The 72,089-nt window shown below is 33.5% G+C and overlaps 5 protein-coding genes across 5 annotated transcripts; 3 read left to right on the top strand and 2 right to left on the bottom strand.

Moving 5' to 3' along the window:
- The first annotated feature begins 23,353 nt into the window (after positions 1-23,353).
- LOC136777856 (putative nuclease HARBI1) lies at positions 23,354-24,209 on the top strand. The gene is made up of 3 exons (XM_066734440.1): positions 23,354-23,548; positions 23,641-23,849; positions 23,921-24,209. The coding sequence occupies exons 1-3, from the start codon at positions 23,354-23,356 to the stop codon at positions 24,207-24,209; spliced, it is 693 nt and encodes a 230-aa protein (XP_066590537.1).
- Positions 24,210-24,532: 323 nt separating this feature from the next.
- LOC136777872 (myb/SANT-like DNA-binding domain-containing protein 3) lies at positions 24,533-25,739 on the bottom strand. The gene is made up of 4 exons (XM_066734452.1): positions 25,545-25,739; positions 25,275-25,488; positions 25,060-25,179; positions 24,533-24,900 (listed from the first exon to the last, which is right to left on the bottom strand). Exons 1-4 carry the CDS (start codon positions 25,737-25,739, stop codon positions 24,533-24,535), a joined length of 897 nt encoding a protein of 298 aa, XP_066590549.1.
- Positions 25,740-32,445: 6,706 nt separating this feature from the next.
- LOC136777873 (putative nuclease HARBI1) lies at positions 32,446-34,321 on the top strand. Its single transcript, XM_066734453.1, has 3 exons — positions 32,446-32,584; positions 32,907-33,063; positions 33,508-34,321. Exons 1-3 carry the CDS (start codon positions 32,446-32,448, stop codon positions 34,319-34,321), a joined length of 1,110 nt encoding a protein of 369 aa, XP_066590550.1.
- A 614-nt stretch (positions 34,322-34,935) lies between these two features.
- On the bottom strand, positions 34,936-35,588 carry LOC136777874 (uncharacterized). Its single transcript, XM_066734454.1, has 2 exons — positions 35,552-35,588; positions 34,936-35,468 (listed from the first exon to the last, which is right to left on the bottom strand). Exons 1-2 carry the CDS (start codon positions 35,586-35,588, stop codon positions 34,936-34,938), a joined length of 570 nt encoding a protein of 189 aa, XP_066590551.1.
- A 3,244-nt stretch (positions 35,589-38,832) lies between these two features.
- LOC136777875 (putative nuclease HARBI1) lies at positions 38,833-40,326 on the top strand. Its single transcript, XM_066734455.1, has 4 exons — positions 38,833-39,007; positions 39,071-39,254; positions 39,321-39,588; positions 39,799-40,326. The coding sequence occupies exons 1-4, from the start codon at positions 38,833-38,835 to the stop codon at positions 40,324-40,326; spliced, it is 1,155 nt and encodes a 384-aa protein (XP_066590552.1).
- The last annotated feature ends 31,763 nt before the right edge of the window (positions 40,327-72,089 follow it).

Raw genomic sequence — 72,089 nt, forward strand, 5'->3', positions numbered from 1 at the left:
TCAATTTTGCTTCTTTCCCGCTTAAACTAGTCAGACGGAGCTCCCAATTAGTGCCAATATTTCTTATTTATCCTTACCCCTATTTTCCTTTTAGAAGTGGGGATAGAATAGCAATTAGCTATCACAGCTCTTCCATATTCCCTATTCACTCTCTAACTTGCTCCCGGACACAGAATTACTAGACGGAGTGAATAGGGAATTCTAGGGAAAGCTCCGTCGGAGTGAAAAGAGTTTAATTCCGAACTCAACTACTACAAACTGTAGTTTCAACTGGAAGTATACCTAAGATGCGTTCGAGAATGAATGACTAAATATGATTGGTCAATTTGGAAGGACGTTGACCAATCATGAAAAGTCACTTGCAAATTAAAAGATTTCGATTACCGTACCTGCAAAACTGATGATTTGTGCCGAAAATCGTATGCCAATTAACTGAGTACACATAAAATCATATTATTAATTACTTAGGATGAAGAGTAATGTCTTTTATGGAAGTTTCAATCGAGAAAAATTTATCTTTGCAAAGACTTTGATAAGCTGAAATTCCATTTTAACAGGATCGGTCTTTGGCGTCTTGGCTAGCTTCGTTGGCTGTATTAGCTGCTATTTTCGTCATTAATATGATGATGCATATAACAGAAACTCAATAAAATAATAATATGATGTATAGTTTTTCAAAGTTTAGGAAGTAACATAAGCTCTCATTTAAAAATTATTCAACCGATCGTGATTAAATTTTCAACAGTGCTTCATAATATTAATAATTTTTGTATGAAATCTAGCTATTTGTTTTTATATATTTATAAATAAAATATTATTTTTATGCAATGAAAATGAGATGAAGAAAAACTTTGTAAGAATAAACATTATTTATTTAAAAGCATATAACTTTTTTACAAATTTAAAGAATTTTCAAATATCGAAGATTCAAATAAAAACTATAGATTAAGTTACAAATTTATATATTCTTTTTAAATTTAAGATAATAATTGAAATATCAGTTCATTACGCAATTTTGAGAAACGGGCGTTACATCAGCATAAAGCATTCTGAATCTTCATCGGAAACACCTTCATTTTCATTATCTGTATTTGATGTATTAAAATTGTACATGCTTTGATTGCAATGATCTATCATATCTGCGGATAGTTCAAATAATTTACAAGTACCACTATTCTTAACACATTCCCACGCAGTCAAATTATTTTTTAATGTAGTTGTCTTCATTTTGTTCCTGTTTTTCGTTTTCGTTAAATTAACTTTACTAAAAACTCGTTCGCACTCAGCGTTTGAATGAGGTAAGCAAAGCAAGTTTAAAACAAATTGAGATAAATTCGTGTACTTTTGTAGGCCCATAATATCATCATAATTTAATAATTTAACCCAAAAAACATCTACTAACTTTTCATTTGTAATGTCGAGTGGTAGCTGTGCGAAAGGTAGTAGACGCCATTCATCATCTACTGATTGCCTGGTGAAACAGGAAGAATCTAAATTACGAGGAAACATTTCAAAAATAGAAGTTAATGTTGGTACCGTTACATGAAATTGGGGATCAATAGATTTGTGAGGAATAAAACATTCCAAATCTCTCAAACGTAAATCATTAAAATAAAAACGTTTTTATAACTCTTTGTTTGCTTCTTTCAAAAAATTTAACGTATTCAGACGAAAATTCTGTATATGTTCCGCTTGTTGTATTATCTCGGGTTTCTGCAATTCGGTATTTACCTTTAAACCTAAATAAATTTCATTTATTGGTAGAAAAAGAAGCTCGTTATCAGGATCTATATCCTTCACATTCGTGCTGAGAACATAGCTATTGTCCATATAACAAATTAGAATATCTTTAAATAATGCTGCTGCTTGATTGTAAAGTAATGGAATAATAACTTTTTCAAACTGAAATAGTCAATTAAATTTTGTAAATTTTGGTAATACCCATTCTAAGAACAAATAATAACATTTCACGAATGGATGAGTTATGGATGAGTTAATTATCTCTGCTGCTGGTAAATGCTGTTCTTCCCACAACTGTGTGAAATACATTTGAAGAGGCACCCATTGCTCTAAAATTCGATCTACAACTGCTTTTAATGAAAGCCATCGCGTTTGAGCACTATATAACATTTTATGCACTTCAGCATCCAACAAAATGTGAAATTCCTTAAATTGGTGTTGCCGCTTACTACTAAGTTTAAAAAAATTATAAATATTGCGCCCTAAATCTTCACATTCACGTGGTAATGTTTTACAAGCATATAATTCGCACATAAATGTGCAGTATGACATATGCACTTCAAAATAGTAATATTAGGACAATCATTTCTAAATCTAGACGCTACTGAATTATGTGAACCCATCATACTATTGCATCCGTCTCAACCAAATCCGGTTATATTTTCTAAAGGAATGTTGCAAACAGTGAATGAATTAATAATATTGTTATATAAATTTTCTGCTGTTTCATTGCTATCTTCATCTCTATAAATTTCAATTAAATCCCATAAGGCGCAACGAATACGTTGTATTTTTGCATCGAAAAATCTAACAACAATGCAAATTACTTTAACATTGGAGACGTCTGTACTTTCGTCTGTCATTATACTGAATTTGCGTTTTTGTAAAGTAATACATAATTTATTATTATACGAAGATGCTATTACACCTGTCATCGCGGTTAATTTTGTTCTTCCCAAACGTAACATTTTGCAAATATCTACATCCTGAAAACAATGTTTTAATAGAGGTATTAGATGATCTACTATACGATACGCTATGTTATGTTCTGCAAAGAATCCTGCCAAAATTAATTCAATTCTTGTTACTTTTTTTTGAATTTCTAAAGCAGTTTCCACGGTGTCCAAACTATTTGTGCTACTTGTACGCCTCATCAAATCCAAATGTTTCTTACTTCGAGCGTGTTTTCGTAATGTATGATAGTGCGCCGAAATGGAAGATTCGCACATAGAGCGTAATGCTTTCTTGTTGGAAGCCTGAGGCTGAAGCCAATCTTTCAAAGCAGGATCCGTTTCCCAAATCTTTCAATACGTTTGACCCCTGCTTTCAGACAGGGCATTTACTGAAAATTCTTGCTCAGCTTCCATTATCAAAATCCTTTAAAAAAATATCAACGAAATTGTTACAAATTTAAAAATTAAAGAATGTTAGTAGAAGCGACGAAAAGAGATTTTATGTAACAAACTTACCCCTATTTTTCTGATATATGCTTCAAATGTATTTCACAGATGTTATTGATAATCCACTAATCGAACACTTATTTAATTCGAACAAAGGTCGGTTTTACGATACTTTGCTTTACCGCTACAGCTCGTTTTAATCTGGGGATTAAATCATAAACCGTATTTATTTGGATTACAAAGAGATTTTTATTATTGATGATTTGTATATTCGAGATACCGTCTGTGTCACTAAGCGTAATTGGAATGAAGATGGTAGTTGAATGATGTAGTTTAATTTAAAGCTTATATTTTGCTTTATTTATCACTTTTACTATTTTTAAAAATGTTTTCACACAATTACACTAAACTTCACCAAAGAAATCAGTAAATTAAGAAATTAATTTAAAATAATTATCGAATTTCGCTGATACGCTTAGAGCAAAAACTTAAAAAACAAGATCAAAGACGAAACAGGCAAAAAGACATTGCCTAAGGGCTAACGAGGGCTTTTAATGAATTATCCCTCCTTGAGAAGAAAATGAAGGGGTCCATCGTCCACCCTGTGGACCAATCAGATTTTCAGTTTAGCGAATGTTGTTCCTTTGCTGAGGAAATTTTTGGTACACCGAGTAGGGAAGGCTAAGGATATTTTTTCTGGACGGGAAGTACTTCTTTTACGTCACAGGAAGATTTTTTCCAAAAACAAAGTTGCCGATAGCAGGATGTTTACATCGCAGGATGGGTTTTCGTAGATAGTCATAAAAAAAGAGAAACTCCCGGGTGGCTTATTTGCACCGCAGATGGATTTCCCCGTATGTAAAAAAAGATGTCTGAAAAGGGTAAATTGTATAGACAGCTCTTGGTTTATTGCTCTATAAGCGATAATTCAGGTAGAGAAGGTATAGGGATGCTCTCTTTGCACCCAGGATAGGAATGTTTACTCCAATGTATATTCTATTTAAAATCTATGTTTTAACCCTTAGTGTGCACACCTGTTTAATGAATCAATTAATGCATATGGGGTCAATCTGACCCCATACGACATAAACTTAGAGTATCTTCGCAACTGTACGTTTTTGGTATGAAAAAGCTTAATGTTTTCTATTGGAAATTTATTAAATTTCACGATTTTAAATAAAAATCTAAAAAAGAAATGAAATATTAGTCAAAAATATATTAAGAGGAGAAATTGTTTAAATTATCGTTTTTAATTGTAAAAAAGGGTGCAAAATTTACATGCATTAATATCCGGAACAATCATTTATGGATTTAGTAGAGTAATCCACGTAGTTTAAGAAAAAAATATGAAATTTCTTAAGGATTTCAAAAAATATATTTATTTACGAATCAATAGTTAAACATTTTTAAGTTGTATGAAAAAGTGAAAATAATGGTACTGTAGTAAACGATATGAAATATTCTTGTACACAATAACTAAAAATAATAATATAATTATAAAATTATAGTTATTAGTATATTTAGTCAACACAAGCACAATCTGTGCATAAATAGACTCTGTGGTTGTCACACATCGGCCGTCCGCAGGATGGACATTTTGCGTTTGTTTTTTGATCTTCTTTGCGACTGCACAGTGAACATCTAACTCTTTTTTCAAACTTTGGACGTGATTCTTCAGTAGGCAGTAACTCTATACCTAAAATTGTTTGAATGCTTTTCTTTATTCCTATTTTCAAACAGGACGTTTCAGCAAGTCGGCGATGGAGTAATGGTTTTAGCAAGTACATTGCAATCTGCTTTTGGCTTTCCCTTCCAGACAATCTCTCTCCTACATTTTCCGGATCATTCATTTGACGAGAAGTATGGATTATTCTGCTATTTACCGCTGCCTGATCCAACATCCCAAAAAAAAATCGCACTGGCCATCGTTTTATACCACGCGTAACAGTGTAGGAGTGACATAATTTGTCAAAAACGTCAGTACCACCTTTTGTACTATTGTAATGACTTATAATGAGAGGTTTTTTCGACTCTGTTGCATTTTCTGTCGAATTAATGAATGAAGATGCTACTAGTACAACTTTCTTCTTTCGTGGTGTCCATGACAGTAAAGCAATATTATCATGGAAAGCATATTTTGCATTTCCCTCTTCTCCTGCTATTCTCATTTCTAATGGTATCTCGCGTTTATTACTTCTGATTGTGCCTGTAATTTTCATGTTATACGGATCTGCCAATGCTTTCTCAATTAAATGAATCGAAGTGAACCAATTATCACAAGTTACACTACGATTAGTTCCATGAATTGGTGTCGTAACTTTCAAAAAAACATCCTCAGGAATAGATAATCCTTTTTCAAAAACTACTTTACCTGTATAGGGAATTGCATTAATCATATAAAAGGTGGTCGCGTCGTTCAAAGTAACGAGCTTAAGACCATATCTATCAGGTTTACTTTTTATGTAGACTCGAAAACTACACCTTCCTCGAAACGATAACAGCTGCTCATCAACAGTGCAGAGTTTGTGTGGTTTGTAATTCCTTCCATATTTATCAATAAACACGTTCCATAGGTCTTCGATACAAGCGAACATATTTGGTGACCTCTTTGATTTATCATCGAACCGCAATGATTGCGAAAGAAAAATAAATCGTCTACCAGGCATAGCAAATCGAAACATAGTATAGCCTTCAGTATTAGCCCAGAGCTCTTTGACAGCAACATGATTGACCTTCCATATACCCATATAATAAAGCAATCCTATGAAACCGTTTATTTCAGTCAAATCGGTTAAATGATGATAAGTTTGAAGAACACCGCCTTTTGTCGTTATGTCACGTCTCGTTGATTCAATTTTTATGTTGGTATATTTTACGATCAATTCGCGCATTTCCGTCGTGAATAACAATTCCCAAAATTGAAAGATTTTGTCGCAATGTAGAGATTCATTCATTAGTGCTGGCATATCAACCTCCGTAGATGTAAATCGATCTAAAATAGAAATATAAAAAACGAACAATTTAATTTTCATTGAAAAAACAGAACAATACGCAAAGTAAATGTGATATTTTTGCTCGAACGTCTTTCATTCTGTTTCGTTGTCCACTTGTATCCATTTTTACCTCTCAATACTGTTCTCGGTCTACCTCTCACGCGCGACTGTAAAGCACGATGTTGTTCCAACGAATTTTCAGTATCGCTCTCTATTTCGAATTCGCTTTCCTCACATGAAGTTTCCGATATCATTTCAACATTATCGTTTTCATCTTCACTTGATTCATCTCCAAAATCGTTGATTTCATCTTCATTTTGTTGAAGGTAATCTCCAATACTTCGCGACCGTAAATTATAAGCCATTCTGTATGCAATACGTTTGATAAAAAAAATTAAAACGTTATATTACACATTTATCTTTACTTACTTCAAAATAAAAGTGAATAATTTTCCTTATCACGAAAACACTTAACACTGAAATCGAGCACAATGGTGTCAATCTAACCCCACCTAAAGCAGAAGGTATTTATATGTGGCTCGAACGTTAATACTAGCAAGAACTCGCAATTGGTTATGACCCAAACTGTTAGAGGTAGGATGACTAATTATTGTTTATATATGTTTGAGGTCATGCGCCATCTTCCTTTAAAGTTATAAAGGTTTGATTTCAAAATTGGGGTCAAAGTGACCCATATGCACACTAAGGGTTAATATAGTTATATCAATAAGTTAAGTTCAATGTCTACCAGATATTCAAATATCATTGCTTTATTTTTTATTTCGTCTAGCTCATATATGGTGATACTGGAGAGTGAGGCAGCATGTAACATTCCACACTTTTCGTTATTCCTGTATATATAGATACTTTATTTAAAGAAGTATGACTATTATTAAGGTGGAAGAGTAATTTACAAATTGTTTGTTAAAAAATTTTTTATTGTAAAAAGATTCTTTAACATGTGAAGAATATATTCCCAAAGATTCAAGTGAAAAAAAATAATTTAAGAATCTTTACAAATCTATCGAAGCTATACTTTCGAAACGCGTATATTAGATGAAATAAGAAAACGAGTTCGCAGTTTTGTCGTATGCCTTGTTTGGCCTAATAAGCTTTATACATAATTTGCTATTTGAATATTAGTCAATACATATATGTACATGTACGGCAAACAGATTAAACTTTGATAAGGATGAAATTCATAAAAGTGTTAGTAAACAGAACTTTTAAGTCCAAAAACTTTAAATGCGTTTTTCTCAAAACGTTTAATTTTTCGCGTCGTGAAAAGCAAATAAAAAATTATTTGTCTAATTTACTGGAAATTTTGCAAATACATTTTTTAACTCATTGGCCTCAGCAATGAGCAAAGTATACCTCAAACTTCATTAAAAAAACCATTATAAATAAATTTTTTCTACGTTTGTTTATAAAAAAAAACGACATTTCTGTTCAAAACAACCTCAAATTTTAATTTTTAGACTTTTTTTTGTTAAATTTCACTATATTGTTATGGGTTCACACTGCGATAAGCAAATTCAATCACATTTGTACAACTAAATTTATTCTGTCCTCGTAGAGTTATTTTACAATGTTGAATAGTATAAAATAAATTGATAGGAAACAGGTAGTGACCTCTCCCTTGACCTTTTTATCTAGGTCCTTCTCGAGGTCCTTGAGCTGGGCGCTGAGGGTATTATCTGTTCGTTGAGATTACTTAGTATAGTGTGGAGTCGAGGTATCTTGTTGGTGTCCGCTGCATTTATGCTGTTTTTGGGATCAATTGTATTAAGAGAAAATTTATGGCTTGGAATATAATTCCTTCACTTCCTTATTTTATAGGTTTTTACGGTTTCCAACATAAAATCAGTAGCTGTTAAACAACAATTATTATGTAAATAAATCGTTCCGGAGCCCACTAATTCTATGCTGAACTTAGGTTTGTTTTTACAAATTACTTCTAGAATTTCTTTATGCGGAGTTGTAAATATCCATAACGATGGATTATTCATTGGTATCAGCATTGGGTGAATCAGCAACTTTTAAGTTTAATATTAATTAACATGCTCTTTACGGCGAATCAATAAATATTTTACTCTTCTTGTAATAAAAATTCTTTAAAAAACAACGTTTTACAGGAGTATCACCCCTTAATAATAATTTACAGGAAAAAGAATTCAGTTGACATTTACATAAATTTATAATCTCCACAACGATCATTTTCACATAAATAAAGACATTTAATTTCAATAAAATTCATATAAACAAGAAAAACACAACTTTTTATTATTCAAGAGTAATAAATTTTCATACTTTTTAAAATTCTTAAAAATTATAAAAAGGATAAACTTTTAACAGCATTATTATAAGGGATCATTCATCCTCGGGATAAAATAAAAGAATAAAATTATTTATTTAATAATGACCAACACGATATTTAAAAATTTATTTAATTTTCAATTTACTAGGTAATTATATATACATATACATGCATTATCAGAACAATTTTCACTTCAATATTCTTAACAAAGTTCAATAATAACACACAACTCTAGATAAACTGTCAAAATACACGAGGAAGATAGAATTATTACGAAGTATTGTTCGTAAGACTATTACTACACTATAGAAAACTAATATACTAACAGAAATTATAGTGTCGTACTACACATCTTATAGCGTAGTATCCGAAATACTGCACATCCTATAGCGTAGTATCTCAAATGCTACATATCTTATAGCGTAGTATCCCAAAGGCTACACATCCTATAGCGTAGTGTCCTTTCGGACACTATGCTATAAGATGTGTAGCTTTTGGGATACTACGCTATAAGATATGTAGCATTTGAGATACTACGCTATAGGATGTGCAGTATTTCGGATACTACGCTATAAGATGTGTAGTACACAGTGGGAAATTGAATCGTGTGTGGTTCGGCTAGTTTCACTCTGTAATTTAACATGGAAAATGATATACTACACTATAGTTAAAAGCACACACGATTCAATTTCCCACTGTGTACAATGACCGGCAGAAATGGCGTCCCTTGATGCGTTTAGGAACCGCATTTTAGGATCCTTCACTGTATACTCTATTCTGCTAGGCGGAGATAGGGGAATGGAACGCGATAACTATAGTAGTTAGTTTATCTCGCTCTAAATGCGTGAGTGCGAGAGAGAGAGAGAGAGCTTTATACGGCATAGCAGGGCAAGCCAGGCGTCCCGAGGCTTATTTCTATCTGTGCCATTGCCTATGGCTATCTCTCTCGCTCGGTAAGAATCATTCGTCCGTCCTTGTTTAGGTCAGTTCTACGCCAATGGATACTCTCTAAAGAAGATTTTCTCAGGCGACACCATTGAAGACTGCGATTACAGCGGGGATTTTAAAATACTGTGCACCTGTCACTGTCAAACGTCAGTATGAAAGATTATTGTCGCTTACAGCGTTTAGTGCAATTAACATTATAAGTCTGGATTATTATGTGATATTCTGTAATGCACATATATATATACTGTTATATACATATAACTACTTATACTACTTTTCTCTATTAACTAGCCAATAACTAGAACTAAAACATTTAATTCATAAAAGTTAGTTTAATTCAAAAAAGGTTCCGGTTGCATTCTAATCAAGAGCCGTGTGGCGTCATTCGTATGCAACCTGAACCTCTTTCTTAGGCAACAGTACTTCTCTGTTGCCAGGGCCTCAGAGCGCGCGTGGCTAAAAATCTTAGTCAGCTATTAGAACAATCGTCTTATTGACGCACGGTTGACTTAGTAACCACTGACGCACGATCGATTCCCTAAAACCATACCATATATGGTCATGAGAATCGATGCATTTTGAGGCAACGACTTGACTGCTCGGTTCCTGACCGATCAGTCCAGGCCCAGCAGTAACTAGAACAAGTCATCTGATTTTAACCGAGCATTAGCTCCCAAGTTACTCTAATCTCAATCTAACTTCAATTAGATAATCTTTTTATTTAAAACCTCTAAAAACCTGTATAACTATAATTTATTTTTATAACTCAACATTGTAAAATAACTCTACAAGGACTGAATAAATTTAGTTGTACCAAAAGTACTTGAATTAGTTTGTCACGGTGTGAACCCATAACAAAAGTGGTGGCAGCGGTGGGATAGGCTGAAAGATCTATCGACTGGTGAAGCAGCAGGAAAAAGAAAGGAGATTTCCTTACGCTCATCAACTACTACGACGGCAACAACTGGAGGAATTCTCACTTCAAATCAACCCCTCAGTACTCCAGTCCTCAAGGGACTCATCGATCATTATCGCAGTCTCAACATTTCGACCTCGTTCATTCGGAAGATCACTGCCTATCCTAGAGGATTCAACATCACCGACCAGCTTACTCAAGGAATCTACAAGAGGACCTACGACATCAGGACTCAACTGAAGAAGAATGGATCTTTGGTGAGTACGGTTCCAACTTGTAAAAAATCAGTAGCAAAACTATTTACTTTGCGAATCATTGTAAACGCGAGCCCCGCGAGCGAAATTAAATTTTAGAGGAAAAATTTTCTCATGAGTCAAGACGACGGAAACCTTGACCGGACTCAATCGGTTCCAAATCTTACAGCAACTTCTAGGCGTTTATTTAATCAAGTCTCTATCAGTGACGAAGTAACTTCCTTCTTGCATGAAGTGCAGGAAAATACCGAACGTGCACTATTCGATTCGGAAAGCCCAGAAGTGACCGATACCGTTGCATTTCCTAGCACATCAAATACAAACACACACCGAAATCCATTAGTTGGGAGCGTAGACCGCAGTGCTCTTAGACGCAACGTTACTATTCGTAGGCGCGGAAGCTCCATTATGGCAAATCGCGATCGTGTTGTTTTTCATGACCCAAACTTGGTTCCTGAACAAAATACAGATAGAACTCTGGATACCAGACTACCTGTAACACCTGCCCCAAGGGTGTCTCAGTCGCCAGTAACGACTGAAATAAACAGACTAACTGAAACCTTACGACGAGAGACTAATCCTCTCGAAGAAGAGAATGCTAGGCTAAGAGAAGAACTTAGACAACTACGTTTCCGGCAGGATGCGATTTATTATGCAACAGAAAACGAACCGCGACCTTGCGGAAGTTCCACAATAAGGAAACCTTCACGGAGGACCTTCTCTAAACCATTAAACCATGGTTCAAATCATGAACGGGAAGAATTAACTCATAACGAAGACGAACCGAAACCCCGATTCTCGTTCGAAACAGCTATGAAAATGTTACCCACTTTCTCAGGGAATCCAGATGGATTAGATCCATTTATAAGTACAGCGTACCTTATTCACGATGGTATAGCCCCTAAAGATCGAAGCGACCTATTACAATTCATTAGATTCTCAAGTTTAAAAGGCAGAGCGTTCCATGAACTTAAACATAGGGCCATTGATACCATCGACGATTTAGTCGTAGAATTAGAAGCCATATTCAGGCCTAAACGATCAGTAGCAGTCGTACAAAACGACCTATATACTAGCCGACAAAGGAAGGACGAGCCAGTAAAAGCATACGCTAACCGAATAGAAGGATTGCTAACCGAGCTATTACAATTAAGCTTAGACCCAGGAAACTCAGCAGACAGTAATGCCGCAATAGAAGGATTGCTGAGAAAACAAGCATTGATTCAATTTAATCACGGTTTAAATTCGCGTATTGCAACGATAGTGAAGGCTTCTAAATGCCTCACTCTACAAGAAGCTATCTCTATAGCTATAGAAGAAGATAGCACCTACCCATCCTATCATGAACCTAATCATAACAAGAGAGGAGTTCAACAAGGCTCTCATACAGGTAATAATAAGAAAAATGATAACCTACATTGCGAAAGGTGCGATAGAAAGGGACACCTCGCAAAAAATTGCTACGCACGATTATCTAACGCTAAAAAACCTCAAGATAAGAGAGTATCAATAAATAAAATATCTGATGTATGCAATTATTGCAAAAAACCTGGACACACAGTCCAAGAGTGCCGAACCTTAAAAAGGAAAAAACAAAGGGAATCCACTCAGCAAACAAGTGCCGCAGAGTCGCAAGCGGAGGAACGAGTACGACTCGACACTACGAGACTAAACGTATTACAGAACTCGTCACATAGAAATTTAATTGAAGTTCAAGCTGATGAATTCAAAAACCGAACAGCTATGTTACTTTTTGACACAGGAGCTGATATTTCTATCATAAAGGCAGGAGTTCTCCAAGGAAAAACGATGATCAACCAAAAGGAAAACACCGTTACTGGATTAGGAAACTACCCATTCACCACTGCAGGAACAGTGGAACTACATGTGAAAATAGGGAAACACGTAATTTTGCATCCATTCCAGGTAATACCTAGTTCATTCCCATTAATCGCAGACGGAATCTTAGGTGTAGATTTCTGGGAGAAAAATGTTTACACGGTAAACCGAGATCATTCAATTACAATGCTAGGACACAGCTGGCAAATGCACTACTCAGTTCCCCGGACAGTGACCCTGAAACCGAGAACCGAAACTTTAGTGGCGGCGATAACACATAGCACGAGTGAGGGGCTAGCGACAGCTCAAGAGATTAGACCAGGCGTATACATGGGAAACTGTGTCACCAGGCCGTCTGAGTCTACCTGCTGCGTCAGCATAATTAATGTTACAGAAGACGAGCAGGAGATAGATACCCCAATAGTGGAACTAGAAAAAATTCCCGACCCACCCGAAGAAAACATCGAGCACTCTCAACCTCCAGCAATTTATCACATAAACAATTACAATGAAGATAGAATTGATAAACTGATAAATCTCATAGATGTAGCCCATCTCAATGAAGAAGAAAAGCGGAAATTATACATGATTTGTAAAAGCTTCAGCGATATATTCCAAATAGAAGGAGATCGTCTTTTGACTACAAAAGCAGTAAAACACACACTCACCCTAAAAGAAGGGACCACCCCAATTTTCAAGAAACCTTATCGTCTGCCAGAAAAACATAAGAACGAAATAAATAAACAGATAAATCAGATGGAAGAAGAAGGTATAGTACGTACGAGTAAAAGTCAATGGAATGCACCACTCCTGGTGGTTCCTAAGAAACCTGATGCCCAGGGAAATGTGAAGATGCGCATAGTCGTAGACTTCCGTAAATTAAACGAAGTAACGGTAGGAGATGCATTTCCTTTACCAAATATAACAGAAATACTAGATCAATTAGGATATTCTAAATATTTCACAACATTAGATTTGGCATCAGGCTTCCATCAGATAGAAATGGCAGAGAAGGACAAGGAGAAAACAGCATTCTCTACGCCAATGGGACACTACGAATATAATCGTATGCCATTTGGTTTGAAAAATGCACTCGCAACATTCCAGCGTATGATGAACTCAGTGTTGTCAGGACTGCATGGAATCAAATGTTACGTGTATCTGGATGATATAGTAATCCATGCACCAACTTTAACAGAACATAATAAGAGGCTACAAGAAGTGTTTACCAGATTAAGGGAAAATACGTTAAAATTACAACCAGAAAAATGTCGTTTTCTACGAAAAGAAACATGTTATCTGGGACATATAATATCGGATAAAGGAATCTACCCTGATCCGAGCAAAACAACAGCTGTGGAAAAATATCCACGACCCAAAAATGTAAAAGACATTCAATCATTCCTAGGATTAGCAGGCTATTATAGACGTTTTATAGACCAATTTGCTGACCTAGCCAAACCGCTAACAGAACTCTTAAAAAAGGGAAAAAATTTTCATTGGACTACGGCGGAAGAAACCGCTTTCAACACACTGAAAAGGAAACTCGTAAGCGCACCAATATTGCAATACCCAGATTTTAAACAACCTTTCATTTTAACTACGGACGCATCTGAACTAGCAGTAGGAGCCGTGTTGTCACAAGGAATTCTGGGAGAAGATCTGCCAGTGGCATATGCCAGTAGAACATTAAACAAAGCAGAAATAAACTATAGTACAACCGAAAAAGAACTAGCAGCCATAGTTTGGGCAGTTCAAAATTTCAGACCATACTTATATGGAACAAAATTCACTATAGTTACAGACCATCAACCTTTGACATGGTTATTCAATATTCAAGATCCAGGATCAAGACTTATGAGATGGAGACTGAAACTCGAGGAATACGATTACGAAATAAAGTACAAGCCAGGAAAACAAAACACCAACGCAGATGCTCTTAGTAGAATACATGTTGTCACAAGGGCCACAGCGAAAACGGTATCCTCAGATCCGCTAACAAATGATAAGGCAAAATCTCCAATAGCAGATCCTAAGTTGTTACAGAAGAAACAAAAAACCCGCAAAGAGAAGACGACAGCTGAAACTGTTACATCACTAGCGACACCGAACGTGGACCCAGAACAGGAGACGCCGAACGTTGACGCCGACACAGCTGACTCGTCAAGGCCAGAAGAAAGCGAATCAGAGGAAGAAAGCGAGTCAGAAATATCGGAAAAAGAGGAGACATATTCCGCTGAAAAAATAGCTCGCATACTGTACGAATACCATGACACACCCTTTGGAGGTCATGAAGGTATACACAGAACATTAAGAAGAATTAAACTCCGACATACCTGGCCCAACATGAAAAAAGATATACAGGAATACATCGCAAAATGCGACAAATGCCAAAGGAACAAAACAGGGGGAGTAAAAAGGGCTCCAATGCTTATTACGGATACACCGGTAGAACCCTTCGAAAAGGTAGCACTTGACATTATTGGACCCTACCCGCCAACACCACGTGGAAATAAATATTCGCTGACGTTCCAAGACTTATTTACGAGGTATAGTATTGCCTTACCAATACCAGACCAGTCAGCTTCTACAGTGGCTAAATATTTTGTGGAAAAAATACTTTTTACATTCGGAATCCCGCAAAAAGTATTAACTGATCAAGGTACTAACATTGTCAGTCAACTATTCAAAAACGTATGCAAATTGTTGAAGATCGAGAAAATTCAAATAACCGCATACCATCCACAATCAAATGGAGCTTTAGAACGTTCGCATAGAACACTAACGTCATACTTAAAAAGCTACGTTAATGACGACTTAAATAATTGGGATGAGTGGCTACCCTACGCTATGTTTGCATATAATACAACCCCTCATACTGCCACAAACGAAACTCCATTTTCTTTGTTATTTGGGAGAGAAATAGAACTCCCAACATCCCTAAAATCACAGCCGAAACCATCATATACATACGGAGATTACCGTGAAGAATTACGCGAAAGAATGCGTTCGGCAGGAATCATGATGAAAAACCATCTGATAAGGGAAAAAGAAAAATCTAAACTGCAATACGATAAAAACACGCGAGAAATTGACTTTAATATAGGAGATAAAGTTTTGCTAAAAAGGGAAATGATTCGGCATGGTAGACCAAAGAAACTTGAACCTATCTACGATGGTCCCTATACGGTTACAAGGAAACGAAACGACTTAAACTACGAAATATTAACCGGAAAAAAATTCGTGAATGTACACGTAAACAGATTAAAACCCTATATTATGTGAATAGTCAAATAAGTATAATAATTAATCGCGTAGTTTTAATAATTAACACTATAAAAAAAAAAAAAAATAACTAACAAATCTACTCTACTGCAAACTAGCAACCAATCGTAATTAAAATTAAACCTGAGCTATCTTATATTAAATACATACTAAAAGGAAGGAAAATACAAATAAAATAAGAAAAAAAAAAATTAGGTAAAATCAATAATTTATTCAAAAAATTGGTTTGGGAAAGGAAAATATAAGGAAGAATCACAAAATTGAGTAAAATTTTCAATTTATTATAAAAAGAAAAGAATTAAAACATAAAGTTATACAAAAAATTTTTTTTTTTACTCCTCTTAATTAATCAGCCCGTGGAACCACAGGACATAGTCATCCGAGGGGGCATGTGGATACCATTCCTCCGGATACTCCACTTGACGATTAGTGTACCCTCAGCCACGTTGGGGTACCACGCCGGTGTACTGCAACCACCGGATCCCGTAGTAGTCAAAGACTTCATGGAAGTCGTTGTCTTGCTCCGCGAAGTCCGCGCGAGCCTCCGCGAAGTACCGCTCCTGCCGGCGATATTGTTTCCGCGCAGTGACGGCTCGGAGATTTTTCCATAAAACTAAACGAAACAGACAACGATATTAAAAACGGAAAAGTTACAACCAAATATATAACAAAAGTAATTCTTTAAATACTTACAACCACCAAAAAATCCAAACAGGGGAACGCCATGCTCGTTGCATAATCCCCGATCATGAGGCCGGTACTTAGCCAACTGTTGCTTCCGAGCACTAACCATATTTTCTTTTAAAAAAACGTAGAGCAACTATGCACTTCGAAAGAAGGAACGAAAATGACTTCACGTCCGAAAAACGCACATTATATAGGAAAATCCCCACTTAGGAACACAAAAAAAAAGCGCTGACCTGGCGATCGCATAACGTTCAAGCCATGGGTCGAACAGCACTGAAAAAAAAAAAAAAGGAAGACAAGAAAAGAAAGAAATCTTTCACTTTCTAATAAATAACATTCTTTCTAGGTTCCTATTGTTATTAACAATTATCCACATTGGACGGACGAAACAACAAGTCAAAATAGACCCCATAGTTGGACAACCAGGACTCTTTTACGAACGTATTGGAACTATAAACTACTATAAAGAAAAATGGAAACTAGTAATTACAACGGACGTCACCGAATATTATACGAGACACAAGACACTAGAAAAAATAATGAAAGAACAACGATTTTGTAATAACGACAACAACAAGCAAACTTGCATGAACACGATAAACGACATAGACTACAAATTAAACACGACAAAACGAAACTTACAAGAACTTACTGAAATAACAGAACATACAGATAGATCAAGGCGAGGTTTAGTTAATGCGATTGGTTCATTAGGAAAATCGTTATTCGGAACAATGGATAGCGAAGATGAAGAAAAAATAAATAAACATTTAGAAGATTTAGATAATGAAGTAGATACTAATAAAAAAGCATTAAAAAGTCAAATACAAATTATTGTTAGGAATTTAGAAATATTTAATAGCAGCGTAAGAAATCTGTACGCGAACGAAGAAATACTATCACGCACAGCGAATAGTCTGCTTACGCAGCAAGCGGAAAAAGAAACGTTATATAATATAGACTTTGCCATGGAACAGCTAATGATAGATACCGATCATCTCCTAAATTTTGCGATACAAGCAACAAACGGAATAATAAACCCAAAAGTTATCCCACATTCAAAAATCTTACAATATTTAAAAGATGCGGTACAACACATTCCACCGGGTTCGAAATTCCCAATAACATTAGACAATCTAAATATACACTTAATTGCAAGGTTAATGAAACCCACAATTTGGTCTAAAACCAATAAACTAATAGTAATATTAAGTATACCATTAGTTACACCAAAAGAATACGAGCTTATAAACTTATACCCTATTCCGATTCCAACAAACATTTCAAAAACACTCTTTACAATAATAAATCTGAAAAGAGACTACCTAGCAATAGATAGTACAACAGAAAGGTACACAGAATATGACCCAAAAGAATTAGGAAATTGTAACATAATTAACGACCAATATTTTTGCCCGTTAGAAAAACCGATGATAAAGATAAAAAGCGTAAACCCATGTGAAATTGCCTTATATCTTAAAGCGATAGAAACAGATACATGTGAACATAAAGCAGTACACCTGGTTCAGCCAATGCTGATACCAATGAACAATCCATCATCATGGATATTTACGACTCCGCATAAAGAAATTATAGAGATAATTTGTAAAAATAAACCGAAATTTAGCGTAGAATTAATGGGCTCCGGGACAATTTACCTACATAATAATTGTTTGCTAACAGCTACTGATTTTATATTGGAAACCGTACAAACCTATAGAATAAGCAAGCGAAGGAATTACATTCCAAACTTTAATTTTTCTCTAAATACAATTGATCCCAAAAACAGCATGAATACAGCGGACACCAACAAGATACCTCGACTTCACAATGTGTTAAACAAAGTGAACGAACTCAACACCCTCAGCGTTCAATTAAAGGACCTAGAGAAGGACCTAGAAAAAAAAGGTCAAGGGACGGGCCACTACCTGTTTCACCACACAGTATCCTCATACTCAGCCTTGGTTTTACTACTACTTGGAATAGGACTCTACGCATTGTGGCACTATTGTCAACGTAGGCCCACACCCAAGCCAAGGACCAGAGTAATAAAAAAAGAAGCGATGGAGTTGCAAGAGGATGTTAACTCTCAAAACTCCGACCACATGTCCGTGCTGTAAACAATTAAGAGTCCCCTATGGTACTCTTCCCCCAGGGGGGGAGGGGTGTTATATACATATAACTACTTATACTACTTTTCTCTATTAACTAGCCAATAACTAGAACTAAAACATTTAATTCATAAAAGTTAGTTTAATTCAAAAAAGGTTCCGGTTGCATTCTAATCAAGAGCCGTGTGGCGTCATTCGTATGCAACCTGAACCTCTTTCTTAGGCAACAGTACTTCTCTGTTGCCAGGGCCTCAGAGCGCGCGTGGCTAAAAATCTTAGTCAGCTATTAGAACAATCGTCTTATTGACGCACGGTTGACTTAGTAACCACTGACGCACGATCGATTCCCTAAAACCATACCATATATGGTCATGAGAATCGATGCATTTTGAGGCAACGACTTGACTGCTCGGTTCCTGACCGATCAGTCCAGGCCCAGCAGTAACTAGAACAAGTCATCTGACTTTAACCGAGCATTAGCTCCCAAGTTACTCTAATCTCAATCTAACTTCAATTAGATAATCTTTTTATTTAAAACCTCTAAAAACCTGTATAACTATAATTTATTTTTATAACTCAACATTGTAAAATAACTCTACAAGGACTGAATAAATTTAGTTGTACCAAAAGTACTTGAATTAGTTTGTCACGGTGTGAACCCATAACAATACATATGTTAATTTACTTTTAATTTTTTAAACCAATAAGTTATTGGCATTATAGAAGAAACTCATTTAAATATAAGAATATACTGGTTTCCACTTATGTAACTTTTCTTGTAAATATAACATAATTTTAATTAATAAAATTCACTCGTTTATTAATCAGACTAAGAAGAGTTATTTCTTTTAAATTTTAACATGTATAGAATAATATCCTAAACGCGCACACTTAACTAATTATTATTAGAGAAATATTTTTATAATCGTTACACATTGATAATAATATATCTCAATATCCTTCAGTTTAAAATATCATTTACATTGAAGAAATCTTGATCAATGGTCATGAAGAGTTCGTGGCGCAGTGGCTAGGTCGCTTGCCTCGAAGATTAGTTAGAGCGCTTTTGTCGGTGGTTCTATTCCCGCGGGAGATATTTTTTTTTTCGTTTTAAAAGCATTACTATCTTTTTTTTTGTTAATTATTTGGAAGCATTGCTACTGCTTCCAAACATATTTTGAAAAGTTAATTTTGCCCTGAAAAGGGCAGTTAGTCAGACACGGCTAGAGCTTCCTAATTTTTGTCAAAATTGTATGTGCTACGTAACGTCAGTTCGTCTAGTAGTCAGTCCAATATCCGCGCCGGTCAATAACTTGATTGAGTCGATTTGGAATCGATTCAATTAAGTTTTCAAGAAACTGTGGTTCATGCCTTAGGCCTTCCCACACAGCTCTTGCATTCTCAAGCACTGCTGCTTTCGTCCTCTCCCTTGGCGCGACCCATTTTTTGGTCATTCTCGCCCAAACGTTTTCTATAATATTCAAATCCGGACTCTTGGCCGGCCACTGGACCAGTTGGATTTCCGGTTGATCCCCTAACCAATCACGAGTTGCGTGTGAAGTGTGAACTGCAGAATTATCCTGCACTACACGGATTATTGGCATATCTTCGGCAGAATACACTGCACGAACACTTGGAAGAAGCACCTCTTCAAGGATCGTAATGTAGTCTGCAGAAGACATCTTAGGAGGAACCTCAACCAATTCACCTATCGTGCCTCCTGACACCCACCCCCAAACGCCACACGTGATTCGTCCAGAGCGATCACTCTGAACGACGTATTCGGGGTTCATCCGAGAATCGCTGGGCCTCCAGACGTGAAGAAAACGTCGGTCAACGGATGATACAAAAACCTTTTCATCGGTCCAGATCACCGTTTCCCACGTTTCACGACAGGTCGCTAAATTTTCTAATGCAAACGCGACTCTTTGTTCTCGGTGCTGAGGATTAAGAGTAATCTTGCGGGCTGGACGATAGCAATTAATGCCGGCCGCGTTAAGTCGCCGCCTACCCGATCGTTCGGATAAAGGAAATCCCGTCTCAACAATTCCGTCAACTACGTTTCCGAAGGGGTCTCGCGAAATGTAGTCCACTAGGAGTTGGTCCTCTACCGGTTGTGAACCAGCAGGTCTATGATTATTTGCACGGTGATCACGCAATGCGTTACCACCGCCGCGCTGAAAAGCGGTAATCCACCGGCGAACGGTTTTCACCGAAACACCTGTAAACGCTGCAATTTCTAAATTAGATTTTCCAGCCTCCCAAAGGCCTACAATTCGCCCCCTCAACCAAACTTCGATATTCGGTGCCATTATACGCGAAAACTAATAGCGATGCGCGAGCTCTAACCACCTAGACTGCAATGAAACAGTTTATCAAAAAGAAACAAGCTATTCAGTGGTTTGTTTACATGCACTTCCGATCAAAACAAATGCCGAAGAAGCGAGCTCCTGCTCATATGGATTAGATTACAAAAAAAGCATAAATATAACAATGTATATTTTAAGGTTTGCAAAAATATGTTTGGAGGCAGTAGCAATGCTTCCAAATAATTAACAAAAAAAAAGATAGTAATGCTTTTAAAACGAAAAAAAAAATATCTCCCGCGGGATTAGAACCACCGACAAAAGCGCTCTAACTAATCTTCGAGGCAAGCGACCTAGCCACTGCGCCACGAACTCTTCATGACCATTGATCAAGATTTCTTCAATGTAAATGATATTTTAAACTGAAGGATATTGAGATATATTATTATCAATGTGTAACGATTATAATAATATTTCTCTAATAATAATTAGTTAAGTGTGCGCGTTTAGGATATTATTCTATACATGTTAAACTTTAAAAGAAATAACTCTTCTTAGTCTGATTAATAAACGAGTGAATTTTATTAATTAAAATTATGTTATATTTACAAGAAAAGTTACATAAGTGGAAACCAGTATATTCTTATATTTAAATGAGTTTCTTCTATAATGCCAATAACTTATTGGTTTAAAAAATTAAAAGTAAATTAACATATGTATATATATATGTGCATTACAGAATATCACATAATAATCCAGACTTATAATGTTAATTGCACCAAACGCTGTAAGCGACAATAATCTTTCATACTGACGTTTGACAGTGACAGGTGCACAGTATTTTAAAATCCTTGCTGTAATCGCAGTCTTCAATGGTGTCGCCTGAGATAATCTTCTTTAGAGAGTATCCATTGGCGTAGAACTGACCTAAACAAGGACGGACGAATGATTCTTACCGAGCGAGAGAGATAGCCATAGGCAATGGCACAGATAGAAATAAGCCTCGGGACGCCTGGCTTGCCCTGCTATGCCGTATAAAGCTCTCTCTCTCTCTCTCTCGCACTCACGCATTTAGAGCGAGATAAACTAACTACTATAGTTATCGCGTTCCATTCCCCTATCTCCGCCTAGCAGAATAGAGTATACAGTGAAGGATCCTAAAATGCGGTTCCTAAACGCATCAAGGGACGCCATTTCTGCCGGTCATTGTACGACACTACAATTTCTGTTAGTATATTAGTTTTCTATAGGCCGGTATTCATAGTCGTTACTTATTTTTAAGCCCGGCTTAAGTATTGACTTAAGTCACCGTTTCTATTCATAGTCATGAAATGAGTCAATACTTGAGAAAAGTCTCAAGACTGTTGCTTCTGGAAGTGCGTCTAATTTAAAAATGACTTATTACATTTCATAGTCATGCCTTATTTGCAATAATCCTGACTTTTAAGCAAGACTTGTTTAGGCTGTATTCATAGTCCTTTAAACTTACCTTATTGGACATTTATTTATGTAAATAAGCCTAACTTCGTCTAGTCGTCTCTGAGGTTGACTTATTAACAGGAAAACAGACTCAAGCTGCTTAAACCTTATTAGTAAGATTAATATAAGATAATCGAATTCCTGTAGAAACTGGTCAAATTTATATTAATTACTACGATATGAGTTTAATTGAGGTTAAATATTGAAACGAAATTCTAACGGTCAGACAATGAATATAATCTTATTTGATTATATAGCATTCATTTTTTATATTATGCAAATATGCCGCTGATAGAAAAACGTAGAGTATATGTAACTATTGTAATTTATTTTATATGGAATAATTATTGAATCATTAAAAACATGGCTGGATTTTTGGATCTATCATATTTATCATCTTCGTCGGATGATGATGAAGAAAATGGAGTAGTTCGCTGTACAAAAACATACATACGAAACTTTGAAGACCCTTTTAATCGTTGGAATGACATCGAATTTAAAAAAAGATTTCGATTTACCAAGGAATCAATTATACACGGAATTTTGCCTTTAGTGGCAGATGGGTTGAATAAAGAAAACAACCGAGGACTACCAATATTTCCATTACTTCAATTACTGATAACTCTTAGGGTGAATTTCACCAGTAAGGTCTAACTTAGAGTGATATAATTCACGTCACAGGAACTATATCATTTTAAGATAGAATTTTTGCCTGCCGACTTAAAGTGGTATAGTTCCTGTGACGTGAATTATATCACTCTTAAGTTAGACCTTACTGGTGAAACTCACCCTTAGGTACTACGCAACTGCTAGCTTTCAGGTAAGAAAATTTATAGCAAACATGACTTAAAAGTGGACTTTCTGTCAGATTAATTTACCATATTTGGTGGCTACAATTTAGGAAGTTTTTATTAGATACATTATTTGTAATGTAATTGCTTTAAAAATTATACTGGAATGTTTGTTCATTTTTTAGCTCATAGTAGGTGATGTGGTGCACGTATCACAGCCTACAATAAGTCGAATTATTAATAGGGTATCAGCATTATTAGCTAGCCACATTCATGAATACATAAAAATGCCAGTGTCTGATGATAAAATACAAGAAACTAGGCAAATGTTTAAAGAATTAGGATATGGCACAGGTGCTATCGGTCTTCCAGACATCAATGGAGCAATAGACTGTACCCACATTCGTTTAAGCAGTACAAAATTACAAAGCGTAAGTGAAATCTTTAGAAACAGAAAAGGATACTTTTCTTTGAATGTACAGGTCAGTGTCGAAGAATATTTGTTTAGCCTAAAAATATTATAAATTAGTTAAATTTTTCAACAAATTGAGAAGCATTATATTCATGTTTTCAGGCTGTTGTTGGACCAAAGACTGAATTTGATGACCTAGTACCGGAATGGCCAGGTAGCGAGCATGACAGCAGAATCTTCCAAAATTCACGGATATTTATGAAATATCGAACAGGAGAACTAAAAGGCATGCTAGTAGTTGATAGTGGATATCCAGCGCTACCATTTTTACTTACACCTGTGAATAATCCTACTACTGACGAGGAAATTAGGTTAATATTACTGGATTAAGTTAAAAATAATATATTAACTATATCTAACGAAATCAATACTTGTAAAACAGATATAATTCAATTCACGTGAGAACAAGGATTGTAGTTGAAAGAGCTTTTGGCATAGTGAAGAGGAGATTTCCATGCTTAAGCAAAGGTTTGACCTTAAAACTGAAAACTTGCACTTCTATTATTGTTAGTTGTGCTATATTGCATAATTTGAGCCTCATTTTCAATGATGAGTTGATTGAGGATGAAAAAACTTTTGACTGTGAGGTACACGAGAATCAAGAACCTCATTGGCAACCAGGCGATGGATTTATCATTAGACGAGCAATTATTGATCGATTATTTAGATAGTTACAAACCTTACCAATGTAATGATTTATGTACAAAATGTAAATGAAATTAAGATACATTATAACAATTGAATTTTATTTTGTTTGTTTAACAATACATTAACCTAAAACATTATGAAAAAATAAATATATGTAATGGCAATAACATAACTGTACTCTTTATTAGATATACTATTCAGATTCAATAAAACATAAAGTTATTAAAAAAACAATCCAATTTTTCCAAAAATAAAACTTTCGCGTAACCAAAAAATAACACTTAAATAATTATTCTATTTTAAAGATGCAAATCAAGTCAAAATCAAAATATTTAAAACGTTTTTCTTAATCTAATAAGTAATTGCAGTTTTCATCATTATGTCGAGTTTCTGATTGTTTGTTTAAGTTACTTAATTCTAACCTATACTTTTCTTTCAAAAATTCTTTTTCCATTTGGTTTATTTCTTTTAAGTGTTTTATTTTAATTTCTGCAAAGGCTTCTTCGTATTCTATCTTTAATTTAGCTATTTTCATTTCTTCTTCTAATTTCTTGTTAATCCTCTCTATTTTTAATAGTCCTTCATCCGTTCTCTTTCTCTTTCTTGAATTCTTTAAATTGTTCTGAATTCTTCTTTCAGTTAATACGTGTCTACACGTTTCGTCGATTTCTATAATTACATTTTCTGAAACATTCTCGGTTGGAACACACAACTCTGTAAAATCAATTATCGAGTTTCTGCATACTATAAGCAACTAACATTCATACTTTAACATTACACAATTCCAATATTATGGTCATTTTATATTGTGTGATCATTGATACTTTTGTTTTAAATATTTTATTAGTATATTATTAATACGTCAATATTTACCTTCCGAAACATGTCTCTCCACCAATATTGGATGCGGATCATCAGGATCTTCACTTTGAGTGTCGAAAGACGATATGGGACAGCTAAGAGTAACATTTTTTACTAGCAAATCTCGTTTATCTAAATTGATTATCAGAGCGATCAACTTATATGTTGTGTATATTAAATGATTACAATAAACTATACATTACAATATTAAATTTAAAGTTACATACCTTGAACCTCTTTTTCACTCATATTTGAGGAAAACAACACCGGTGCAGTCATCATTAAATTTGGTGCAATATTTGAAATATCTGGGTCAGTATGAATAATTTCATCAGGCGGTCCTCCACCAGTTTTAAAACGGGACTGTCTTTCTTTGGTTAGGGCTTCTCGTTGCCCTTGCTTTAAATTTCGCCATAATTTTTTTAATTGCGTTTCGTCTCTCTGTAAATAAATAATTCTAATCTCTTTATTATTTATAAAATAGTTTTTTAACTAACCTCTTCACTTACTAATGTTGAATCATTATATTTTTCACATATTAATTTCCAAGCATTTTCTTTTTCTTTTAATGTAGCACCATCGTTCTTTTTATTTTCTATAATATGTTTATATTCATTAAGTATTTGTAAAAAATATTTCTTTTCAATGGCAGTGTAGTGCTTATATTTAGATGTAATCGCTTTCCCTGACATATTTTGTTGCTAAAACAATTTTAATTAATACACAAGTTTCATTTGCAATTAGGTATAATATTTACCTATTATGATTAATGTCACTGCTTATTTATGCTGAATCCGACAGAAAACAATAGAAAACTTGTAGACATAGCATACATATATTAATAATAAAATAATAGTCCAGTCTGTGGAACAATACCTTTAAGAAATTTATAAAAATGCACACGCTAAATACAAAAATTACTTATAATTTTTTAATATACTTATAATATATTTCAACTAATTTATTCATCTGATAATTGGAAACTTTTGGTAAGTGAATATACGCTATACATATTTTTCGATAAATGTGTTCAGAAATAGTATTTTCTTATAGAATCGGAATAATTCAGAATATTCCTATTGGACGATCTAACGGAAATATTACGGAAATGGTAAAAAGTCAATAAGCAGCAATTAAGTATTTGCTTAAGTAAATGCTTCTTCAAGTAAGCTCTGCGTTAAATAAGTCTTACTTAAATTAATGCGTCTTCGTGAATACCGACTTCATTTATTACTATGAATACTAGCGCCAATAAGCACGCTTTATTGCAATAAGTCATTCTCAATGAAGTCAGGATTTAGACGTGACTTAAGTAACGACTATGAATACCGCCCATTAGTGTAGTAATAGTCTTACGAACAATACTTCGTAATACTTCTATCTTCCTCGTGTATTTTGACAGTTTATCTAGAATTGTTTGTTATTATTGAACTTTGTAAAGAATATTGAAGTGAAAATTGTTCTGATAATGCATGTATATGTATATATAATTACCTAGTAAATTGAAAATTAAATAAATTTTTAAATATCGTGTTGGTCATTATTAAATAAATAATTTTATTCTTTTATTTTATCCCGAGGATGAATGATCCCTTATAATAATGCTGTAAAAAGTTATCCTTTTTATAATTTTTAAGAATTTTAAAAAGTATGAAAATTTATTACTCTTGTATAATAAATAGTTGTTTTTCTTGTTTATATGAATTTTATTGAAATTAAATGTCTTTATTTATGTGAAAATGATCGTTGTGGAGATTATAAATTTATGTAAATGTCAACTGAGTTCTTTTTCCTGTAAATTATTATTAAGGGGTGATACTCCTGTAAAACGTTGTTTTTTAAAGAATTTTTATTACAAGAAGAGTAAAATATTTATTGATTCGCCGTAAAGTGCATGTTAATTAATATTAAAGTTAAAAGTTGCTGATTCACCCAATGCTGATGCCAATGAATAATCCATCGTTATAGATATTTACAACTCCGCATAAAGAAATTCTAGAAGTAATTTGTAAAAACAAACCTAAGTTCAGCATAGAATTAGTGGGCTCCGGAACGATTTATTTACATAATAATTGTTGTTTAACAGCTACTGATTTTATGTTGGAAACCGTACAAACCTATAAAATAAGCAAGTGAGGGAATTATATTCCAAGCCATAAATTTTCTCTTAATACAATTGATCCCGAAAACAGCATAAATGCAGCGGACACCAACAAGATACCTCGATTCCAAACTATACTAAGTAAACTCAACGAACAGATAATACCCTCAGCGCCCAGCTCAAGGACCTCGAGAAGGACCTAGATAAAAAGGTCAAGGGAGAGGTCACTACCTGTTTCCTATCAATTTATTTTATACTATTCAACATTGTAAAATAACTCTACGAGGACAGAATAAATTTAGTTGTACCAATGTGATTGAATTTGCTTATCGCAGTGTAAACCCATAACAATATAGTGAAATTTAACAAAAAAAAATCTAAAAATTAAAATTTGAGGTTGTTTTGAACAGAAATGTCTTTTTTTTTATAAACAAAAGGAGAAAAAATTTATTTATAATGGTTTTTTTAATGAAGTTTGAGGTATACTTTGCTTATTGCTGAGGCCAATAAGTTAAAAAATGTATTTGCAAAATTTCCAGTAAATTAGACAAATAATTTTTTATTTGCATTTCACGACGCGAAAAATTAAACGTTTTGAGAAAAACGCGTTTAAAGTTTTTGGACTTAAAAGTTCTGTTTACTAACACTTTTATGAATTTCATCATTATCAAAGTTTAATCTGTTTGCCGTACATGTACATATATGTATTGAATAATATTCAAATAGCAAATTATGTATAAAGCTTATTAGGCCAAACAAGGCATAAGACAAAACTGCGAACTCGTTTTCTTATTTCATCTCATATACGCGTTTTGAGAGTATAGCTTCGATAGATTTGTAAAGATTCTTAAATTATTTTTTTTCACTTGAAACTTCGGGAATATATTCTCCACATGTTAAAGAATCTTTTTACAATAAAAAATTGTTAACAAACAATTTGTAAACTACTCTTCCACCTTAATGATAGTCATACTTCTTTAAATAAAGTATCTATATATACAGGAATAACGAAAAGTGTGGAATGTTACATGCTGCCTCACTCTCCAGTATCGCCATATATGAGCTAGACGAAATAAAAAATAAAGCAATGATATTTGAATATCAGGTAGACATTGAACTTAACTTATTGATATAACTATATTAAAACATAGATTTTAAATAGAATATACATTGGAGTAAACATTCCTATCCTGGGTGCAAAAAGAGCATCCCTATACCTTCTCTACCTGAATTATCGCTTATAGAGCAATAAACCAAGAACTGTCTATACAATTTACCCTTTTCAGACATCTTTTTTTACATACGGGGAAATCCATCTGCGGTGCAAATAAGCCACCCGGGAGTTTCTTTTTTTTTATGACTATCTACGAAAACCCATCCTACGATGCAAACATCCTGCTATCGCCAACTTTGTTTTTGGGAAAAATCTTCCTGTGACGTAAAAGAAGTACTTCCCGTCCAGAAAAAATATCCTTAGCCTTCCCTACTCGGTGTACCAAAAATTTCCTCAGCAAAGTAACAACATTCGCTAAACTGAAGATCTGATTGGTCCATAGGGTGGACGATGGACCCCTTCATTTTCTTCTCAAGAAGGGATAATTCATTAAAAGCCCTCGTTAGCCCTTAGGCAATGTCTTTTTGCCTGTTTCGTCTTTGATCTTGTTTTTTAAGTTTTTGCTCTAAGCGTATCAGCGAAAATCGATAATTATTTTAAATTAATTTCTTAATTTACTGATTTCTTTGGTGAAGTTTAGTGTAATTGTGTGAAAACATTTTTAAAAATAGTAAAAGTGATAAATAAAGCAAAATATAAGCTTTAAATTAAACTACATCATTCAACTACCATCTTCATTCCAATTACGCTTAGTGACACAGACGGTATCTCGAATATACAAATCATCAATAATAAAAATCTCTTTGTAATCCAAAGAAATACGGTTTATGGTTTAATCCCCAGATTAAAACAAGCTGTAGCGGTAAAGCAAAGTATCGTAAAACCGACCTTTGTTCGAATTAAATAAGTGTTCGATTAGTGGATTATCAATAACATCTGTGAAATACATTTGAAGCATATATCAGAAAAATAGGGGTAAGTTTGTTACATAAAATCTCTTTTCGTCGCTTCTACTAACATTCTTTAATTTTTAAATTTGTAACAATTTCGTTGATATTTCTTTAAAGGATTTTGATAATGGAAGCTGAGCAAGAATTTTCAGTAAATGCCCTGTCTGAAAGCAGGGGTCAAACGTATTGAAAGATTTGGGAAACGGATCCTGCTTTGAAAGATTGGCGTCAGCCTCACGCTTCCAACAAGAAAGCATTATGCTCTATGTGCGAATCTTCCATTTCGGCGCACTATCATACATTACGAAAACACGCTCGAAGTAAGAAACATTTGGATTTGATGAGGCGTACAAGTAGCACAAATAGTTTGGACACCGTGGAAACTGCTTTAGAAATTCAAAAAAAAGTAACAAGAATTGAATTAATTTTGGCAGGATTCTTTGCAGAACATAACATAGCGTATCGTATAGTAGATCATCTAATACCTCTATTAAAACATTGTTTTCAGGATGTAGATATTTGCAAAATGTTACGTTTGGGAAGAACAAAATTAACCGCGATGACAGGTGTAATAGCATCTTCGTATAATAATAAATTATGTATTACTTTACAAAAACGCAAATTCAGTATAATGACAGACGAAAGTACAGACGTCTCCAATGTTAAAGTAATTTGCATTGTTGTTAGATTTTTCGATGCAAAAATACAACGTATTCGTTGCGCCTTATGGGATTTAATTGAAATTTATAGAGATGAAGATAGCAATGAAACAGCAGAAAATTTATATAACAATATTATTAATTCATTCACTGTTTGCAACATTCCTTTAGAAAATATAACCGGATTTGGTTGAGACGGATGCAATAGTATGATGGGTTCACATAATTCAGTAGCGTCTAGATTTAGAAATGATTGTCCTAATATTACTATTTTGAAGTGCATATGTCATACTGCACATTTATGTGCGAATTATGCTTGTAAAACATTACCACGTGAATGTGAAGATTTAGGGCGCAATATTTATAATTTTTTTAAACTTAGTAGTAAGCGGCAACACCAATTTAAGGAATTTCACATTTTGTTGGATGCTGAAGTGCATAAAATGTTATATAGTGCTCAAACGCGATGGCTTTCATTAAAAGCAGTTGTAGATCGAATTTTAGAGCAATGGGTGCCTCTTCAAATGTATTTCACACAGTTGTGGGAAGAACAGCATTTACCAGCAGCAGAGATAATTAACTCATCCATAACTCATCCATTCGTGAAATGTTATTATTTGTTCTTAGAATGGGTATTACCAAAATTTACAAAATTTAATTGACTATTTCAGTTTGAAAAAGTTATTATTCCATTACTTTACAATCAAGCAGCAGCATTATTTAAAGATATTCTAATTTGTTATATGGACAATAGCTATGTTCTCAGCACGAATGTGAAGGATATAGATCCTGATAACGAGCTTCTTTTTCTACCAATAAATGAAATTTATTTAGGTTTAAAGGTAAATACCGAATTGCAGAAACCCGAGATAATACAACAAGCGGAACATATACAGAATTTTCGTCTGAATACGTTAAATTTTTTGAAAGAAGCAAACAAAGAGTTATAAAAACGTTTTGATTTTAATGATTTACGTTTGAGAGATTTGGAATGTTTTATTCCTCACAAATCTATTGATCCCCAATTTCATGTAACGGTACCAACATTAACTTCTATTTTTGAAATGTTTCCTCGTAATTTAGATTCTTCCTGTTTCACCAGGCAATCAGTAGATGATGAATGGCGTCTACTACCTTTCGCACAGCTACCACTCGACATTACAAATGAAAAGTTAGTAGATGTTTTTTGGGTTAAATTATTAAATTATGATGATATTATGGGCCTACAAAAGTACACGAATTTATCTCAATTTGTTTTAAACTTGCTTTGCTTACCTCATTCAAACGCTGAGTGCGAACGAGTTTTTAGTAAAGTTAATTTAACGAAAACGAAAAACAGGAACAAAATGAAGACAACTACATTAAAAAATAATTTGACTGCGTGGGAATGTGTTAAGAATAGTGGTACTTGTAAATTATTTGAACTATCCGCAGATATGATAGATCATTGCAATCAAAGCATGTACAATTTTAATACATCAAATACAGATAATGAAAATGAAGGTGTTTCCGATGAAGATTCAGAATGCTTTATGCTGATGTAACGCCCGTTTCTCAAAATTGCGTAATGAACTGATATTTCAATTATTATCTTAAATTTAAAAAGAATATATAAATTTGTAACTTAATCTATAGTTTTTATTTGAATCTTCGATATTTGAAAATTCTTTAAATTTGTAAAAAAGTTATATGCTTTTAAATAAATAATGTTTATTCTTACAAAGTTTTTCTTCATCTCATTTTCATTGCATAAAAATAATATTTTATTTATAAATATATAAAAACAAATAGCTAGATTTCATACAAAAATTATTAATATTATGAAGCACTGTTGAAAATTTAATCACGATCGGTTGAATAATTTTTAAATGAGAGCTTATGTTACTTCCTAAACTTTGAAAAACTATACATCATATTATTATTTTATTGAGTTTCTGTTATATGCATCATCATATTAATGACGAAAATAGCAGCTAATACAGCCAACGAAGCTAGCCAAGACGCCAAAGACCGATCCTGTTAAAATGGAATTTCAGCTTATCAAAGTCTTTGCAAAGATAAATTTTTCTCGATTGAAACTTCCATAAAAGACATTACTCTTCATCCTAAGTAATTAATAATATGATTTTATGTGTACTCAGTTAATTGGCATACGATTTTCGGCACAAATCATCAGTTTTGCAGGTACGGTAATCGAAATCTTTTAATTTGCAAGTGACTTTTCATGATTGGTCAACGTCCTTCCAAATTGACCAATCATATTTAGTCATTCATTCTCGAACGCATCTTAGGTATACTTCCAGTTGAAACTACAGTTTGTAATCTAGACACTTGCTATGGACGTTTACGTTCAGTTACTCGGGTCATGGATCCAGATTAACTAACGCAGTCAGGCAACCTGTTAAAAAATATCACCAGATTAACCCGAATCTAGTTCCGAGCTTTACGCCAAGAACAATCGGGTTGATTGAAGGAGATTTAAATGTAGTTGTGTCAGACCGCAATGACAATTATTTTTGTTTAATAATAGGCCGTTCGTTTTAGCAGAAAGTAGTTCTTTTTAATTTATATAATATGGACGTTTCAAATATACTGAGCATATTAATAGAAAGCGACGGGGACGATTTTGATTTGACACAAATAACATTTAGAGAGGAGCATATTAGAATTAATAGATATTATGAAAATGTTTTATGCCGTTACTCTATATCAGGTAAATAACTCCTATGTTTATGCATAGTTCCTTAATGGACTCATTAACAGCTATAGATGTCTTTAATATTAACATTTACCTATAATTATTTTTAAATTAGATAGTTTTTACCAAAAAATATAGGTCTGCTCTTGTTTCCTATGTTTTTTATACTTTATATCATTTGTACAATTCCAACTTATTAAAGGGATGAAAACAGAAGTACGAAAAAGTATATAAAATGTATATAGTCAACGAGGACAAAGAACTGTTGATTTTGAATTACCTAAGATTTTCTCATTTTTTTTTAATAATAGTGTATAATATATACTATTTTTTTCAGATTTCAAATCACATTTCCGCCTTTCAAAACCTACATTCCAAATGCTAGTACAAAGAATTGGCCCGTGTCTGTTGCGAACTATTAATGGTCCTAAAGTAGACCCACCGAAACAATTAGCTGTGACACTTTGGGTATTAGGAAACCAAGAAGTGTATAGGTACATACACACGATATGCATAAACATTTATATTAATATAAATGTATTAAGAGTTTATTGTTTCGTTTTAATTATTTAATTATTATTGAAAATGTTAGGGCCGGTTGTTTTACCTATTGGCAAACGTCTGGATAAATTTATCCGTTTGGTAATGCTTGAAATTGAAAAGAATTTACTACAGTTTGTAAATTTTACCAAGCAGATAAATTTTACCAATAGGTGGAAAAACCGGCCTTTAATATATTTATGAGCATGTAAATGTTCAATGCAGTATAGCATCGATGATATATATATATATATATATATATATGATTATATTAATTTGCACATGGATTAATGTTGTGTTTAAATTTATACGTAATGGATAAAAATAAAGAGTTTATAAATTGTATACATTTACGATAATTAATATTTACTAATACTTACATAATTTTTTTGTCTCAGATCCGTTTGTGACAGATTTAATCTCTGTAAAAGTACCGTCTGGAAATGTGTTTTTAATACATCATATGTATTACAAAATCATGTTAATGACTATATAAAATGGCCGCAGTATCGAGAATTAATGCAAAATCAAAATAATTTTCAAGAAGTAAGTAATTTTCCTGGTATAGTAGGTGTTATAGATGGATGTCATATTCGGATAAGTGCCCCTATCAACTACCCCAACAGTTACATTAATCGAAAAGGCTATCATTCGATAATATTACAAGGAATTTGTGACTCTAAAAGAAAGTTTATTGATGTTTTTATTGGGTATTGCGGCAGCGTACATGACGCTAGAGTTTGGCAATACAGCCATATAAAAGAACTTATCGATAATGATAATGAGAGGTACTGTCCAAAAAACAGTCATCTAATAGGAGATTCGGCATACCCATTAACAAAAGTTCTTCTCACACCTTATAAAGATAACGGACATCTTACAGATGTTCAAATCAATTACAACAGGAAGCTATCTTCTACCAGAATGGTAATTGAACGAACATTTGGTCTGTTAAAATGTAGATGGAGAAAACTGAATTATATTTATATGTTCAATGTAGAAATGATTCCGCTTATCATATTAGCCTCTTGTATATTACATAATATTTGTTTAGAGCACGAACTTGAACCTTTTGAACTAGATGTTAATGAGAATGAATATAATAGAGATGAAGATGAACATGAAGATGAAAATGAAAATGATGATGTACATGAAAATGTATTTCAAAGTGCAGAAGAAAAACGAGAAATTATTGCCAATTTAATATACTAAATGTTTAGTTAAAAAAAATAACCGCATAATTATATCCAATAAGTTTATGTTTATTTTATAAAAATAAATTTGTAATCTTTTGACATTGTAATTACTTACTGAAAATATACTGTTAACTATTTATTAAATAAACCTTACTTGGGTATTCGACACCCATTATTAAAATGTTTAATAACATAAATTCTTTTTCAAATTGAATGTTCTTTAACAATTAAATTTCTAACTTATACATACATATATAGGGTTTCTCTATAAATCATACATTAAATACATAAGCATATTAAACAAGATAGAATGTTGATCATTAACAAAAATTGTAAACGACTAATGCATGATTCTTATGTATATTTATTTAACATGACGATGACAAAACGTAGTAAAATAATTCTTATAAAGATAGCAAATATATTCCAAAGCTTCCATTTTATGTAGACCAAATGAGCAACAACCATTTCTCGCTATATAGGTATATATTTGCTTAATATTAAATTAAAAAGTTTCCCACTTGTTGACCATAACATAGTTTTAAACTAAATAATGAGATATTGAAGAAAAAAACGAATTCCTTTTCTACCTATATACTAGCAACAATTTTATTTTATGAAAAATAAAATTTAATTTTCTTTGCTCTCTAATAATTTAATAATCTTTTCCCTCAATTGCATGTTTTCAGAGTGGTGTCTTTCTCTTTGGTTGTATATATCTTTTAACGTTATTGTTTCACATGCAGTGCGTTTCCTATTTGATTTAGGCATTGATCCACCGCAACAAACATTTTGGTTTTTATCTACATTATCACCTATTGTATAGTAAAAACCTTTTGTACTACTACCAAGAGAACTAGGATTTACTTCTGGTGATGATTTTAATATATTATCCATTTCCTCAAAATGAATCCAATTCTGCCTATTAGCACCAGTGGTATCATTATGAATTTTTATATCTTTATACTTTTTCTTCAGATTTTTCCACTTGTTTAAACATTGTTCGTCACTGAAGCTATATCCTTTTTGTGCAAAGCTTGCAGCGATCTCCTTCCATATTCGTTTGGATATACAGTTCTTTTCACTCAAATTTTTCCATTTACTTCTAACCTCTTCAATTAACAATTTAGTTTGTTTTGAGTCCCAATGATATTTACTGGCGTCTAAATAATATATATAAATTGATTTTATTACTTTTCTGAATTAAAATTAATACTTACAATTAAAATATATTAACAATTTATACCAGTGGCAAAATTATTTTCTTTATTTTCTAACGACATTATCTGGCGGTAGATATATATGACTATTAAATATTCTTCTAGTTTTTAGTATTTTTATTATAAAGTTAACTAATAAGTATTTATAAAAACAATATAAAATTCTTTATATATATATATATATATAAATAATTTTATAATATTTTTATAAGTACTTATTAGTTAACTGACGTCCTACTATATTATAGTCTGACACAAATTCATCCGAATCCTCTTAAACCAACCCGATTGTTCTTTGCGTAAAGCTCGGAACTAGATTCGGGTTAACCTGGTGATATTTTTTAACAGGTTGCCTGACTGCGTTAGTTAATCTGGATTCATGGCCCGAGTAACTGAACGTAAACGTCCTATACCACGTAGAGTAGTATATTTTGTTCTCGCCACTTACTATGCAGCGTAGTGTAATTCAAAATGGCGGACTTGGCAACGGACGTGTTTTGGCCATTAATCTTGCGTCGTGGCGAGGGGAAGTTAGAAACAGAGGGGCGAAGGGATTTCTAGGGAGTTTGTCCGTAGCTGTCAAATGGCGCGATTAACCCTCAATTTTATATCATCAAGAAAAATAATATTTTCGGAAAACGATTGTGGAAAAGAAGGAAGGATTTTAATAAATAACAGAGAAGACAAAATATATCAGATGAGTATAAATTAATAAAAAAAAATGAAAATTATTGTGAATTTTTAAGAAAATATACTTAGTAGTTATTTTTTTTTGTTACAGTTGAAATCCGGTTATGATGACTTTCAGTTAAGGAAAAAAGTAATTATAGACTAATAAATGAAAAAGTATTAAAACATGAAGTACTTCTCTGTATGACCCAGTCATTTCAATAATTGTGACTTAATGTTATAATAGTGAATGTGTAAGCGATTAGTGCATATACAACAAACTCTTATTGTAAATTTAATAATCTTGTATGACAATGTTTTAATTGCTATTATTTTAAATTATAGCTAGTTTAATGAACATATTTTTATTTCATCCCTTTCTCAAAATTCTAAACACACATGGTAATTACCTATTCTTGTAGTAGTCATATATTCGTTAAATTACATACAAAATTACAACTGTTTTATGTTTGTAAAGCATAGCTGTTTGTTGCAATGATTTTTATTATTCAATGTGAGACAAATCGTATTGGGTTTAGGTAAATGTCTTATTTATCCGCCACATCCTTCCATATCTTATGTAACATTTATTTGCCTTGTTAGTTCTTTTTTTTAGTTTTCAAAATATACCAATAATTTTTTGCTATTTTTATATACACTCAGATATAGCTATTCTATTGACTAATTAATCTTATAAATGTCAAGATGATTGGTAAACCATTGTTCTATTAAATTTGAAGAATGGACACTTTAATTATTTTACTTATAATGTTTGGCATCTCTTTCATAGGATATCTTCTCTTTAAATTTGAGAGGATGTTGTTCACCAATACATTTAAGTATACTGCTGAATTTATCTTGCTTTTAGCTTCAAATAATTCACATTTGGATATCCTTCCTCAATATATAAAACATATTTTGTTAGTCCTATTTGTTTGTGAAATTTATCTGTTCTAAAACCTTAATTAATCCAGTTACTAGATATATAATATATCATTTTCAAAGAATTGATATCTTTCTGTCAATCTTAACAATATCATAATAGATGTAATGAAATATGTATTCTATATTCAAAATAGATATCCATGCGTGTAGTTGGAAAACTATTTAAAGCTGGAAACAAGATGAACTCAGCAGTATATATATACCTTTTAAAGAACTTTATCTTCACAAATATTATGAGAACATATCTCGCAGAAAAGTTGCCAAATTTTAATAGCATCATTCAAATGTCCATTTTACAAATTAAACAAGATAATGGTTAACAATCATTTCAACTATTACAAAAATAATTGCAGATCAGCAGTATTATCAGATCTGTGTGTATGTATAAATGATTAGAAAATTAATGTTATATGATATAGACTGGAAGAAAATAGTGCAACGGAGTCAAATAAATGTCGCATAAGATATGGAAGGATATGGCGGATAAATAAGACATTTGCCTAAACAAAATGCGATTTGTCTCACATTGAATAATAAAAATCATTGCAACAAACAGCTATGCTTTACAAATATAAAACAGTTGTAATTTTGTATGTAATTTAACGAATATATGACTACTACAAGAATAGGTAATTACCATGTGTGTTTAGAATTTTGAGAAAGGGATGAAATAAAAATATGTTCATTAAACTAGCTTTAATTTAAAATAATAGCAATTAAAACATTGTCATACAAGATTATTTAATTTACAATAAGAGTTTGTTGTATATGCACTAGTAGCTTACACATTCACTATTATAACATTAAGTCACAATTATTGAAATGACTGGACCATACAGAGAAGTGCTTCATGTTTTAATACTTTTTCATTTATTAGTCTATAATTACTTTTTTCCTTAATTGAAAGTCATTATAACCGGATTTCAACTGTAACAAAAATAAAATAACCACAAAGTATATTTTCTTAAAAATTCACAATAATTTTCATTTTTTTTATTAATTTATACTCATCTGATATATTTTGTCTTCTCTGTTATTTATTAGAATCCTTCCTCCTTTCCACAATCGTTTTCCGAAAATATTTTTGTTGATGATACAAAATTGAGGGTTAATCGCGCCATTTGACAGCGACGGACAAACTCCCTAGAAATCCCCTCGCCCCTCTGATTCTAACTTCCCCTCGCCTTGACTCAAGATTAATGGCCAAAACGTACATACATACATAGGGCGCGTTCCGTTATTTACTACGAGTACATTCAGGATGACGTCACACAGTAAATTGCAGAAGCGGTTCCGTTTTACTTTTCTTACTCAAAAATACTGTAATCTGCTTTACTTAAAATGTATAAAGGAACGCAGTTCAGCAACTCATCACTTGCGACACTTGCGGCTTTTTTGAGCGCTATTTTTAAAGTGAGGTATATGAACGAAAATATTTATTTTACTCCTTTAAAATTTTTATTCGGATGCTTATTGTCGTTAAAATTTAAAATACCAGTTAGTTGTATAATACATATGTAACACATTTAAAATTAAATCTCATATATGTATGTGAAAGTCATAAGTATATAATAGGGCAGTATATTTGTGGCGTGTTGACAGTAGGACAGCAGTTCATAGCTAATTAATTTGAAATAAGCTAATATAAAATTAATTAGTAATTATATAATTTACTGATTTACATTTTGAAATTATGGAATTAAAAACTGTAATTGCAACAATTACTACAGCATTATTGGATTTACTTAATAGCAGCAGCTCAAGCAGTGAATCAGATGAAGAAATTTTACAAGTACATGAAAGACATTGTGTACCAAGAGTAAGAATCATGAATTATTTTCAAGAAATTGTTCCTAATTATTCAGAGAGTGATTTTAAGTCTCATTTTAGGTAAATTATAATTATTAAATATATTTGACATCACGTTCTAGATTGTTCAATAACAAAAATTTTTAATTTTTATTTTAGAATAACAAGGAATACATTTAAATTCCTTTTGGAACTGCTGTATCCTCATCTGGAAAAGAATTCAGAAAAATTTGGGAGAAACCCATTGACACCTGAGAAGCAAACATTAATTGCAATTTGGGTATTAAGCACCCCAAATTCATTTAGGTATATATCTCACTTAATAAGTACTAAATTTTTTAAGCTATTATTTCATGTTTTTGAATTTAATAGGTGTGTAAGTGATAGATTTGGTGTTGGAAGAGCAACAGCATGGAGAGCTGTAAGAAGAGTGGTAAGGGCATTAAATGTGTACTTACATAAATTTATAAATAGGCCATCAGAGGACGAAGCCAGAAGAACCTACGTCAATATGGAAAGGACTTATAAATTTCCTAATGTTATTGGGGCAATAGATGGTACCCATATAAAAATTGTAGCTCCGAAACAAAATGCTGAAGCATACATTAATCGAAAAGGCGACTATTCTATACAACTCCAAGTAATATATATTATTATTTGATTTCATGTAACACATATTATGTAAACGTATCTTTTTTGACATTTTGCAAACCTATGATTTGACATATGTTTGAGACGTGTACATGCGGCTAGATATAAGGCATTAGATACTATATAATGTGTATTATGTGAAATTAATTATATATGGAACAACTATAAGCTTTGTTTTCATATATATTTTATGCATCAGGTTGTCTGTGATAAAAATTTAAAGTTTACCCACGTTTATTGCGGACAAGTGGGCTCAGTTCACGACATGCAGGTATTTAAACTATCTGGATTCCCTAAACTGCTGAATGAAAATAATTTCCCTGACAATGGCCATATATTAGGTGATGCAGCTTATTCCATCTGTAAATACATAATGGTACCATTTAAAAATAATGGACATTTAACAGAAGCACAAATAAATTACAATGCTATACATTCTTCTGCGAGAATGATTGTAGAAAGATCAATTGGACATTTAAAAGGAAGATGGAGAAGTATCCTTGATACGCTTCCTATGACACGGACAGATTTAATTCCACGTTACGTAGTAGCATGTTGCATTCTACATAATATTTGTGTTTTACAAAATGACGAAATAGATATTAATTTAGTTATAAGAGAGTGTAGTGATAGCATTGAGAATAGTGATAACACTGGATTTGATAATTCTTTGAAGCAAGAAAGGATCATTAAGCGTAACGAGATAATGTTTCTTTTAAACAATTAATTTTATTTGTGTAAAATATTATATAAAAGACGCGAATGATCAAAAAGGTGACATTTATTGTAAATTATGATTTTATATTATGACAAAGCCTACTGCTACAGAAAATTAAACAGATAACCGTGACTGTACTTAAATTTTTGTAAATAAAATTTTAAGGTAAATTTTGCATTCATTAAATATATCTATTTGTTGTTTAAATATATCTCCTTCTATTTTTATTCATATGCTTATTATAACTTATAATTTTATAAATTTTCATAAAGCTGAAATTTTTATTTATCATAAATATAATCAAATACTTCACGAAATGCCAAATCATATAAATGATAATAAAGATGACCCTGGTATCTATAGTGATTGATTTCTGCAAATTACATTTATACATGTTTGTTATTTATGTTGAGCTCTTTTGTAAATATTATTGAAAAAACTGCAAAATAATATATGTTATAATAAAAATGTAATATTTCCTGTGTGTGCACTTCATTAAAAGTTATTTTATTTAAAATAACAAAAGTAGTAACATTATAACTGGTTATAATAAATCTTAACATTAATAAGTATACTTTTTGAGATAAACTTTGCAATTTACTTAACATATATATAACGAAAGATTAATGGTACTTTAGGATCGTCTTATGACAAATGTCAAGCTTTTAAAAACAATTTTTTACACTCCTATAATAGTATTAACAATTCTTATTTAGAACAGCGAACTTGTAAATGCACGTTTTTATGCATATTTCAAGGAAATATGTATTTATGTATAACTCTCTCTTAATATACTCGTTATAATTATAGTAGCAAACTATTATTTAGTTAAATTGGTAACTACAATTGTTTATAAACTATTACTATAAATATGTAATTTTGTTAATATAGTATCATAATTGTATTAATATCACTTTATAAGAACATCAATTTCCTAATATTAATAAATAGTCTGAATATCTTTGGCCTTCTTAAAAACAATCTTATAAATCTTAATGCTATGTTCTCTCACGTTCAATTAGCTTGCTCAATAAATTTTCTATGCTGTCAAATCTCTTCATTTTTTCATAATGCATTCTTTCAGTATTTTTTCTTTTTATTTTCTTTTCTTCTAATAAACTTTCTACTAAATTAGTTTTTCTTCTCTTAATTGTTTCTGGAAATTAAATCATACAGAATTAACCTTAATATCATGTGGTATAAAGGATTATAGTATTAAAAAAAGTTTATTACTTTCTTTTGTAGTATTATTATCAACAACAGATGATCCAGCGACACTTAGTGGTTCTACCCAGGGCTGCTTATGAAATATTTCTTGTAAGACCTGAATTTTAAAAATTTATGTTAAAACAAATCAGTAGAATATTTTTCACCCCTCTCTCTCTCTCTTTCTTTCTTTACAAATATTTCTTCCTTCTTTCACAGCAAAATGTACTACTGAAAGTACACATAACAATTATATTATAACACTAGAGCTAAACAAGTATGGACTTTAAGGTTTATGGAACAATATATTGGTTTTATGATTACATTGTCAAAATAGAGAGTATTACTCATAAAAAAAATTTTAAATGAAATGTCTATTATTTCATAAGCGAAAACATTTCTATTTACCTCAAAATATTTCCATTTTTTGCGAGACTCTCCAGAGGTCTTGTTATGATCAATAACATTTTTATACTGTCTTTTTAAAGCTTGAATTTTACTGCAACATTTTTCACTACTTATTTTACATCCCTTTTCCATCATTTTAACAGAAATGTTATTCCATAAACTTTTCATAGACCCTTTATGGATATCTTTATGTTCTTTATAAATACTTATTAGTAATAAGGTTTCTGACTCAGACCAAATATAATGATCATTCTTATTAAAATTATTGCTGTTGATATTACCTTCACCAAATGTATAAAATTAGAAATATTAATATATTATATGGATTAATTAATATATTAAAGCCTTACTCTCAATAACAGATGAATCATTGCTGTCATTTTTATTTTCTTGCATAACATCAATATTTTGAATATGAGCATTATTTGTTCCTGTTTGTAATATTATTTCGTTATCTATAAACAGAGAAGTACATAAACAGTTAAGCTTTAATAAATAGAAATCTATAGAAGTAACGGCTTTCTTTACCTTCAGGATTACCAGCGTTGTCAGCTTCATATTCATCTTCATTCATACTTTGAATTTCGAAATTATTTTTCGCCACAGCTAATATTGATTCGTAATATTGAGTATCTATTAAAAAACATAAATATTATGAAAATTTATTATTTGTAACAAATATAAGAGCATATATCTTACATGACTTTAAAATCATGAAAAGTTTAATACATATTTATTACGTTAAATAAAATTAATTAATAATAATTATTTAAATACCTGTTCTGGCTTTCAAAATCTTTGCAGGACTAAGATAAACTGCGTATTGATTTTCAAATTTGTCTATTAAAATGACATTCTCCTTCATAGGATTCATTGTTACCGCCATTTTACACTCATTTAAAACCCATCTTCAAAGTTTACTCTAACTGCCTCACCTCGAAAACTACAGTAGTTACAGTAGGAAGTGCTAGTAAGTTCGTGACGTCATGAATATTCCCTAGAACTCTTGCAGCAACTTATGAGTATACTGTAAGCTATAGCGGAACGGTATTAATTTTACTTTAAGTACTCACAGTAAATAACGGAACGCGCCCATAATTAAGCGTTTACGATGATTGATAGGGAATCGGATTCAGATTGGTCTGGTTGCTAAAATCCAACCTACGGCCAAAGACAATGAAATTCCCTAGATCCCCGAATACTGCGTGTCCGGAAACGTAATCGGATTTGAGATTGACATTCTTGATGAGAGAGACTGTAAACTTACGCGTGAAGGAAAATTTAAAGGTAATGATAATATTTAAATATTAGTTAAAAATGTGTCTACCAATAAAATGATAGAAGACAGCTATAAAGGTTTAAAATTATACTATTTCAGACCTTTACCATTAGAGGAAAATAATAGGTTAAGGCCACAAACTCAACTAAACAATTTTTATTATTAACAACAAATATTCCATCATTTAATTATTTATCACTAATTCATAATTGTAATTGATATAAATCTTTCAGATGGAAGAACAATTAAACGATGATCCCGAATTTTATGATAACCAAACGAATCATAAATTTGTTTGGGATGGAAATACTACCAAATTATTATTGAGTAAAATAAAAAAAGACTCTACTGTCTTACATAAAAAAATTGTTTCCAAAAAAGATTTTGGAATAATATTTCTGATGCATTAAAAGAATATGGATACTTGGTAACCGGAGATCAATGTGTCACTAAGTGGATAAACCATAAACAAAGATACTGTTATGGGTTCACACCGTGACAAACTAATTCAAGTACTTTTGGTACAACTAAATTTATTCAGTCCTTGTAGAGTTATTTTACAATGTTGAGTTATAAAAATAAATTATAGTTATACAGGTTTTTAGAGGTTTTAAATAAAAAGATTATCTAATTGAAGTTAGATTGAGATTAGAGTAACTTGGGAGCTAATGCTCGGTTAAAGTCAGATGACTTGTTCTAGTTACTGCTGGGCCTGGACTGATCGGTCAGGAACCGAGCAGTCAAGTCGTTGCCTCAAAATGCATCGATTCTCATGACCATATATGGTATGGTTTTAGGGAATCGATCGTGCGTCAGTGGTTACTAAGTCAACCGTGCGTCAATAAGACGATTGTTCTAATAGCTGACTAAGATTTTTAGCCACGCGCGCTCTGAGGCCCTGGCAACAGAGAAGTACTGTTGCCTAAGAAAGAGGTTCAGGTTGCATACGAATGACGCCACACGGCTCTTGATTAGAATGCAACCGGAGCCTTTTTGAATTAACTAACTTTTATGAATTAAATGTTTTAGTTCTAGTTATTGGCTAGTTAATAGAGAAAAGTAGTTTAAGTAGTTATATGTATATAACAATACAAACATATACATGACAATAAAAATCAAACAGGAGCAGCAAACATAACATGGGAGTTCTATGAAACTATTGCAGAGATAGTAATACCTATGCCAGAATTTAGGCTAGTGTCACTAGATTCTTCTACCAAATGGTTTAGAAACTGTCGCCTTGCAAATTCTAACAAAGAAAATTTACCTTCCACTGGAAAAGAATGTTGTAGTGAAGGTTTATTCAATCGTAATGTGAGGAAGTGATCACATTCTAAAAGTGAGTCATTATTAGAAAAATTAATAGCCCAAAAGGAACTTCATCATAAAGAAAATTTGGAAATAAAGAACAAATTTTTAAAGTTGTATGAAAGAAGTAATGCATTTAATAGAGTAAGACTAATTTACCTTTCAAGGCCTATTATTTTTGGTTAATTATTTTTCATGCTTAATAAATAATAAATGTATATTTACTTTTTCAGGACTAAGTAAAAACAAAGGTCATATAAAACAGTTTATTTTATCAGTCCTTTGATTTATCCATCTACTCTCAAGACTTTAAAAAAAGAAACTTTTTCTTTAATTGCATGTCATCAATATACTTGAAATGTTTACAAGCCAAATACGGAACCACGCTCTGCAATTAATCAAGAATATCTTGAAATCTTGCATGGTTTCTAATATGCTGCTGGAAAAAGTGTTACCGGATTCTTTAAATTGGGTGAATATGAAAACTAACTTCATCGAATTAACAAGGCTAGTCATTAAATAGTCGTGCACCATTATATAGTGCTGCAGAATGTTAAGCGGTGTCTTCTTCATAAAAGATAGCATCTACTGCTACTAATAGTAAATATTGAATCAAGTTTTGTGATAAAATATGTGATAATAATTAAGTAACTCAAGATAAACATTATTTTTTAAAAAAATCATATTTCAATATAATAAATACATTAATTATATTACAAATAAAACAGAAAGATTTATTCATTTAATAAATTAGCAATAAGATCTCTTTTACTACTATATACCTTCTAAAAAAATATCACTTTCGTAAAGTACATCTGCATTATGTATATTTTCTTCATCCTCATTTATATTTGTATCGAAACTATCACCGTCTTCATTATCGATACACATATTGTGCAAAATGCAACAAGCTAAGATAAGGGCAGGAATCATGTCAGTATTTTCATATAAACGAAATTTAATTTCCTAAAACGGCCTTTCAATAAGCCAAAAGTCCTTTCTATAATTATCCTTGTTTTAGATAATTTTTTGTTAAAATTGATTTTTACAGGAGTCACTTTGTACGGTATTAACAAGTAGGTGGATAATGGGTAAGCTGAGTCGCCGATTAAATGCGTGTTTTCAGGAAAAAAACGAAATATATTCTCATCAATTGCCTGTTTTATGTCGCTATTATTCCACACACGTGCATCATGACAACTCCCGCAATAACCAATAAAAATGTCAATAAATTTCATTTCACTATCGCAAATACCTTGCAATAATATGGAGTGAAACCCCTTTCTATTGATATAAGAATTTAAATATTCTGTTGGAGCACTAATAGGGATGTGTGACCCATCAATCACTCCCACTACTCCAGGGAAATTATCTATAGCCAAAAATGTATTCTGGTTTTGTAATAATCGCCTTTCTTGTGGCCACTTTATAACTCCTGAACATGGTTATGCAGAACGAAGACTACGTTATAAACGCACTCCCATAATGTGCTCTTGGCTACTCCGAATCGGTCGGCAACAGATCTATAATATAAACAGATATAATTAATTTTATTGTTTATATAACTGTAGGGGATATAAGAAGATTGTTTTTCTTTCCTATAAACTTCCTGGTTTCCCAACATCCATAAAGTCATTGAAAATTGTTTATCTGGTTGTACACGGGGGCAGCCAGCTCTTCTGACTATACAAGGTCCAATTTTTTCTAATATTCTTTCAAAGGTACATCTTGATAAACGAAAATGATACTTGAAATCTAAATAATAAATAAAATTGATAATTCATTCATACAGCATTATATTTGATTCCAAGAAAATTATAAAGGAAATTTAGAAATTGATATATCACACCTGTAAACGAATAATACATTACAATGTTTGTAAAAAAATGCTGTGTTCTTAAATGTTTCTGCCGATCTTGCTTTTGCAAAAGATACAATATTTCATCTTGTACTTCCTCATCGTCACTTTCAAATATTATATCCCAAATTTGTAAAAGATAATCCATTATTCTGTATTTTTTATAAAACAAATGTTAAAATTGGTTATCAATTAATATTTAAATATTATCGTATCACTTACATCTGACTTCGCGCATGCGCTTGTTATTCTCGATTTGCACCAATCTGCACTTTATCAATCTCAAATCCGATTACGTTTCCGGACACGCAGGATTCGGGGATCTAGGGAATTTCATTGTCTTCGGCCGTAGGTTGGATTTTTGCACCCAAGCCAATCTGAATCCAATTCCCTATCAACCATCGTAAACGAATGTATCCCGCAAGGACAGAAACTGTAGCATAGGATCCCGCAGTGAACAGAAACTATAGCGTAGGATCCCGCAGGGAACAGAAACTGTAGCGTAGTATCCTGAGGATACTACGCTATAGGAAAATTATACTACGGTAGTATAATTATACTACACTTGGCAACGCTGGAGCGGCTAGACGCTGTCGGTCTAGCCGTCTACTGCGAGTGCAAGAGAGATGGGAGATATAACAGAAAATGCGGAATCTACTTCTCAACATCTTGTTCTCCTCCCAATCTCGAACACTTAATTATTTTTATATGTTGAAAGTATGTTTATTGATTATGAAAGATTTAATCAAACTTTTATTATAGTGAAACTGAAAACATTAAACAAGTATCCGGGGCATTAATTATGAAGTTCATTTATGCAGAATGCATTACAAATATCAATAAATTCAATGTGTTGACTGTGATATTTTTTCAATATTAATATATATTATTAATAGTGTGGCTAAGGGGATTCTGGGACCGGGTGGCGAGGGGATCGGGGTTCCGCGGGGGTAGGGGAAGTAGGGGAATTGCCCCACTCCTCGGCTGAGACCGATGGGCGAGGGGGTCGGGGTCCCGCGGGTGGAAGGGAAGTAGGGGAATTGCCCCCTCTCCTCGTGCGGTTGTGCGCATTGTGTGTCACCCACGTTAAACTCCTTTGGTGTGGGGTACACACATGTGACCCCCCCCCCCCTCTTACGTTAAGCAGTGGACGCCTTAAAGAGAGAAAGAGAGAAAACACCCACGTTAAATTCCTTTGGTGTGGGGTACACATGTGACCTCCCCCCCTCTTACGTTAAGCAGTGGACGCCTTAGAGAGAGAAAGAGAGAAAGAAAGAGAAGGAGAAGGAGAAAGAGAAAGAGAATGGGGGGTGGCGAAATGAACGATCGTTGGAGTTTTTAATTAAAATTTATATATTTTTAATAATATACACATAATAACAATAATAATAATAATAATGCTCCTAAACTGCAGCAGCATCAGCATCTGCGATTAATTGAAATACATTGCTTGTTTTTTAGAAGTTTTTCTTAGATTCTATGGCATGATGTACGTATGTTCTGGAAATGGTACACCACTCTGGAAGTGAGCAATTAATATGCAGGTGACCATAATTTTTGCAATTTGTACACCAATAATGTGGCGTTAGATCTATCACAGGTTCCATTTGCGTAGCCTCTGTTATTGCGGAAATAGGTTCCGTTTGTGTACCACTATTTTTCACCTGGGACATATTTGAAAACATTTTGTTATTTTTTTGTATATTGTAATAACTATTTTACAAAGCAAGTATACTTACAAAAATCACCTTCTCTTCTTCTTCTTCTTCTTCCTCCTCCTCCCTCTCCTCTTCTTCCTCCCTCTCCTCTAAATCAATGGCTGGTAAAAAATAACAGAAAAAAATTAATTTTTTTCGTTATTCTTCGTTTTGAATAAAAAAACAATTGGTCAAATAGTGGGATAGTTAACAGATTTCAAAAATATGTGTCGTAAAATTTTTTTATGATTCTATTTATTGACATTATCTCATGTATCACGACATAAACAGTCTGTATGGATGGGTGGGTTTTTTTGTCTTTAAACGAAATAAAAATAAGTACTTACAGTTCAAGTGCATATTCTGATGAAGCATCGCTTCATATTCTTCAAAATAACGATTGTGAGAATCGTTAATTCTTTTGATATAATCCTGCATCAATTCTACAGGATTTTCATCCTCCTCTACTAGATTTTTTGTCACAAAACTCCGTTCACTTTCCATTTTTTTTTTTTAAATTTTACGTTACAATCTATACCGCACTGATGAATGTTCGACGACTGAATGAAGCCTCTGAAGAAATCTCGTCGAGAGAAAGTCTTTGTCGTTCATTTGTTAAATATAAAGTTACATTTGATAGCACTTAGGAGTACATTCTTTCTTAATCAAAAAGGATACACTATACCCTCTGAATAATCCCCGTATAGATATTTTATCCTATTGTGTTATAAACCTATAGGTCAATCACAATGGACACGCATCGCAAGAAAGAAAAGAAAATTACCCCTTCCAAAACATTGAAATTAAATACGCTTAACATACGATAATATCATTTGCAAAGAAGTCAAGTGAACAGCAGAAGAAGAAAAAGTTTCAGTCTGTAAAACTTATTCTGCAAAGCAGATCCAGTAGTGTCAGACGTATCGAAGAAAAGAAAGAGATTAAGTGTGTTAGAAAAAACTTCTTTTGTTTTTACATAATAAAAAATAAAGGTAAGGAAACATTTTTTTTTCATTCGATTAGTACATGCATTATTTAATTGAGTTTTTAACTTTAATGAGACTAATAATTTTTTTTTCATAGAGATAAAAATGAATTTCAATAAAATCAATGCATTGGGAAGCGTAATTCCAAAAAAATTTGTGAAATTAAATAGCTTGACGGAAAATCAAGAGTACGATATTTCCGAAGTGGACAAAATTATGACAAAATATGGAATTAAAATCATTGTAAAGCTGTCAACTGCCGATTGGATATTCTTGCCTGGGAGAATGGCAAAATTGGTGGAAGATACGGAGCAGCTGCAGCAGCTACAAAAGGCTGCAGCAGCCAATAATTTAATAATGCTATACAGAGGAGGAAAATATCACAATGTGGAATATAAGTCTAAAGTTTGATAGGTATTTTGTATCCAAAAAATATAATGAATAAATTTGTTGTTTATTATATATTTATTTAATAAAAATTGTTTTTCTTATTTTTTTAACTTACATTTCTAACAATATTCGTAAGAGGAATATATTGTACAATTTTATCGTGTATGATTAAACAATAGGCTGTAGTATTATCCGGAATGATTTCCATACAATCGATCTCGAGTTTGACGTCGACCGTGCCGGTTTTTATGGACTCGTTCCGACGCGAGCAGTTGATGACGAAGAGCGGCCCGTACGTCAAAAAGTCCGTATAGTCGAGCATGGGTCTCGCGAGTTTCTCACCAGCGTAATAGGAGGTGAAAAACTTTACATACATGTCGTAGAGGACGGAATAGCGGGATTTCGTGAAATCAGTGTCGAGACGATCGTACGGATAAGATTCAGAATTCAGATAGAGTTTGACATCGAGTAATTTGCAATGATTAAATTTGAGCACATCCTCATGCTGACTACTCTTTTTGTTCGTTCTGAACGCCAGAATGACGTATCGCGGCTTCTCCAATTGCGTGGACGCTTTCACGGACCACGTGTGTCGCTGCGACTTGGGCAGTAGCGGATACTCGTAAAGTTTCCAGGCGCGAAAAGTAAGTGACAGACTCTTGTCCTGCTCGACGATACTCAGAAATTGGAGTTTCGTAATTTCGTTCTGGGTGTAACGAGGTTCTCTCGTTACGTATCAAGATACCGGATTTAATAAAGAAATTAAAGAGAAGCTAACGATTAGTAGTGGTTATTTCAAACCCTACATTACCGACTCGGTGCATAGGTTTCCGAGTGGACAGGAAGTACCGTCTAGGAACATCCCTGTGGACCGTCAGAAGACCGGATGAAAAGACCGGCGCTCCACTTAAAAGTCCAAGCCGACCAAGCGAGCAAGGCAGGGCTGTGCCAAGTAACTTGGCGGCTTGAGACGAGGAGAAGTGGGCACAGGGACTCCTGCGAAAAGTCGAATTCTCTAGTCCCCTGAGGAGGGGGAAATAAGAGAGGGAGTCGGGCCTGGGACGTCGCGCAAGGCGGACGTACACCACACCGGCTCACCGATGAGTGTGTCCGTGTGCGTGAGGTGAGCTTGCTCCCTGCGCAACGAACACACTGTATGCTATCGATGCATAAGGGACCTGTGCAGGTATGGTAGGTTTCTGCTGCATGCCGGGTGCCGCCGCTAAGTCCATGGCAACGCGCATGGCACCGCGGACTTGGGCATTGCGGGGATGCTCCACCCTGACAGTCCCCTATGAGAAAAGATCTCGATAATGTTCTCGTCTCCTCACCTCCCCTCACATGTGTGAGTGGGTGGGTGGGAGAGTGTGTCTATTGTCGCGAGGCTCGGGCTACCTGTAAGGGACCCTCCCCTCTCTCCACGACCTAGCACACTGAGCAAACCAGGCTTCCGTACCGTCCTCTATGCACTATCAATCAGCCCATTGGAGAATGCATACGATTGGAATGGCGGGGTAAGACCCCTATGTTATCGCTGGGTTGTTGGTCACCCACACGACCAACTGGCGCCAGAGCTGCCAGACTTGGCACAATCTGGCGCATGCGTAGAACGATTCTCGCAGCCGGCTTAGGGAACGTAGCTAGTGTTCGAGGTGCCCCTCGACAAAATATTTAAAAATTTTTATTTTCTGTTTATTTTTTTGTTTTTATACAAATGTTACTACAAACACTTATAATTAAGATGAGATAAATAAAATTTACAAATGTTGATAATTATTGGTTTACCTTTAATTCTTCCATCAAGCAAAATAAATATTATCCTTCCATCCAGATCTGAGAGTTTTGACAGAGGAGATTCTGCAAATATTAACTACTGTTAACTAGCACTGCTACGGTACTCTGATTTGGTAGACATTTCTATAAGTAATTACTATTACTATGAATTACAGAATTATTTACCTGAATATTCAAAGACTAGGGTAACGCCTTCACTCAAGCACAAAATACCACTTCCAAGCTGTCAATCTATGTTACTGTGGTCCTCAGTTGATAAGCCTTTTTGTGTATTCCAAATCCTAGGCACATTTCAACACAATCTGTAATGCAGAACATAACATAAAGAATCTTGTATCAAACTAAAAGCTCTAAATGATTATTAGTTAATACTCATCTGAATAGCTTATACTGCTGCACCATTTTCCTAATCCAATAGAAGATTCACATTTCCACAATGTACCAATCATACTTGGCGATGGAGAAAATGCTGCAAATATTAATAGGTTAGCTAGAACACTTCTAAGCTATTCTCATTTGGCGTTCCTTAATTACTATTATTGTTAAATGCAGAATTATTTACCTGGATATTCCTTGGTTGGAGTAATATCTTGACCGAAAGACTAATTACCATGTCCAAGCTGTCATAATTAATGGTATCCTGGTCCTCTATAGTTGTTAATCCTTACATTTTGAAGAAACATTCACATTTTTCTACATTACCTGTAACGGAAAACACAACACAAAGAATCTTGATTTATTTCAAGCCATAAATAATTAATTTTTAATACTCATCTAAATAGCTTGTACTGCTGCACCATTTTCATCATTCCCCATTTTCCTTATCCAATTGAAAATTCACATTTCCACTATTCTGCCAATCACATTATTAGATTGAGTAAACAATGTAAATATATAATGTCCTGATAACTCATGCTTTTATGCAATCGTCGTAGAAAGGAAATCACAAAAGAAACACTTTTCAATTAACAAATTTAACCTAAAACAGCACAATCTGAATATTTTTATGCAATCAATGTTTATCTTATTTCAGGTCTGTTCTATATACTGCTGAACAAACTAAACATGTTTTTAATGCACTTAAATCATTTAACACAAACTATTTGTTAGTTTAATGTTAGTTTAATACGCGTTTATCAAACGAAAGCGGGATTATTAAATTGACAGAACACATGAACTAAACCAATCCAATTTCGAAGCTTTATCGCTCTTATCGACGGACATATATATGTATGAATTTACAGGTTTTCCTTAATTTTTCTGGAAATAAGATATATACGTCGAAACTGCAGTAGTATGTTTCTTAATTAGTAGGGAATATGTAGTTTATGTATAAATATGTGAAATATATAAATAAACTTTTTAATACATTTATAAACAGATATAAATAAGATTTCAATTCTAGAATTTCGGATTTTCTTTTTAATAAGCGGTGTCTGAAAATTATATATATAAATTTAAACACCATTTTTATCATTTTTGTCAGTAATAAGTATATTCGATTTCCTATTGAATAATTAAGCAAATTTGTACTAATATGTATAAATAAAAGAAATAAAACAATTAATTAGTCCAATTTATCATTGTTATCATTATTTTATATGAAATGAACCATTGATTCCATTACACTAAGCTTTTATATGTTGATAAATAAATCTTTTTTTTTTAAATTGTTAATTATTGTAATAATGGTAAAAGCCTCTTTCGCATATATTATATAACAATTATATAAAACATTTGAAAGTCCTTCTGACTGTTAGTAATAGATATGCTAGATACATAAAATTATTGAAAATTTTTTGACAGTCTGCAAAATTAATCAAAAGTTAACTGGCAAATGCCGTTTGTTTACAAACAATAACGAAGTACCCGTTAACTTTCCATCTAATTTAAAGTAACTTAATCAGTCTTGCATTTGGTATCATTTAATACGGATCGTTAATAAATTTACGGGATAATAAAAGTGATTTTACAGTGTCTGTAGTAATTTTCGAAATTTATTATGGATTCCGCGGACCAAATGCAAGGCTGTAGTAGTAGTGGTGGTGTTAGAAATTTTGTTTATTCGTGGTTGTCAAATAAAAAGTTTAGTCCGTCGTTAGTAAATCGGGATAATCAGGCTTTTTGCAATGCATGTAAAAGGGTTTTGTCAAATAGAAAAAATGTTTTAGAAAAGCATGCTGAAAGTGAAAGTCATTTGTGGGTGATGGATAATAATTATAGTTCGGTGGAAAATAATGACGCGCCTACAAGTTCTTGTTCGTCGGAAGAAAATTTGAATATTAGTGATTTAGTGAAAAGTGCAGAAATTAAATTAGCAAGTTATTTCGCTGAGCATAATGTGAGTATTCAGTCTGTAGATCATTTAGTAGATTTAATAAAAGTAACTTTTACACGGCCGGAAATAGTAGAGCAAATTAAGCTACATCGTACGAAATGTAGCAAAATTATTACGAATGTTTTAGAGAAACGGGAAATGGAACGTACGTCAGATGCATTGAGAAACAATTATTTTAGTATTTTATTAGATGAGTCAACGGATATAACTGACAAGAAATGCTTAAGCATTGTCGTTCAATATTTTTCAACAGAAATGAATAATGTAATAACGGAACTATTTAAAATAATTGAGCTCGATGCAACTGACTGCTCAGCCGAAAAATTATTCGCGGCCTTTAAAAATTGTTTTTTCCAATACGGTATTCCTTTTGAAAATATAGTAGGTTTCGCGTGTGATAATGCGTCCGTTATGTTGGGATCCCGGGATTCCTTTTTAACTCGGCTGAAAGAAATAGTTCCTCGCGTTATTCTATTAAATTGTATTTGCCACACTTCTGCGATAGTAGCAAAAAAAGCTTGCAAAGAATTGCCGCAAGAATGTTTTGAATTAATGCGCGGAGTAGCAACATATGTTTCTGGTAGTGCAAAGCGTTGCGCTATTTTAAGAGTTCCAAACTTTTTGTGAGGTCGAAACTCATAAAATTTTAAAAATTGGAGAAACTCCTTGGTTATCAACACAGAAATGTGTTGATAGACTAATTGAGAATTGGTCGTGTCTCCGTCTTTTCTTTAATGACGTATGCTTTAATGATAAATTAGAATCGGCGACAAAAATTTTGGATCTTTTAAATAGCGATACGATTAAAAGTTACTTTCTGTTTTTAAACTATGCCTTAACTGCCTTCAATAAATTTAATGCCTTTTTTCAATCTAGGAATGTTTTAATCCATAAGCTTGTAAAAACAAGCAAAACTTTAATAAAACAATTTGGCCAAAATTTCTTGAAAGCAGAAGCATTAAGTGAAATTGAATGTTTAAATTTGCATGATTTAAAATATTATTTAGATATAGATCTTATTTATTTCGGATCAGATTGTGAGGAATTTTTAGAAAATTTATCAGAAGAAGATGTTTTAGAAATCCGTAAACGTTGTTTAAATTTTTATAAAGTTAGCGTAATTGAAATGCAGCAAAGACTGCCACTAAATAATATAATATTTAAGAAATTTGAATTTCTAGATCCAGTTATAGCACTAGATATAACTGTTAGAAACCGTGAAATACGTGATTTCAATTGCATCTTACCTTCTTTACCACCAATTTTTAATAAAAATGAATTGGCAATGGAGTGGCGTCAGCTGCCTCTTATTGAAGACAGCGATCGCGAAATGTTGCAGGGTTTGGACATTGTTCCCTTCTGGAATAAAGTGTTCACTTTAAAAAATTTTGATAATAATAAATTATTTCCGAATTTGGAGCTATTAGTTAAAATGCTCCTATCTTTGCCCCACTCCAATGCCGAAGTTGAACGCATTTTTTCAATTGTAACAGATGTTCGTTCGAAGAAACGTAATGCAATCGGTGCCGATTTATTAAACGCCATTTGCAAAATTCGGTCATCATTTCAAGCACACGAGAAGAATTGTGTGTCTTTCCAAGTAGATGCGCGACATTTAGAGCTGCATAACTCAGCTAATTTATATTCTTCCTAACATATGTTACAATTTTTTGGTGGCTATTTTGTAAACAATTATTTGCATTTGCGGACATTGCATGTGAAACTTTGGGTATAATATGTTCATTTTTATGTATTTTTGCATGAGTGTTCTTAATACTTAAGTTTGATTTTATTGACTAAATCTTCGTAATTTTTCTGAAAAAATATACTGCATTTTATGCAAAATGTATTTTCTCATTGAAAAGTGTAACAAAGTGCTGGTAATAAAAACAAACATAATTTTATTATATGTTTTGCATGTTCCCTCTCTAAGGATTGCAAGACCTTGTCGTTGGTGAGAGGGCTTATATCTCTACTCACATATCAGATATTTTTTAATATTGATTTAATTTAACACATTAATTATTCACATCTTTTAATATTTCATTTAAATATTTGATAAGAGTTAAAGGGACTTACTAACAAGCAATCCAATTTATAGTTCATTTGTTTATTTCTTAATTTATTGTGAAATTGATTTTTAATATTAAGGTGCAGTGATTCAAAACATTAAAAGGAAGGTTCTACGGGCGATACTTAAGGTTGCTACATCCCTGAAAGCTGCAGTGGCGAAGAGGCAAACTACAAGAATCATTTCGCGCATGCGCGAGATTATGCCAAGTCTGGCAGCTCTGGCTCCGACTGCACCTAGCAGTGGGAGTATAGGTATTATACCACCCCGTTTCCTCGGCACTCTAATTCTTCTCTTCCTCGTAGTACCAATTTTTTTCTTGTTGTTCTTTTTTTTAGCCGCTACTGCTTTCTTCATCTCGACAATATTATTTTGTAATCCCAAGCCAAGTTTACGCTTAGCATTCATCGATGCCCATACGGCTGTGGCGACTGCTCGTTCACCCAAGGTCGCGTCTCTTGCGGTAATACGTTCACGCGCTCTCCTCGCTAGCACTTTATCGGCCTGATGACGCTCCAGTAGATCCTCGTTGTGCCAATATCCTAAGTCGTGATCGAGGCAGGCCTCGTCCAGCGGATTTATACCATGATCGCCGCGCACCAATCTTTCGCGTAGTCGAGTGCCGGGCCCGCAATAATTGTAACTGGGCACGTGCAGCTCAAATGGAAATTTTTGTAAGACTTTATTGAAGAACGATCCAGAAATTTAGAGCAACTGCTTTATTTTTTCTCTCTCTCTTCTTGCTGACAAACGTAACAGTCTTTCATCTGTCTCGGTGGTCCATCGTGGTGAGTAGTATTTGGTAGATTGTAGTATTGCAAGCAATATTGATATTGCTGCACATCCGAGTCCGCGCGAATGTGCCGAGGTAATCTATCCCACACACTCGCGATACTATCTGGAAAGTACTCGAGCAATACGATCTTCGGTATGTGTTCGAGCTGATGATTCGTCAAGTTCTGAAGGGAATCGACGACGACTAGCATGAACGCCATCATAATGGCAACTGACAGAATAGTTCCGTAATTCGCGAAATATAAATGAACGATACAGCTATGTCAGAAAGTTAATAGCGAGGATGCATTTCGTGAAGCATGTGCCGACTATTCGCGTGACAAATTTGGATGTTCACAATGCTACAACACAAATAAGAAAACGTCACGGATCGCTATTACCATCTACGATGCGCTGCATAGTTTGCGGTCCGTCGAATTGCGGTAAGACAAATGTGCTGCTGAGCCTCATAGAGAGTCCGTACGGTGTGAGATTCGAAAACCTGTACGTCTACTCGAAGTCGCTGCAGCAACCGAAGTATCGATATCTGGAACAGCTTCTGCAGGACACGGAGGAAATTGGTTACTTTCAATTTTCAAACAATTGCGAGGTTTTGAACGTCGCTGATGCAAAGCCGAATTCCATTTTCATATTCGACGATGTGGCCAACGACAAGCAGGACAATATAAGGGACTACTTTTGCATGGATAGACATTCCAACATCGATTGCTTCTATCTCTGTCAGACTTCTCCCACAAAACACAGACTTCGCCTGTAAAAAAAGGCGGCAAGTACATAAAACATCTAGCATAAATAATATAGTAAAATTTTCCAATTACAAAAAAGTAGTGAAATCCAAATATTAGGCAAGTGTATTTTTTCACCTTAGCAAAAGTTAAATTTTTGAAAAAAAAGGAACAAAAAAGTTACTTGCCGAGCCCGTATTGTCCATGCACAATGAGAAATAGAATCGTTTATGGTTCGGCTAACTTCACTCTGTATTTTAACATGAAATTTGCTGTAATACGCTATAGCTGAATCTCACACACGATTCAATTTCCTACTGTGCATGGACATTACGGGCCCGGCAAGTAACTTTGTTGTTCCTTTTTTTTTCAAAAATTTAACTTTTGCTAAGGTGAAAAAATACACTTGCCTAATATTTGGATTTCACTACTTTTTTGTAAATGGATAATTTTACTATATTATTTATGCTATATGTTTTATGTACTTGCCTCCTTTTTTTACAGGCGAAGTCTGTGTTTTGTGGGTATAACCTATCGGGCAGTTGAAATCCATATGAGTTTAAAAAAAGGAAAAAGTTGAACATGAATTTTTTTAATGATTTCCATACCTGAGATTTTAGCATATGTTTATCAAATATCTTAAAAATTTCATTTAATTAATATGCTCCTGATAATCTCCGATGCACATAAATGTTGTAAGTATACTTCTCCTTGGCTCAGTGTTCGAAATATTAATCTTATTTCATCCAGTCAGGTCTACTATCCTCAGCAATGAAAATAGAAATGTTCTATCTCAATTTATCTGAAAAAGAAATATCACAAAGTACCACAAAGTATATTAACATCCTGTATTGTAAAATATAATGTTATACTTATCTAATAATTGTCGACCCCTTACGTCATTATTATTCAAATTTAATTATCATTTCGAAAATTTAACGCATTCACTAACATAGCAATAATTAACCTCACTGTATTATATATAAATAACCTCACATTACAATTGACAGTTAACAGTATTCGCCGGATTAATTATATCGATTACATCGATTTTATTTGATAGTTCAGAACACTGGTTTTGTCGTTGAGTATAACCGGTTGGCAACACTGAGAAAAAATGACGTCATTTTCTATAGCGGTTAACTTCAGCCCGAGACATACATTCTGGCTGGAAAAGAAGAAGATTATGGAGAAGAATCTCATTTTTCAATATATATATAGCTAACCGATTATGAGATCTCTGGATTGCGTGAACCGATTTTGATGTTCGTGGGCTCAAATGAAAGCTTTTTCATAACCATTTTAAGGAAAGCTTTATTTAAATTATCACAATTGATCATTCATTGAAATAAATTGGTTTAAAAATTGAGACGGCCAAACTTGCTCTATAAGTTACACGGTAGTGCTCGGAGGTACAGACATGTCATTATCTACTTTTATATGTACTTGCCGTCGAGGCACTACCGTGTCTCTTGATGCGAAAATCCCAAAGCATCTGATACGAGATAACGCAAACTTGCTAATAATATTTAAGCAGGATGGAACTAATCTGAAGCATATTTTCAACGATCACGTCAACAGTAATATGTCGTATGAGAAATTTCTCACATTGTGTTCGACCTGTTGGAGTCGCAATTACGGTTTCTTAGTAATAGACAAGGATAGCTCTCTGAAGAACGGTGGATATCGCAAAGGTTTCAACGAGTACGCCACGATCGAGTGAACGGCCTTGAGGGTCAGTTTTGATCGACAAGCAGGTCGGTCGGAGAAACCGCGTCAGTTGATAATCGAGTGCCAGATTGAACAGGTCGGTTGGATCTGTTAAAAACCTTGTCAGTTAGATCAGTTTATAACTGTTTTAACCACCCCCACTCCAAAACAGCATCGCGATGGATGAAAAATCGCTTCTGAAGAGGATCGCCAAGACGAGCGAGGTCATTCGCGACAACCATCTTGCCTTGAAATCGGAGAAGGCGATTATGGAGAGCAGTTTGAACGAGACATTCATGTCGATAGTCGAATCATTGAAGAAACTCGTTTCGCAAACGGAGGATAGTGATAACATAAATAATAATTCTTTTTTCAAATACAACGATAAATTGAGGAGGGGAGCCTACTTCACATCGACACCGCATCGAGTTGCTAAAAGAGCGAAGAATCTTAGTAGTAGTGATGAAACTATTACGAATCCATCGGATTTCATGACCGACGACGAGTCTTCTATAACCGATCAATCGTCGCCCGATTCGAAAAAAAGTTTGCTAGATAAATTAAATATTGATGAAAACAAGGAACCACGCTTGTTACAATTTGCCTTTCAACATAATCGAATACATCCGATCCCTGGCAAGTATATTAAATTACTTCTGACCGATAGGGAAAACTTGAATGATCGTGCTTTTGGACCACATTATGAAAAAGAACAACTGACGCTTGGTAGATGTAAATTTGATATTAGTCATGAAGGAGATATTATTCTCGATAAGACGCAATACACCGGTACAGTAGGTACTTATGAACTAGTTTTCATGAGAGAACCCAATCGAGCTATTATAAAACCCGAGGATTTGGAACAATACAAGAGTATTCTCAATCAAACTAAGGCGCATAAACTGTTAAACGATAGTTTAAAACAAACCAGAGCTAATAAAGGTGTAAAATATACAGAAATTATGAAACCATTGCTATTGGGAAAACCAATGTTACCGCCTGATCGGTTACCATCAACATCAGGCGCAAGAAAATCGTCGACGTCTGACGCGCCAGCAAGAAAATCGTCAACGTCTGACGCGTCAACATCAGGCGCCAGTAAAGCGTCAACATCATCATAAAAAAAAAGGGGTAAAGGTCTTATGCGTGTCACCGAGGGACCAATCAACTACGTACATTGGAACGATCCTAATGAATTGATCGAACGTTTGAGACTTTTGATCGCATCGGTGGCTGCCGGTAATACGAGTCATCACAACGAGATACAGTCGATAATCGAGGAGTTGCGCGACGAGGATCTTATCGTATAATGAAAGTTGCACGTTACATTCTTACCTCAGTGTAATATCAACGTCTTTCGGTAGCACGTGGTAAAAAAAAAAAATTAAATGTCTGACTCCTGCTGTTGTGAAATTTACATTTGTTTAACATACATCGTAGACTGTAAGTAGTAGAGCTAGACAGGACCTGGATGAAGTGTAGGTGAGGGGAGGTGAAGAGAGGTGTGGGGGGTTATTCTAAATATGGTTCGAGCCATATATGGGCCTGTCCAAAAAAAAAGTTTCGATCCAAATATGGTTATGTCCAAATATGGTTCGTGTCCGTTTTTGGGTGGGTGGGTGGGGGGTCCCCAGGTCCCGCCCCTAAAAAAAGGCCCCGTTCACCGCCGCCACCCCTTTTTTTCAAAATCCCGCGCGTTTTTTCCGCCGCCGAGGGGGGAGAGGGTGTAAGAGGATGCGCACCTGGATGCGCGCCGCCGACAAGGCCCCGACCCCGTCGGCAAGGCAGTATCTTTATCAGCATGAAAAAAAATTAATATTTTAAACTTGTGTGTGTGTGTGTGTCGAGATAGAGAGACGAGGAGGTTTCGCTACCATAAGCGCTCGTTAATAGCTCCTGCCTGTCTCATACACATTTTTTTCGTAACCTTAAAAAACCTCTCTCCAGTGAGATGGAGGAGGAGGAGGAAATTGAGGGTACCTCAATTATTCTTCAATTGGTTAAAAGAAATCTAATTTCAATACTTCAATTGTTCTCTATATGTATATAAAACAATTAATGTGTAAATTAATTCTCTACTATACATATTAAAATATTTTCTTAATTAACATTTTGTAACAGTATGGTATATAAAAGAGAGTGAATCATATTCAAGAATATTACTGTAATTCAAGTGTGTCTATCGTCAACGGTAACGAAGTTGGTTGATTGTTTGAGAAAACTTTATTTCTCTCTCTCTCTCTCTTTATAGAATATTTTTTGTATTATCAATAACATATACATATACACATTGGTTGATTGCTTAAAAATGTTGACTTCCTACGAGAGAGAGATTCTTGAAAAATATTACTCTTTAATGGAAAATACATCATCATCATCGATTGAAGATTACATAAATTTTATCAAAAAGTGTAATAAAGCGATAAAAAGTATAAAATCATATATGAATGTGAAAATTGGTGTGGGAAGAAAAATAAGTGCAGAGGCAAAACTTAATAGAATAATTGGTTTAATGAGAATTATTGAAAGAAAAAAAAAGAGTTGTTTAATGACAAAAAATGAGAAAATTGGTGGTGGTGGTGGTGGTGAAAAGAAAATAAATAAAACGAATGAAAAAAGATATATATGGCAAGAAGTACAATCAAATTTCAAAAATAGACTTCAAACTAGTGTTATAATAAATGTGTCACATATTGAACCAATTAACTTTATGTTGGATGTAAAAGATAGTATTCTCCAGTTTATAGAAAAAGCAATTTTTAAATTTAAATTTATCAAGGTGATGTTGATTTTTAGTAGATTATTTGTGTCAAAAAATAATGAGGAAGTAAAATATTTTAATACAAATTATAAGATATTATGCGAATCTGAAAATATCATAAATTGGTATGAAATTGAAATGTCTAACATAAAAACTCAATTAGCAGAATTTCAGGAAAGAGATTCTGGTTGGGCTCTTTCGAAAATAATAAATATTGTTATTCAAATTATTAAATATCATCCAATGACAGCATCATCGTATATCAAATTACTTCAATGGATTCAAAATAAACATGCTGTTATTAATGTTAAAAATCGAGGCAAAGATTGTTTTGCATGGGCAATAATGACAGGATTATTTCCAGCAAAAAAAATTGTAATTTATTATCATCTTATCCTCATTATAAAAATTATTTGAATTTTGAAGGTTTAGAATTTCCAATATCCATTAAAGCTATTCCTCAATTTGAAAAATTAAATAAAATGTCAATAAATGTATTTGTAAATGAGAAGAAAAAAATTTTACCTACACATCTTACGAAAGAAGAGCAAATTAATCATTTTAATTTGTTATATATTTCAAATGATTATAATTACCATTATTGTTTAATTAAAAATTTATCATATTTACTATCTAACCAATGTAGTAGAGATAAACATACAAAATATTTTTGTAATCGTTGTATGCATTATTTTAGTAGCAATGATAAATTAATACAACATCGTGTTGATTGTAATCTGGTAAATGATTGTGCAATAGTACTTCCTGCTAAAAATAATAATATTTTACAATTTAAAAATTATTATGAAAAATTGCAAGTACCGTTTGTTATACAGGGTGTAACGAAACGACCGCCTTTTCTCGTAACTGGAGGTTCGGGGTGACAAACTGAGTGCACGTGTAAAATTTCGTTCGAATCGTTCAAGAGGTTTAAAAGTTCTTTCTATTTAAAAATCACCCTTTTTCAGTCCTTTTCGAACGACTTTAACTGCATAATGGAAAGTGGAGAAAGTGAAAAACAATTGATGAGCACCCAGCTAGAATGTAAAAATTATCGATCGCGTGCGATAATACTTTTGCTATTTATTTCTTTAATCTGGCTATTAGATTAATTTTAAAAATAACAAAATCCTTTACATTACAATACCAATTCAATTCAGTACAAACATCATTGACTGATTTGATGGAAAGAGCGAGTTGAGGCAATGTAAAGGAAAGTATCAAAAGCTAAGACATCGCGCGAGCGCAATGATAACTTAATAGACAATGCATGAGGGCATTCTCTTTCTACTAACGAAGCTAAAGGGAATGATTCAAACTCAATACATAGATGAAGGAGAAAACTAAACTCACTCATTAAATGTTCTGCAAGTTCCTTTAAATCGAAGTTTTTGATAAAGCTTCAAACTGGCTCCTCGATGATTTCCAGAAAGCACACTATCACTGATTTTGTATTTAAACACTTGTGAATTTAAACAAATTAGGTATTAACCTACGTTTCTTCAAAACACTGGTGAATTTCACATTTTTGAATTGTTTGAAGTAGGGTGATTAAGAGTGGTCGAAACGAATTATTGAGTATTCTATCTCTCTGTGTCTCTCTTTTCAGCCTACTTCAAACAGTTCAAAAAGTGTCAAATTAACCGGTGTTTTGAAGAAACGTAAGTTAACACCTAATTTGCTTAAATTCGCGAGTTCTTAAAAGCAAAATCAATGATAGTGTGCATTCTGGAAATCATCGAGAAGCCAGTTTGAAGCTTTTTCAAAAACTTCGGTGTAAAGGAACTTGGAGAACAAAAATGGGTAAGTTTAATTTTTTCTATCATCAATGAATTGATTTTAAATCATTCTTTTTACCTCCGTTTGTAGAAAGAAAATGCCTTGATGTGTTTCCTATTAAATTATCAGTGCGGTCGCGTGACATCTTAGCTTTTGATACTTTCCTTTTCATTCTATCTTCTCCCTCTTTCCATCAATTCAGTCAATGATACTTGTATTGAATTGATTTGGAATTGTAATGAAAAGTATTTTGCTATTTTTAAAATTAATCTAATAGTCAGATTAATGAAATAAACAGCAAATGTATTATCGCGCGCAATCGATAATTTTTACATTCTAGTGGGGTGTTCGTCAATTGTATTTTCACTTTCTTCACTTTATTATACAGTTAAAGTCGTTCGAAAATGACTGAAAAAGGATGAGTTTTAAATGGAAATAACTTTTAAACCCCTTGAACGATTCGAACAAAATTTTACACGTGCATTTGGATGGTCACCCCGAACCTCCAGTTACGAAAAAAGGCGGTCGTTTCGTTACACCCTGTATATGCAGATTTCGAATGTCTACTTGAAAAAATAGATTCATTATTTGTTCCTGCTAAAGCATTTCAACAACATAAACCGTATAGCATTGGATATTATGTTTCGTGTAATTATAATACTAATTTATCACGATTTAAAATGCAACGTAGTATTGATTGTGCAAAATGGTTTACCAACGAACTTCAAAAAATTGCTGTTGAAATATTAGAAGTAAGTACACAAATAAACAAAAGTTTTATTTATTATTATTTATATTGATATATATTTTTTTTAGATAATAAATAATAGGAAACCAATGAAAATGTCAAAACAAGATATTCAGAAATATGTAAAGGCCAGTTTTTGTTATATTTATGAAAAACCATTTAGTGTAAATGATGTAAAGGTTCGAGATCATGATCATATCACAGGATTATTTAGAGGTGCTGCTCATAATTCATGTAATATAAACTATAAATTAAAACTAAATATTCCAGTCATATTTCATAATTTAAGTAATTATGATGCTCATTTTTTAATTCGCGACATTACAAATAGTTTTGATGGCAATGTAAAAGTAATACCGTTAAATATGGAAAAATATATGACTATAATTAAATTTATAAAAAATAGTAATATTAAATTTATATTTTTAGATTCATATCGTTTTTTGAATTCTAGTCTGGAAAAATTAGCCAATTACGTTGATCAGAATAATTTTACGTGTTTGAAATCAGAATTTCAAGATATTAGTTTGAATGCTTTTAATTTATTAAAACGTAAAGGTGTATTTCCATATGATTATGTTAAAGATTTAAATGTTTTAAATGAATCAAAACTTCCATCTCGTTAATTATTTTACAATCATTTAAATGAAGGTGAAATTTCAGAGAATGATTATACACATGCTCTTAAAGTATGGAATACTTTTAATATTCAAAATATTGTTGAATATTCTGATTTGTATCTAAAAACAGATGTTCTGTTGTTGGCAGATATTTTTGAGAATTTTAGAAAATCATGTATAAATAATTATAGACTTGATCCAGTTCATTATTTTAGTTTACCAAGTTATACATGGAATGTAATGTTATTTTATACTGATATTAAGTTGGAATTAGTAACTGATATAGATATGTTAACATTTATTGAACGAGGTATAATAGGTGGTATCAGTCAATGTTCTAATAGGTATGTCAAGGCAAACAATAAATTTTTATCAAATTATAATTCAAGTGAATCATCTCGTTATTTAATGTATTTAGATGCATACAATTTATATGGTTGGGTAATTTCTCAGGCTTTACCTTTTGGACAATTTGAATGGGTTGAGAATTGTGAAAATTTCAATGTAAATGACTATGCTGATGATTCAGATACAGGATATATCATAGAAGTTGATTTTTCTTATCCTGAAAAAATTCACGATTTACAAAGAGATTTACCCATGTGTCCGGAAAATAAAAAACCACCAAATTCAAAAATTTCAAAACTAATAGCAACATTAAACAATAAACATCGTTATGTAATGCAATATAGAAATTTGAAACAAACTTTAAATCATGGTGTGGTTTTGGAAAAAATACATAGAATTTTAAAATTTAAACAATCATTTTGGTTGAAGAGTTATATTGATTTGAATACTAAATTACGAACTGAAAGTAACAGTGATTTTGAGAAAAATTTATACAAATTAATGAATAATGCTGTTTTTTGTAAAACTATAGAAAATGTACGTAAGAGATGTAATGTTTATATAAAAAATAATTGGGGAGGTAGATACGGTGTAAGATTATTAGTATCAAAACCAAATTTTTATCGAATTTCAATTTTTGACGAAGATTTAGTTGCAATACAAATGAAAAAATTAAATATTATTATTGATAAACCAATATTTATTGGAATGTGCGTTTTAGATTTATCTAAAGTATGTTTATATAGCTTTCACTATGATGTAATTCTACCAAAATTCAAATTAGGCGTAAAACTTTTGTATACTGATACCGATAGTTTAATTTATGAGTTTAAGTGTGAAAATATTTACGATTTCATTCGAGAAAAAATAGATTATTTTGATACAAGTGATTATCCTATTAATAATAAATATAATATACCTTTGGTTAATAAAAAAGTAATTGGTTTAATGAAGGATGAATGTAACGGTAATTTAATGTCAGAATTTTTTGGACTTCGATCAAAAATGTATGCATATCGAATCAACGGTGTTAATAAGGATAAAAAATGTATTAAAGGTATTAAAAGCTATGTTGTAAATAATATAGAATTTGATGATTATATAGATTCTTTAAAAACTTTCAATACATTAATATGTAAGCAAAATATAATAAGATCAAATTTACATAATGTCTTTACAATTTGTGAGGTGAAAATAGCGCTAAGTCCATACGATGATAAAAGATATTTAATATCAAATTCAACTGATACATTACCATGGGGTCATAAAAATGTAATACAAGTAAATTATGAGAATTAATAAAACTTTTTATTTAAAAAAATATTTTGATTACAATAATAATAATTACAATACGTTATTTTTATTAATCCATGAATTATGGTTTGAATTTAATCCTAACCATTTTACAAAAACTTTATTTCCTTTTTTCCCTAATACTTTGTAACGGTATTTCCGTCAGTGTGAGGGGCCACTCACACTACGGGTTTTCCCATTACCTTCGCCCGTCCTTTTCTATCGGTATCAGGGCGCCAGTTGGTCAGTTGGGTGGCCAACAACCCTACGTTATCAGTTGGGTCCTTCGACCCCATCCTTTATGCATCTCATACGGCCCTGCGGCCATGCATATGGACGGTAGCGGTAGCCAGGGTCGCTCAGTATGCTAGGTCGTGGAGAGAGGGGAGGGTTCCTTACGGAAGTCCGAGCCTCGCAGACCTGCCTGCTGAGGGGCATACAGTTCTTCCTCACCACCCACACACAGGTGGTGGTGAGGAGTGCGGGAACATGCGGTATCAATTGCCAAAGCATAGAGTTTTGCCAGGAGCGGACCACCACGGAGGCAATGTTCACGGCCCGTCCAGCCATAGCGCAAGCCTATGGGATTACGGAGGGCACCGGGACACATTCCATACGGGCTAACTACGCCCCTGCACAACCCACTATGCATTGGCCGGTATCCAGTCGTGACGTACGTGCAGGCTGGCCTATAGCACACGCCTCACGTACGCGAACCGACCCATGGCTGTCTGAGTGCAGCGTCACGCGCTCACCAGCACGCACGGACACATCAGCACAGTCCCATGGTCGCGTTCCGACTGCCTGCTATGGCAGTCTGCGCACGACATTCGCGCAGCCTGCTTGACGCGCGTAACCAGCGTTCAAGCCAGACTCGATGTTCTATTTCCCCTCCTCGTGGGGACTTAAAGACACTGTCATTGTTTTAGGACTCCCCGAGGCCGCTTCTCCTTATCTCAGGTTGCCTGGGTTGGTTGGCATGGCCCTGCCTTACTTCTCAGGACAACCTGGACATCGTTTACTGGAGCGCCGGTCTTTTCATCCGGGCCTCTGCCTGTCAACGGGGTCTATTCTTGACGTTAGCTATAATCCACTCGTGAGCCTATCTCACGAGTCGGTAACGTAGGGATTAATAATATCCACTGTTCGGTAGCTTTTATGGGTGGGTAGGAAAATGACCTAAAGATAAAATGACCTAAAAACGCAAACTTCACATTGGTCAAAAGCCGCTATTGCAGATTACCGACCGAATCGTCTGAATTTCCTACTTTAGAGTAGCTGGCAACGCTGGACTGTCAAACGTCAGTAAATAGTGTCAGAGGTTATGCACAGTAGAGAAAATTTCTGGATATGACAGATAAGTATTTGAAATGAATAAATAAAAATGAATGATTTACTTTGTGGGTACTTTTTATTTTCTACAGATGTGTCACGAGAAGGGACGTTTTTTAAATTTATTATATTATATGTGGAATATTAGGAGGTACTCAAAGAATTTGTTCAACCCAATATTTTTGAAGATTTAAGAGCCGAATCACAAGAAGATTATTTGTCATTGACTGGACACCCTTTGGATAAACAAGAAAGCAGAGGATGTGCTGTTTGAATAATGATCTGATGTTTATCACATGCCAGGATTGCATATTATTGTTCAAACAGTTTTCCTCTTTAGTAGCTTGTGTAGAAAACAAAGTCAATAAAGAAGAGACGTTTTGAAGATATTTAGTTAATATTGGAGATGATGTTACTCATGAAATTCCTGTAGTGAGTATAAATTAAATAATTTTCAATCTGCAACAAGACATATACAGGATTAATATAAATTGGTTTTTACTAATTTTGGCAAAAGGCTTCTTTTTAGGAAGTCCTATTAAACTTCTACCTTTTGTATGTATATAAAACTATTTTTTATTTTAAGGGTTCGTTGAAAGAAAAAGAAGTGGAAATACTTTCCGAACAATCTATGGAGGCTACAAAAGCTACCTACTAAAATATGATAGCAATCCCATTGGCGTAAAGGAGCAGGATCTCTTGGTGAAGTTGGAAAAATAGATTTTTACAGAAATATCTTAGATGCCTTTGATAGAAAGAACGATCATTTAATTCCACTGATGTAATCTGCTATAATATTTATAGTTTTTCTTAGATATAGCAATGAAACAATTTCATTGATTGCCTCGGCTCTGTTGCGGAGAACCTGATTTAGGAATAACTATTACAATCTAGGAATTAACTACAAATCTTATTCGAAGAGATATCAATATTAATTGAAGGTATTGTGCATGCTGTGCGTTTCCTTTGAATTTTATTTCATCATGATATTTTTTATTTGTTTACTAAATTTTGTTAAATGATTGCTTTAGTTCTTCATATTGTTCTTTAGGTTTCACAATTTATATGATGGAGTAAAAACGTAATTAGAAGATTTCTAAGTTTGAAACACCATGATGGACAATTTGAATTCTTGCAATATGCAAATGCTCCAACACATTCTGTAAGACCTTCAGCACTGTTTGCTGATAATGACTGTTGATGAGAGTGAACTGGTAAAGAAACTATGAAGTATCATTAATTCTTTTCCACTGGTAGTTCCAGTGAAGTCTGATTTATTATTCATGTGACAGAACGTGATAATATCATCGCGTCAATGCATATAAAATATGATCTCAGGAAACAAAAAGTGCTAATAGATAATTAGACAAGCATCTAATAGCCCTTTTGAATGAGTTATATCCAGACGTTAATACAAATGTATATCAGATGATGAAAAGCTATACTAAAGGTACAAACTCTGAAACCATTGGCGGTGAAACATTGAAAGTACAAAATACCTGAAGTTATAGCTTGTGACGAAGCATCCGCTCGTCAAATCCTAGTCATTAAGCTCTGCCTCCTCCTTGCCCTGTAAAAGGGAGGGGCAGGCGCCACCTGTGTGACCCCGCGATCACTACGCGTAATGGGTTCGATCGCGGGTCGATAGGGGGTCGATCAGCGCACGCGCGACGGTAACCATCTCGCGTGCCACTGTCCCCCGAGTTACTCGTAATTGGGGAATCCTTGAGCCCGGACGTGCTCCCCGTTTTCTTTTGTTTCTTCGTCGTCGAGACACCTTTTTCGGTAAGGGCAGTGCCCTGTAGTCGATTGCCTGGAGGTGATAGTGCGTAGTGAGTGCATGAATCTGTGGAGCTGGAACTAGCAGCATCGCATGAGGCGTAGCCGTCAATCTGGCGGTGGAGGACACGCACGGGAGCATGCTACACCACCTATCCAGTTCCTATCACCTAAGTAGCACTAGATTTCAGGTAAACCTGGTTTCTTCTTAAGAGAAATCAGGACCTATTATTTGCCTTTGTTCTATTTCTTTTCTCGAGCTTCGTCCGGCGCGGGTAGCCGTTCCGTGTTCGGCTGCGCGACAATCCCTCAAATCGGGAGGGACGTATTAGTCCGAACATTGATTCTTTCCATGGATTATTATTATTACGTAATTCTTCCGGGGTCGGTTTGAGAAGTAGTAAGTCGGTGTAACAGGCCGCGAATCGAGTAGGGGACCCCTTTGTATTTCCAGAATACACGTTAAGACGGGGTGTAGTCCCTCGTCAGAGGAACGCGGCATCGAGCTTCCTCGGAGTCCTCCCGACGCATACCTGTGCGAATCGCACTGCCCTAGCCGCCCCTATATTATTTTCAGAGTATCACGTGAAGCGTCTTGGTCCATACCCAGAGAAAGCCTCAGGCCGGTCAGCCGCGGAGGACCACAGTAACGGATCTAGCAAGCTGGCGCCCAACTCCTCATAAACGATCGACCATATTTGATCTCCTCCCCTTTATGGAGTATTTGAGATAATTGCTATTTTATCTAATCATCTTTTATCATTGTAATACAACTTAGGGAATACCCTATTGTAATTATGAGAACGCTTGCTGACCCGTAATAATTGAAGTACACCGTATTTTTTTTTTAAGCTGATCATTTACTTATTCGATTACCCGGCCAATAACTCCCTCCGCGTGCATTGTGCGTCGATTTTGGTCACTGCCTATCCCCTGGCAAACCAAGGCCCTAAAAGAGTGACGATACAAATCTCTCCTCAGGCAATAACCTCAGTGAACGCACTCGTAAGGCCAGGCCGCAAATACGACGTTACAAGCTATAGTTATGCAGCATTGAGAAAGTTAAGAAAAGTTAATAGATATTCATTTTGTGAACCCCCCAGTACAAGTGTTAATAAAATTTTGAAAATCTGGAAACTGGCAGGAGCAAACGTTGTTGCCTGAAATGATAGTTGACCAAATTTGAGAAATGGCGACTGTTACATGGCTTCTATGATTTAGGCGATGTTCATTGAAGAGAAGAAAAATGTATGTCGATTACAACAGGAGAACTGCTGGCTCCAAGAAATTGTAAAAATATGTAGCTGTACATTTGGTGAAATAAAAGAAGCATATCATATTCAAAATATTACAGTTTCAGTTAAAGTTTATTAATAAATTTACACGTCGTCCTCTAATTCCGAATCATTAATTTCTTCCACTACAATACTCTCTTCTTCATTACCGGAATGACAATAATCCATCCCATTATATACAGATTGTTCCAAAAATTCGATGATTTTTGTTTTAACGCATGGATCATCAACATTTAACATTGTATATATATTTAAGCTCTCCCATGCAGGGAATATCCACTTATCTAATTTGTTTCTTTGTTTCCTGCTCTTGTATACTCCTCTCTTCAGTTGGTCGAATATAACAATATAATTTTTAATAATTGACACCATACCACCTGTAACATTGTTTTTTTCATGATTTTAGGATTTTTAAGTGAAAATAGGGTATTATTATATATATATATATATATTGTTAAGAGAAAACAAAATATTAGAATGATATGGAATATTTAATATTGGCAAATTAATATTAGAAATGAAGAGCCTTCTGCTGATTGAATAGTAAAATCTATATTTTTTTAAATGTACCAAAAGATTTTAAGGCTAAGTAGAAACAAAAAATAAACTTACAAAAGAAGGGAATAATCGTTGGATGAATTCCCAGAACTTGTTTTGTATATAAATGGTACCTCTCTTGTGCATTGTTGGATCGGTTAATTTGCTGGTAAACTGATATCATGCTGGCTCCAGTCTTAACGATCCATTGCTTATTAAAATAATTTAAAAGAGGTGATAGCATCTCAAACATTTCCTCATCTTCTTCTATTTTATCAACAATTTGCAGAAATGCACTTTTAATAAATTTAGTAGGCAACAGACATATGTTGGCCATCATTTTTATAAAAATTATTGCCTGTAGCCTCTTTGGTGGATCCAAATCTTTCCGAATACACTCATCTATTTTCAATTTCTTCACCTGCTTCATGACGCTCTGCAAAAAATCATAAAGATATGTTGTTATCCGAAAATTTAAAGCGGAACTCTTAAAAATTTGAAAACAGTATTACTATAATTTTCTAATCACGATAACTTAGTAAAAAATGAAAATAGAGAATAGCCAGTAAAACAAGTAAATATAAAGCTTGAAATCTTCACTTAAAGAAATAATTTATTTCAAATGGCAAATGACAAACCGAGAGCATGCACAATTGAAAAATATAAAATGTTGTTTTAATTTTTCGACGCTGAAAAATTAAAGGCAAGTACTATA

This window comes from Prorops nasuta, unplaced genomic scaffold (genome assembly GCF_024137725.1).
Source record: "Prorops nasuta isolate Cenicafe-Biocafe unplaced genomic scaffold, Cenicafe_Pnas_1.2 PNAS00012, whole genome shotgun sequence".
NCBI classification, from domain to species: domain Eukaryota; kingdom Metazoa; phylum Arthropoda; class Insecta; order Hymenoptera; family Bethylidae; genus Prorops; species Prorops nasuta.

What these genes read in the sequence shown, in the direction of transcription:
- LOC136777856 (XM_066734440.1), top strand. Translation starts at nt 23,354, where the DNA reads ATGCCAGTGTCTGATGATAAAATACAAGAAACTAGGCAAATGTTTAAA. An exon ending in ACTTTTCTTTGAATGTACAG is followed by an intron (nt 23,549 to 23,640) that starts GTCAGTGTCGAA and finishes TCATGTTTTCAG; the next exon opens with GCTGTTGTTGGACCAAAGAC. An exon ending in ACTACTGACGAGGAAATTAG is followed by an intron (nt 23,850 to 23,920) that starts GTTAATATTACT and finishes CTTGTAAAACAG; the next exon opens with ATATAATTCAATTCACGTGA.
- LOC136777872 (XM_066734452.1), bottom strand. Translation starts at nt 25,739, where the DNA reads ATGTCAGGGAAAGCGATTACATCTAAATATAAGCACTACACTGCCATT. An exon ending in CAACATTAGTAAGTGAAGAG is followed by an intron (nt 25,489 to 25,544) that starts GTTAGTTAAAAA and finishes ATTTATTTACAG; the next exon opens with AGAGACGAAACGCAATTAAA. An exon ending in GAGTGAAAAAGAGGTTCAAG is followed by an intron (nt 25,180 to 25,274) that starts GTATGTAACTTT and finishes TAATCAATTTAG; the next exon opens with ATAAACGAGATTTGCTAGTA.
- LOC136777873 (XM_066734453.1), top strand. Translation starts at nt 32,446, where the DNA reads ATGGACGTTTCAAATATACTGAGCATATTAATAGAAAGCGACGGGGAC. An exon ending in ATGCCGTTACTCTATATCAG is followed by an intron (nt 32,585 to 32,906) that starts GTAAATAACTCC and finishes TATTTTTTTCAG; the next exon opens with ATTTCAAATCACATTTCCGC. An exon ending in GGAAACCAAGAAGTGTATAG is followed by an intron (nt 33,064 to 33,507) that starts GTACATACACAC and finishes TTTTTGTCTCAG; the next exon opens with ATCCGTTTGTGACAGATTTA.
- LOC136777874 (XM_066734454.1), bottom strand. Translation starts at nt 35,588, where the DNA reads ATGTCGTTAGAAAATAAAGAAAATAATTTTGCCACTG. An exon ending in AGAAAATAATTTTGCCACTG is followed by an intron (nt 35,469 to 35,551) that starts GTATAAATTGTT and finishes TATATTATTTAG; the next exon opens with ACGCCAGTAAATATCATTGG.
- LOC136777875 (XM_066734455.1), top strand. Translation starts at nt 38,833, where the DNA reads ATGGAATTAAAAACTGTAATTGCAACAATTACTACAGCATTATTGGAT. An exon ending in AGCACCCCAAATTCATTTAG is followed by an intron (nt 39,255 to 39,320) that starts GTATATATCTCA and finishes TGAATTTAATAG; the next exon opens with GTGTGTAAGTGATAGATTTG. An exon ending in ACTATTCTATACAACTCCAA is followed by an intron (nt 39,589 to 39,798) that starts GTAATATATATT and finishes TTTATGCATCAG; the next exon opens with GTTGTCTGTGATAAAAATTT.